Here is a 71,700-nt window from a genome sequence, read left to right as displayed (position 1 = left end):
AGGAGCCAGCGGGACGGAGGAGGGACTCTGGACCCGCGCAGCCCTTGCCCCGGGCAGCGAGACTCCCCGGCCGGGGGCACCGGGGACCGGAGCCGCCAGCGGACGGCCACACGCCCGGCGAACCGACGGCCGAGCCCGACGGAGGACCAGCCCCCGCCGCCGAGCCGTGAGCGGGATTGAGAGCCGGGGGCCAGCCCGCGTTCCCAGGCTGAGCGAAAGCCCGGGCGGGGCAGCCAACGACCCAGGGCCCGAGCAAGGGGCACCAGACTCGGGGAGCCGAGACTGCGGGGGGGAATAGAGGCGAAAGGGCCGGGGGCCCGATTTCGCTACACCCCTCCTGAAATCCCTCCTACACCCAGCCCCCATCTCTAAGACCCTCCCCAAACCTGGGTCTCCCCCCACCCTCGCATCCAAACTCCTCATCCCCAGCCCCACTCCAGAGCCTGCATCCCCCAGCTGGAGCCCTCATATTTCTGCATCCCAACTCTCTGCTCCAGGACTGAGCCCCATCTCACACTCAGAACCTGTTGGCCCCACCCCTACCACATGAGTTTTGTTATGTGACCAATATGAAGGTGATGTGTCGCACATCACTTCCACATTGGGGCACATAAGAAAATTCATTCCATTCAGGGTGGAAAAAATTAGAAGGAATACTGGTGACAGGATGATTATCACTTGATGATCAAGTGTTTTGTTCATTTCTTCTGGAGCACCTGGCATTGGCCACTGTCAGAAGACAGGATACTGGGCTAGATGGACTTTTGGTCTGACCCAGTATGACCGTTCTTATGTTGTTATGGATATGCATGCTTATTTCAATAAAGATAAGATTCATAAATAACATTTATCAGCATTGATAAATGCAAATTAATGCACATTGGAAAACATAAGCCCAATTATATGTATAAAATGATGGGGGTCTAAATTAGCTGTTACTACTCAAGGGAGAGAGCTTGGAGTCATTGTTGACAGTTATCTGAAAACACTTGCTCAATGTGCAGCAGCACTCAACAAAGCTAACAGAATATTAGGAATCTTTAGAAAAGGAAGAGATATGTCAAGAAAAAAAATCTCATAATTCCACAGTATAAATCCATAGTATGCCCAGAACTTGAATACTGTGTGCAGTTTTGGTCCGAAATAACAAAGAGCACGTCTACACAGCAAGTCATTATTTTGAAATAATGTTGATCTGGAGGACTTCATACTCCAACTCGTGTAACCTTCATTTCACGAGCAGTAAGGGAAATCAAAGGAAGAGCGATCTTCCTTTGACTTCCTGCTGTGTAGATTGCATCAAAAGCAAAATTAAGCTATTTCAACTTCAGCTACGCAATTGATGCAGCTGAAGGTGTGTATCTGAATTCGACTTTTGCCCTGCAGTGTTTTACCCTCAGCGACACCCACAGAGAAACAGAGGTCCTGTAGTTGTTATTCCATTATCAGGCAAATAAACTATTACATTTATTAGCTTTTTCCCTCATTTGATTTGGGTGAAAATAGAAATAGGTTTTAAAATAAAGAGATCACATGGATTATTTTACACTACATTTTGAAAATAGATTAAACTGTTAATGCATGTATTTAACTACATGCCTCTGGAAATTTTTAGAGCTTTTGTATAGGACATGTGAAAAAAGATTGTAACTCCACAGTTCTTTATACTGGATATATATTTAAAAAGGCAATAGACAAGAAACCATAAAGTACAGTCTCAGACAGCTCAGCACAACAAAGTTTTTAAGCTTTTATAACTTAATAATTTAAAAGGATTTTTTCAGTTTGATACCTCTTTGCCAATGTAAACAACAGATGATATATCTTGGTTCCAATATAAAAGATGCTTTTTTTAAAAAGTAGTTGATATGTTATTCTGTAACAAAAAGATTAGACAGAACAGCTTTCCTTAAAAATTTGAGCACAGCACTTTCAACATGTTTTTCTTCTGCCTTCTCCTGCATGATAAGGCTATCTATTAAATAAATTCTCTTCTTCCACCACTGAGTGATGGCATCCAAGACCATCAGACATCATTTTCCTCTTCATGTGTGTCAATCCTAAAGAGAATGTTCCTTGTCTTCTTCCCCTAATTTGTTACATTTCCTGCATTTTTTTAAACATGTCTTTTGTTTGTTTTTTGTTCTGTGCTGAGCAATTTTCCTTTTGGTTGTCACTGTGTGACTCCAGCAAGTATATTTCTCTCCAGCTCATATGCCAGTTCCTTGCTTTTTGTTGCTTTTCTGAATTATATTCAATTTTTCTCCGTCTTTGACTCCACAGGCTGACCCAGGAACTCACTCAGCTCCTTTGCCTATTTCCTCATCTGCATTTTGCTTCTTAATGTGCTTTGAGTGACAAGCTGTTTCTCCACAGTCACTTCTGACTCCATCTGTAATTGTGGTGACACTACTTTTTTACAGAATTGCAGTTATAAATTTATGTCTAATTTTATCTTCTTTGTCTGCTCAAAAGTCGTAGTGTTTGCCAGTTCACATGGTTATCTTCTAACAAATATTTCGGTGGGGGCATCAACAATCATGGTGTAAGCGAGGACTCTCAGACTTGAAGCGTGTGGGGAGAAGGTATCATTTGGTCATTTATTAGCTGTATAGCCTAATCATGAACCAGGACACCACTGTGCAAACATAGAACCAAAAAGATGATCCCTGCTCCAAGGAGTTTACAATCTAAACATAAGACAAGAGAGAACAGATGGACACAAAGAAACAGCAGCAGCCTAACCATTGTCAAGATTTATGTAGGCATCACGGCAAGGGAGAGTTTTGAGGAGGGATTTGGACATGGATAATGAGGTAGCTTTGTGGCACTGCATCATACATATTTTCCAGGTCTATTTTCTTGCATTAAAAAAATGTATAAATAAGAACAGTTTCTTTCCCGTTTGACCAAAGGAGTTAATGTGCATATCACTGGTTCACCCAGCTTTGTCAAAATATAGACCTGGTTTTTCACGGCACAGCAACAGCTGTCAAGAGGATTGTGATAAGGCATATTGCACAGACAGGATGTGCTAATTCTGGAATGCTTCATATGTCACAGGGCTCAGATAATTTGTGATATTATGTCGCCTGACAGATGAAAGATAGTAATGTTCTTAAGATTCTTTATGTGCTAGCATATAACTCTGCTCCTCAGGCAAGGAAAAGATTTTCCATATACTTGCAAGATGGTGTCTCTCTATTCAGTACTCTGGTAGTTGTATCCTTAAGTGGTACCTGTTGTAGAATGTCACACCCTCAACATGCAATCTTATTTACTTAACACACATGAAAAGTGCAGTAAGGCAATGAAGATTTGGGAGAAATGAATTGTGAGTATTTATAGAACCTGTTGAGTAATTTTTTTTTCAGAATAGAAAGAGCTGGTAAGGTTATGGTACTACAGTGCTCTGAAGGAGCCTGTGACAGTGAACATAATATGGAAACAAAAGAAAAATAAAATTCAAAATCATATTAAAATATTTAATAGTGGGAGTTGTGTGAAGCTGGGTGAACTATCCTGTGCAAATATTTTTTCCGCCCAAAAATGTAAGTCATAGGATCATAGGATTAGCGGGAACCTCAAGAGGTTATCTAGTCCAATCCCCTGCACTCATGACAGGATAATTTTATATCTTGACTATCCCTGCCATGTGTCCATGTCATTCAAAACTATTTGTAAATTTTGGCCAAATTCATCAAATTAATTTTTGGCTGAAAACAAAAGAAAAAACTGAATTGTAAAAACATTTTGTTTGAACATTTCTGAAATAAAACATTTATTTAAATGTTTAAACATTTATTTAAAGTCTGAGGTAGTGCGTCCACATTAACAGAGTCTGCCTCAGACTAATTGTGAGGCTTCCCCGTAGCGTGGACATGCTAGTTCAATTTTGTTAAATAGAGAATTATTAAGTCAAATTTACTAATTTTGAAGTAGTTTCCTAGTGTAGATATGGCCTTTTGTATCACTCCAGTATAGGGGAACTCTTAGTTTGTTTAGGGATAGCATAGAGCAAGCTGAAGGTAGGATCATGTTGGGTGGTTCTGGAGAGTGATGTGCTCCACCAAAGCTGGCAGCACAGCAACTCCTTGCATGATCTCTGTTCTAATGCACCTGGCGATCATGCCCTATATTTTTACACCATGCTTAACATTTAAACAAACTAGACCAAATGGCTGCAAAGTTGTTGGACCTGAGATGAGTATATCAAAGCAGAAGTTGGTAGTAAGTCTGATGCAGTGAGTTTTCCCCTTTAATTTCCTTAAACTAACAAGTTCACCAATTTAAAGCATTGTAGAGCACCTGTGACCTAATTAAAGAAATGGCTTTACCGATGAATTCACTTCCCAATATTTATAATGTATTTCTTTTTTTACTACAGGTGACATATAAAGCATGATGTAGAAAAGATAGAGAAAAACAGGTGGTGTTACAGATGTTGCCTACAATTATCCCAGTCATGCATCTTGGCACTGTGCCCACCATACACTAGAACTAACTGTTGCAGACTTTGTCAAAAAGATTGATGGGGTTAAGCATTTTTAAATAGTCCTTAATCAATTATATAAAATCCACAGTTCTTCTCCAAAGACAAACCACAAATTGCAAGAATGTGCATCAAACATAATGCACATTTTTTTACTTGTAGGGATTTTGTGAACTTAATGACTCATATCCAGCAGGAAGTCAATTAGATCTTTGAAATAGCTTTCCTGCACTACTGTATAATTCACAGTCAGACAAAAAAGCAAGTCAAGAAGCAATAGGCACATTTTGCTTGTTTAAAATAATTTTTACTGACTTTTTTCCCACATACTGAATGGGAAATCAAGCAGTCCTTAATCAAGCAAAACTTCCACTGATAAAGTATGATTCATTTTCAGAGTTAGAAAGAATAGGCCAGATTTCAATGGGCTATGACTTCATTGGAGCTACATCAATTTACCCTAACTGAGAATCTGACCTGAGTACAACTGTAATAGGACAGGATTCCCTACGGCCTCCACATTTTAAGTAATCAGCAAATGATGGCTGATCAATCAGCAGAGTCTTGAAGTATCAGAAGAACAAATAAACTCTGTGTAACAAGTAAATTCTGTGTAATTACATATCAAGGAATTAAATAGCACAATTGCGCACAAAAATAAATTAATTCGGTACTGTTCCATCATTCCAAGGCTTATCCATTTACTATAGAGGCTTAATATTTGGCCAGATATTGGACATGCTGCAGTCTTTTGCCCATCAAATAACAATATTAACTATGTTCAGATTTGGCAAAATGGTCTTCTCCAATGGACACTTATGGATAATTTTGTATGGATGGCCATGGAAAGTGGACTAGTTGTACATTCCCATTATTGTTAAGGGAGATGAGATCATAAATATGTAGCACACAGCATTGTATTATGCCATCGTAGTATGTGTGGAATATCTAAAGATGATGGCTGCATTGCAGGGGAAGGAGATTAGTATATCACGTTGTTTGGTAGGTGGGACCAGGCTCTATTTTTTCATAGGCACACATCACATTTACTATTATAGGCCATTTCACAGGCACATATATAAAATTATAAATAGGCTTATTTTTATAATGTTATCCCTTTGCATTGATTCATATTTAAGATAATAGCTCATATTCATTCAATTCTTTTTCAGGCTTTATCCAATTAAAGTTACCTTCTCTGAGGCTGCATTGGACTCATGTCTTACTCAGCCAAACAATGTTGGGTAAACCCTGTGCCACTTGCTTGGCCCATCCAAATGTTGGGTGCAGGTGTGGTGCAGAGCAGATTCCCTGGTTTCTGGATACTCTCCCCTGTCAGTTGTTAGCAGGGAGTGGGTGGAGTCTTGGCTTCGATGTTATTATTCACTGGCTACTGCAACTGGCCAATTACCATGCTTTGCTGAGGACTCTACCTAAAGGCACATCCAAGTCCTATGTGACAAGATTGGCTCAAGGAGGAACCAGGGAAGTACTTCTTCACTTTGAAAGAGAGAGAAAAATACAGAAAGAGAAAATATTAGAAGAATGTGTGTGTGAAAGGAGGACAGGGCAATAGCAGCAGCATTGGCATAAGTAAAAGTGGAAAAAAAGAAAAAAAGGAAACTGGAAGGTTGACTGAGTTAGGGGTGGTATTTTAAGCAAAAGAGCATGATAATCAGATTTGATTACATTATTTTCTATATGTATCTTTTATTGTCTCTTTGTATTGTTCTCTATTGTCCATGATAATTATGATACCTGTTAGTAACAATTACCATATTGATCTTACTATTATACTTTGTTATTTCAAGTGTACTTCCAGCTGTTATCTGGTTAGAGGTGATTATTTGATCATTTCAATGTGATCATCCCCTGAATGTGCATAACATTCCAATGAATGAAAAAGATGCAGTTTGCACTGTTCTTTAGAAGATGATTGGGAAATTACAATGCTGTTCAGCTGCCTTTGAGTACATCACTGAGAGCAGCATTCACAAGTGAAGAATGGCAAAAAGCTGGGTGTGGGACTAGCAAAGGCAAGTATGGCCAGATGAAAAAAATACTGAAGTGGGGGTTATTTTCTTTCAGCGCTTGTAGGGCATCTTGATCTGTGAATTTTTGGGGATGAGTGTGTGAGAGGAGAAGATGTGTTATAACGTGATAATTTCAGTCTACAGTGGTCCAGCCAGAGTGTCCTGGATACTAGTGGCCATCTGTGAATGGTATTTTGATAGTCACTCATATCATTCAGAGCTGGTTTGTGGGATGGCATGGGAGCAGTCTGTGGGAATGTCTACACTATAGAATTATTTAAAAAAAAACTCCCATTATTTCGAAATAATTAGGTGAGCGTCCACACAGCAAGTCCATTATTTTGAAATAATGGGCTTGCTAAAGCAAAATAATAACCCCTCACTTTCTGAGGACTAATGCCTATTTCAAAATTGTTATTTCAAAATAGGGTGAGCATGGATGCCCAGCTGTGGTGATTTCAAAATAATTGGCCTCCAGGGCCTCTCACAGTTGCCCCGATGGCCTTTCTGTCCACACCCCTCAAAACTCTATAGCTTCCCTTCTGCAGTGTTTAAAGCTGCAGATAGAAGGGAAAGGGCTTGTGGAACCACACTGGCCTTGCCAGTTCCATGACACACAGCACCCTTTGTTGCTGCCATAGCAGATCCCAGTGCTCCCGCCAAGCCCCCCATGGCTGCAAGTGAGCCTGCAGCCACCTCTGAAGCCACAGCCTAGGGGTGAAAGAGGGCATCTTCGGGGACTGGTGTAGAAATCCTGATCTCATTTTGGTCTGGAGCGAGGAGACCAACATCCAGGATCTCCACACCAAGAGGAGGAATGCCAAGGTCTACAGCCAGATGGCCACCAACCTGACCCAAAAGGGGCATGGCCTGACCCTGGACCAGGTCTGTATGAAAATTAAGGGGCTTCAGCAGGCCTACACAAAGGCCAGAGAGCAAAGTACACATTCTGGGGCAGCCCCCAGACTTGCCAGTATTACCAGCAGCTGGATGCCATTCTGGAAGGGGGGCAGATTGCCTCTCCCTCCCCATCATGGACTCCAGCTTGGACATGCCTGTTGTCAGCCTCCATGAGGGTGGGGCTGTGGAGAAGGAGGAGAAAGACAACAACGATGAGGAGGAGGACGAGGAGGTCAGCCAGGAGGTGGTCACCTCCCTGGAGCTATTACCTCCCTCCCAGGATGTTGCCCAGGACTTGGACGAGTCTGGGGAAGGCACTTCAGGTGAGTTCCATTACTTACCTTATCTCCACGTAGGGAGAGGCGGTGAGCTGCAAGGGGCTGCGTGATCCTCACTCTGCCCTCTTGGCCTGGGGATGCACATGGGTCACCAATCCGGAGCACTGAGACCAATGAGACTGTCACACAGGAACCTTTCACTCCTTCTCACAAGATTCCTGCATAGGCCGGCCTTGCTCCTGACCCTGTGGTGGGACACCTTCCCACCACAAGCCACCACTAAGGGGGCTGGGGTCAGGGAAACACACAGCAGTGCTGCACATGGCACACAGTCATGCCCACACTCACGGGCAACATCTGCTCCTGGGCAAGCATAGCAAGGCAGAGGACACCGATTGCCTGTGTGGGAGCCTGCCGTGGAGAGGAAGCCTAGAGGACCTTAGTATCACTATACCTGGAAAGTGGTATCTGACACTCACACACACCTTCTCCAACACCCTCCCCCTCTTCTCCAGCGGGCAGAGATAGCAGTTGTCTCTCTGCGGGACGCCGTCACTACTGGACCCGGCGTGTGCAGGACATGGAAGGAAACTGAGCTGCCCTGTCCCCTCTTCCTGCCTGCAGGCTCCTGGCCTAGCCAGCATCTTTCCATGGCTGCTTGTCTTTGGGACATGGGGGTGGCGAGGCTCCCCTGGGACATCCATGCCCCTGCAAGAAAGTGCCTGCTGTGTAGGCCAGTGGTGCGCAACCTTTTTCCCCGCTTGACCCCCAGGAAAATTTTGGTTAAGCAAAAAAAAGCGCGGCCCCTTTAAATGCCACTCCGCTCACCTGCTGCGCCGGGGAAAAAAATGGCGGCCAGCCTGGTGCTGCAACCCCCCCACCTCCCCCCACCCAGAAGACAGCCGCGATGGGTTGCACACAGATGGGCTACGCAACACATGGCCTTACTTGAAGCACATCGCCATCGTCTGAACTGAGATCTTCGCTGTCGGCTCACAGATGAGATCTAGGCTTCATTCAATCTGTATCCTGGGATGACTGCCCTTCTCACTGCTCTTCACAGCTGGACCAGCTGCAAGCATGGTGCATCCACCACATCCTGTGCCATCAGCATGACCTCATGAGATCCGCTGGAGGAGGCGACAGCATGACAACCTGGCAAGGGAACACCTTGAATGCCTGCATGCCCTCCAATGGACTTTGAAAAGAGAGGGAGGGCCAGGACAACTCACCTGGAGGAGTGCCTTGCTGACTGGGATCTGCACCGCACCATCCCAAGGGCTCAGGCACTCCCTTTCTCATTCTCTGTTTTGTGTGTTTCTTTGTTTCCTTCTGCAGGTTGTGAGGGCTATCAACTCAATCCTGCTGTGGAGGGTTATCTACCTGGGGGTATGTCTACACTACCCCGCTAGTTCGAACTAGCGGGGTAATGTAGGCATACCGCACTTGCTAATGAAGCCCGAGATTTGAATTTCCCGGGCTTCATTAGCATAAGCGGGGAGCCGCCATTTTTAAATCCCCGCTGCTTCGAACCCCGTGCAGCGTGGCTACACGGGGCTCGAACTAGGTAGTTCGGACTAGGTTCCTATTCCGAACTACCGTTGCTCCTCGTGAAATGAGGTGTACCGGTAGTTCGGAATAGGCACCCTAGTCCGAACTACCTAGTTCGAGCCCCGTGTAGCCGCGCTGCACGAAGCAGCGGGGATTTAAAAATGGCGGCTCCCCGCTTATGCTAATGAAGCCCGGGAAATTCAAATCCCGGGCTTCATTAGCAAGTGCGGTATGCCTACATTACCCTCCTAGTTCGAACTAGTAGGGTAGTGTAGACATACCCTGGGAGACATGGGACCTAATCGTGGCTGGATTTTCTGCCCTTGAGTTCCCAAACTGAGGTAGAGCGATTGATGAGACCCACATCCCCATCCACGCATCTGACCATTGAGAAGCCCAGTACATTAATCAGAAGAGCTACTTTCCTATGGTGCTGCAGGCCCTGGTTGACCACCGGGGACACTTCATGAACATTTTTGTCAGGTGGTCAGCCAGGGCACATGATGCCCAAGACTTTAGAAACTAGTCTGTACCATAAGCTGGAGGTGGGCACATTCTTCCCCTGCGGGGACTTTGTGTTTGGGGATGTACAGATGCCACTGTGCATCGTGTGGGATGTGACTTATCCCCTCATGCTGTGGCTTATGAAGCCATACACTGGCCATCTGGACCCCAGCAGGGACCAATTCAATGCCCACCTGAACCAGGCCAGGATTTAGGTTGAGTGTGCTTTTGGCTGACTCAAGGCACATTTCTGGTGCCTGCTGACCCGCCTCGACATGGGGGAGCACAACATCCCTAAGGTGGTCGCAGCATGGTGTGTCCTCCACAACATTGTGGAGAGAGAGTGGGAAGCCTTCCACCTGGGGTGGGGGGCAGATGCCGATGACAAGGGGCGAGTGTTCGAGCAGCCGAGGATAGCTGCCATCCTCCAGGCCCATCAGGCCTGGGTTCACATCCGGGAGGCAAAATGAGGGCGAGGTTGTCTCAAGGACCCCCAGTAACTCTCACCAGGGCCTTCCCAATAAGGGCCTCTGGCTTGCACCCTATCCCTTCCCCACCACAAACCCTCCCTTTGCCCCTTCCTTGACTTTCCACAAAACAAAGTCTGTATTTATGTAACATTAAGAAAAGGTGGGCAGGGGGAGGGGGGCTCATAACCTGCAGGGAGAGAGGGGCTCAAAACCTGGAGGCAGAGGGGGGCTCAGGACTGGGAGAGGAATAGGGGGCAGCTAGATGTGCCACCTTGGGTGCAGGGACCTTGTCAGAGTTAGGGTTGGACGGACCCAGAGACCACAGGGAAGTAGACAGGAAGGGAGGCTGGTGTGGGGTCAGGGTTGACAGGGAAGGTAGAGGGAGAGGGCATAAGCATCACTTGGGGAGGGAACATAGGCATTGGTAGGGAGGGGACATGGATATCACCTGGGAAGGGAGCAGAGGCATAATGTGGGGGCAGGTGGGTGGAATCCAGGAGCAGCAGCATCAGGTGGATGTGCCATCACGCACGACATACTGGCACACATGTTGTCACACCACTGCATGAGCTAGTCCCATGCGCAGTTCCGCCATTCAGAGTCCTCCCAGGCCTTCTGCACCAGGGTCTGCTGCATGTCATATAGGACGCTGACATGCTAGCACATAAAGTCTTCTTGGACCATGGCGCATATTCAGGTCCCTTGGGCTCTAGCAGCTGGCTGCATTGGTGTGGCTCACCCCTCAATCCCAGCTGTGGAGAACACATAGAGGGAGAGGTGGTCTGTCATTCCTGCAGACCCTGTCCCTGAGGTTGTGCCCTCCTCTTTAAAAAGCGACCAACAGTCCTCGGGGTAGAGGAGGGTGTCAGCCGACAGTCAGGGCAGTGTGTGTGTGTGTGTGTGTGTGTGTGTGTGTGTGTGTGTGTGTGTGTGTGTGTTACCGAGAAAAAGGTTTAACGTCTGTGACTTTACTGCTAGGACCGGGGTCCCCTCGCAGAAGGCAGCCAACAGGCTGACAGACGCCCTGGGTTTATAAGAAGAGCCTATTACATCTCAGATTTTAGCTGCTAGAATACAGGATCCCTTTGCAGCAGGCAGTCTAGGAAAGACTGAGAGATGCCCCAACGGATCTGTCACATGGGACTGACACAATCCAAACGCCCAAGCTCTTCCTATACCTCTCCCTTATGACCAGCTGAAGTTCTTTTAAATTGTGCTTGGTTCTGTTACAGCAACTGAAGGAGTCAGGTTAAAGCTTAAACAGTTCCTATTTTATTGTTACAGGGTAAACTTAGCTGTTAAATGCTACTGCTGTGTTACAGATAACACAGCCACTACAAGGGACAGGACAGAAATTACACTAATAAGTCACTTACAGGTACCATGAAACCCTTTTGGTTCTCTGAGCTCTTATTAAATGTATGCAAACTAGACACCTAGCAGGTATATATTCTCACCCCTGAGTTCCAGACTTGGCGTGGCCAGCGTCTTTCTCTCAATCCCTCGGGAAGAAGTAGGGCAAGATTGGGCATCCCACAGACCTCCGGAGATAATCAATACCTGCCAGCAAGTATAGATGATTGGAGCTCAAATGGGGTGGGCTACTGAACCCCTCTTTATACCCCTTGGGTCACGTAGGCTTCTTCCTGGTCTCAAGTGGCCAATTAGGAAAAATGGCTTTGAATACCAAGTTTCCCACAAAGGGAGCAAAGCATAATTCACACCTGGGAAAATGCAGACAATGGGCACCTCTGGTATGTGATGGGCGAAGATTCCTCTCCTGGGACAGTGCAGGCGTGTCAATTACTGGTACTAGCCATCAGGGCGACAGGAGGCCCCGAGTCATCAGCTAGCCCATTTACTGTCTGGTGTCTGTTTATGGTAGAGTCAGGGACAGGCAGCACACCTGCGTTCCCAGGATATCAAAGGCTAACTGCCTTTCTCTTGCTCTCTGGGGAAGGGGGCGGGGGGCGGAAACCAAGATGGGGTTCATGTCTGGCTACAGAGGGTGATGTCCCAGGAGCAAGCCCATGTGTGCCCTGCACAGCAGGCTATGCCTCACAGGGGTCCTGTGCCCAGAGGACCATGCTGCCCTCTTCCCACCCCATAGCTCCCCGGCCCACGGACAAGCAGGAAAGGGAAGTGTCCGGCCACAGTGGGATCTCTTCATGGGTGGCAGAGGAGCCAGGAGCAGCGTGGGCCTCCCTGCTGTCCGCACACAGAGCTGCAGTTCACAGTGGTGTCTACAGGACTGGCATGCCCGTGTGCTGTGTGTGGCACTCCTCAGTCCATTTGGGGTCATGCCTATGCCCTTGTGGCTAGCCTGCTTCCAGCCATGACGGACCACCCCTCAGCAGGATGTGTGTGGCCTTCAGAGCCTAGAAGCAGGATCCAAGCTGTACTCAGAGGCTGCCTGCTGCATCTGCATGCCATACACTAACATTGCATGTAGTTGCATGTTCACGGACCGCAGCACAATGTCCAGCCCGAGTAGCCTGAGTGACACTCACTCCCCACCCCCTGTGCGCCCACCTCCTCCATCCTGTGAGACCACTCACCTGAAGATCCCTCCCAGGCATCTGAGGAGGCCTGGGAGACATCCTGGCTCACAGGAACCAGCTCCAGGGAGAGGATCATGGTGTCTGTCTCCTCCTCCTCCTTTTTCATCTCTGGCTGCTCCTCAGCTGAGACCTCAGGCCAGGCGATGTTGTGGGTCTTTAGGCTGGAGTCCATGAGGACAGGTGGGGAAGATGTTTCGCCACCTCCCAGGATCTGGTACAGCATGTCAAAGTAGGGGTAAGTGTGGGGTCTTGCCCCTGAGCACAAGCTGTGCTCTCTGGCCCGGACATATCCCTGGTGGAGCTCCTTAACCTTACTCCGGACATGTTCCAAAGTCTGGGCTGAGTTTTCACACTCTGCCAGGGACTCAGCCATCCAGCCATAAATGTCTGCATTGTGGCACTTTGCCCGGAGATCCTGCAAGGTCTCCTCCTCGCCCCACAGCTTGACGAGGGACAGGATCTCCGGTCTGGACCAAGAGGATGCCCACCTTTTGGTCCCTCTGGGTGGTCCCAGGACCCCTGGGGTTGTTCCCTGTGAGGCCCAGGAGAGTCGCGGGGGGCTTGAGGCTGAGCCATGAGTGGCAAGGCCTGTGGCAGGGAGAACCATGCAGTGAGTTGCTGCTCTGAGGCTGGCTTCCTGCCACAAGGCTTGTCCATGGTTCCTGCAGCTTTAAGAGAGGCCAGGAGATAGGAACTATAGAGTTATGATTACTTTCTATGGAGTGGCCACCAGGGCACCTGTGTTATTTTTTGGAGGTTTCTTCTTTCAAAAAAAAAAAAACCCTCCTCCCTGTCCACATCTGCCTTTTTCCGAAAGAGCTCTTTCAGAAAAGGTGTTCTTCCTTGTAGAAAGATGATTACCAACGTCAGAAAAACCCCTCTGTCCTTTCAATTTACTTTTGAAAGAATGCAATTGCAATGTGATGTTCCGCAAGTTTTGTCAGAAAAATGGTTGTTTGTCTGACAAAATGCTGTAGTGTAGACAGACCCTCAGGAACCGCAGTGTTCTCTTCATGGACGGTCATCTGACATGTCACCATCAATATTCCTACCTCCCAGGGGAGGTTTATTTAACTCATCAATAATCCAACCACTTTCCCTGTGGAAAATATAGTCAATTGTCCTGCCATTTCCTCAGTGCTGAGTAAGAGGTGGGGAACCAGTCCCACCTTCTACTCTAGATCTAGCCCAGTGTCTGGAGCTACTTCTTGCTCCCTGGGTTCCTGCCTATACTATTCTGTCCAAGGTGCGATTCGGTTGCTTTCTCAAGTTTCAAACAACTACTGACTCTGCTTTGCTCTACTCTGCCCTGATGCTCTTTTTAAATGGGTCTGTTAAGCAGTGATTGGCTGCTCCTCAAGCCCCTTCCCTGTTGGCTGCTTCTTGTGCATCCTCCGTAGAGCTCTATTAACCCTTTACTGGCTGTGGGATGACATTCCATCACACCAAGGACACCCTTAACTCCCAAGATAGCTGTAGCCCTGAGCCACATTTGCAGCGGCTCTATTAAGGACCTTATGTCTATATAGTGGCCCACTGCAATCTAAGGACTGTCAGCCATTCCTGGATGACAGCAGCCAGTATCCATGATTTTTGCAGTAACAGTTGCAAATAGTTGCACTCACATTTTCAATTAATTTTTACCACAACTTTTCTCAAGCTTTTCAGCCCATGAAAGAATTACCAAGTCTTAAAAGTTAGTTGTAGACCCAGGGTATGTCTATACTGCCACAAAGAAAGAAAGAAAGAAAGAAAGAAAGAAAGAAAGAAAGAAAGAAAGAAAGAAAGAAAGAAAGAAAGAAAGAAGGATTCCCTTGGATCTTTTCATCCTCCACAACAGCACAGAGTCTTTCTATTTGGGTGTGGGACTGTACTAATGTATCCTGGTAAGTCTCATTTTTATCTCTTTGTCTCCTCAGTTCCTCCAATTCTGCCACCCTGGTCTCCAAAGCCTGCACATAGTTTCTGAGGGCCAGGAGCTTCTTGCACTGAATCCACACATGAAAATCATACATGTTGCATGGGATACATGCATACATACCCTGCATGGATAGCATACTTGAAATCTTGCTGTACAGTCTGACACTTTGTTCATGTTCCCAAAATCAGGGGCCCTGTTAGCATCACACCAGAGATCCACTGCTACCTTGGTGCCATCCTCCAGCTAGCTGGCAGTGTGCAGAGGCAATGCCTTCTTTGCCGTCATCTTAAAAAAACGGATCTTTCCATTAGTATGGATCAGTGCAGCTGCTAATATTGGAAGCCACATAGAAATGAAAGGAAGTGAGGGAGGACTGCTGAACAGGCTGATACACAATGACAGCTGAGTTGTCCTAAGGAAGGGTATGTCTACACTACAGCGCTAATTCGAACTAACTTAGTTCGAATTAGTTAATTCGAACTAAGCTAATTCGAACTAACGCATCTAGAACTAAAAACTAGTTCGAATTAGCATTTTGCTAATTAGAACTAGCATGTCCACATTAAGTGGACCCTGAACAGGGGTTAAGGATGGCCGGAAGCAGTGCCGGCAGGGCATCAGAGGAGGACTTAGAGCGTGGAGATGCTGTCTCAGGCTAGCCGAGGGCTGTGCTTAAAGGGACCCGACCCCCACCCCGGACAGACAGTTCTCAGGGGTGCCCCACTTGCAAAGCAGTCCTGGCTTGGATTGCCCGGAGTGCCCACACTGGGCACATCACAGCACTCGGCCATCAGCCCGGCTGCACTTGCCACAGGCTGCCATCTGGGGAGAGGGAGCAATTGGGGGGCTGCAGGAGAGCTTCCACCCCCAGAAGCCCGCAGAGCCAGCCCAGTCCTCCCCATCGGGGGCTCGTGCTCCATTCCTCCCTCACCTCCTTCCACTTACCCTTCCCTAGCCCCCCTTCCTGATGTACAAAATAAAGGACAATTGTGTTCAAAAATAGAATCTCTCTTTATTGAACAAAACTGGGGGAGACTGGGAAAAGGAGGTGGGAGAAGGGAAGAGAGAGGCTGGGAGAGGGAAGGGCAACTAACATGATCAGGGGTTGGGAACAGGTCCCATATGAAGGCTAAAGAGACTGGGACTTTTCAGCTTAGAAAAGAGGAGACGGAGGGGGCACAGGATAGAGGTCTCTAAAAGCAGGAGTTGGGTGGAGATGGTGCATACAGAAAAGTTCTTCATTAGTTCCCATAAAGAATGACTAGAGGACACCAAAGGAAAGGAATGGGTAGCAGGCTTCAAACTAGTAACAGAAAGTTGTTCTTCACAAAGCAAAGAGTCAACCTGTGGAACTCCTTGCTGCAGGAGGCTGTGAAGGCTAGAACTGGAACAGAGTTTAAAGGGAAGTGAGATCAAGTCATGGAGGTTGGGTCCATGGAGTGGTATTAGCCAGGGGGTAGGAGTGGTGTCTCTGCCCAAGGTTTGTGGAAGGCTGAAGAGGGATGGCACGAGACAAATGGCTTGGTCACTGTCTTCGGTCCATCCCCTCCAGGGTCCCTAGGGTTGGCCGCTGTCGGCAGACAGGCTACTGGGCTAGATGGACCTTTGGTCTAACCCAGGACGGCCATTGTAAGCTCAGGGCTCAGGGTCGGGGGTCTCAGTGGACCCCCTTGATTCTCTTGCACACCTGCTCCTGGGTGGCCAGGCTGGCAGCTATCCTGCCCAAGCCGGCCACTTTCCTGTGCCTAGTGCGGAGATCATGGATGAGGCCCACGATGTCCGCACTAGCCCAGGCGGGTGCCCGCCTCTTGCGGTCCCGGGCAAGCTCCCGGGAGCCGCCAGCCTGGTCCCGGGAAGAGGGGGAGGGTTGGGGGGGCATCGGGTGGGTGGCTCGATCCATGCCAGGTGCAGGGTCTGCTGGCTGGGTGCTGGCAGGCTTGCACCTGGCACGGGCACCGTAGCCAGCCCGTGCCCCTTTAAGGGGTCCGGGGCCGGGAGGGGGACAGACGAGTTTCCCTGGTGTTGGCCAGAGTGGCCACCAGGGAAACCTGGGGAGGGCTAGCCTCCCACTAGTTTGAATTAAGGGGCTACACACCCATTAATTCGAACTAGCTAGTTCGAACTAGGCTTAATCCTCGTGGAATGAGAATTACCTAGTTCGAACTAAGCGCTCCGTTAGTTCGAATTAAATTCGAACTAACGGAGCGCTAGTGTAGCGCCTATGAAAGTTAGTTCGAACTAACGTCTGTTAGTTCGAATTAACTTTGTAGTGTAGACATACCCGAAAGAGGGAGTAAGCAGATAGCAAGAGATTGCACTCCACAATTTGCTTACCTTTTCCCAATAGTTTTTTCGGAAGAGGCTTTTCCCAAATTTGGCGGGTCTTCACTGGGTCAAATTTCGGGAAAGCCTCCTCTTTCGGAAGAGCCCTTCTTCCTCATGGAAGGAGGAAAACAGGACTTCCAAAAGAGCGCATCTGCTCTTCCACAAAAAAAAGTGGCTTTTTATCCCTGAAAAACCCCATTGTGTAGACATAGCCTTGTTCTCTGGTCAGCCTGTGAGGGACCTTTACTTATCAAGCTGCAGTAGGAGCCTGCATCCACACTACAGGTAGGAGGAGTTATTTTTTTTGAGAAAAACTCATTTGAGTTCTGCCCTACACCACCCCCACCACCCCCCTGCTATGCAAGCCAAACTCCGGCTGCCACATGGGGGGATGCCTATGGTGAAGCTGGAAATGTTATTCCCAGCTCGGGTAGATGTAGTGGCTTAGCAATTGAAAACTGAAGCAGAGCCATGAGGGCGCGGGGCTGAGGGCTGAGCTGGCTGCCCCAGCGATACCTAGAGCCCTGGAGGGAGGATGTGTACATCAGCCGGGAATTACACCTGCAGCCGGCTGCAGTCCAGCCCAGCGAGGCAAACAAGGGCCCCGGGGCGCTACCCCGCGCTAGCCGGCTGGCGCGGCGAACCCTGGAGAGAGCCGCTGCTCCCCGTGTCTCATTCATGCAGGAGCAGGGGAGGGAAGGGGCGTGCTCGAGCGCTTCCTGTGGAAATCCCGAAGCCTCCAGCTCCTCCCTGCGTGTGTGTCTCTAGGCTGGGGACCGGCTGAGGCGCAGGCAGCCCCGGCTGCCGCCTTTGCCTGGTTCCCGCTCCTCCCCTGCTGGGGCTCCCCGCCTGCGGCCTCCCCGCACTGCCATGCCCCAGCGGCAGCCCTAGCCGGCCGGCCGCCCCTTCCCCCGGCTCCCCGCGTCCTCCCGGCGGAGGCGGCGGCGCTCGGCGCGGGGGCTGTCACCGATGGGCAGTCTGCTGAGCGGGGTGAGCGTCAAGGAGCCCGCCACGGTGGAGGACTGCGACTCCACCTGGGAGACGGACTCCGAGCCCGAGCCGCAGGACCCAGGCGGGGAGCAGCAGCAGGAGGCGGGCGGGGAAGAGACAGCCCCGGAGCCGCCGGCCCCGCTGCCTGCCGCACACGGCCGGCCCGAGGAGACCCAGCAGGACGGCGAGGAGGCGGAGGGGGGACGCGGAGAAGCAACAGCAGCGTCCCCCGGCCCTGAGCAGGTACCTCCCCCCGCCAACCTGTGCCGGGTGGCGAGAGACCCTGCCCCACCCCCATGCCCGGCCGGGGCGCTACGCTCTCGGGTGTCCCAGGAATGCAGCAGGCTGGGGGTGCGCTCGTGGTGCCGGCCGGGCTGCCCCGGTTCCCTTCCGCACGTAGGAGCGAATTGGGGTGCCCTGGACTGAAGCCGCACAAGCGGGCCTGGGTGCGTGACACGCCCGGGCTGGGGGAGGCAGACCCCGCTGGGGGACTTCGCTGCTTTCCCTGTGTGCCGCCGCTGCTGCTGCCTGTTTTCCTCCTGGTGGCGTGCAGAGCGCTCTGTCTCGGGCTGAAAGCAGAGGAAGTGTGTGGGGAGGGGGGGTTATTTCCCCTACTGCACAGTTTGCTTCACAGCTCATTTCTGCTGGCCCTGAGGGCGGTTTGCGACCAAGATTGTTTTGGTTTTGGTTTGCTCTTAAGTAAGCTAAAGGTGCGGTTAGCAACCGTAGGGAATGTGTGGATATATAGAGCAAAGGACTGGAAGCCAGGGACTCAGGAGGGCTAAGCTTAGCTGGGATATTGACACCATGCTATGGCCTAGGGCAAGTCATTTGATTTCATCTCTTTGTGGAAACTTAATCCCTTTTGAGGGGAAAAGTTAGTTAATATTGGTAAAATCTTTCCAGATGAAACATGCTACTATAATAAGTACAGTGTTACTTCTGGTACTTTCTGGCACCCGTGATTGGAATTTTATGCATTCAATGATGATCCTCAGTACAAGGTCACATTGCTTTACTACTTATTTCTCAGTCATCTGTAAGGGTATGTCTACATCGCACAGCTATTTCGGTACACTGGAGGTATCCCGAAATAGCTACCCCGCGTCTACACAAGGCACCTTTTATTTGAAATATTTTTCAAAATAACAGCCACGCGATTTTGCCATCCCGGTAAACCTTGTTGCATGAAGGTTAAGGGATGGCTCAAAATAGTGTGTTATTTTGAAATTTGGCACTGTGTAGACACACCGAATTTCAAAATAAGCCATTTCAAAATGAATTTGAAAGAAGATACGCAATTTGTGTAGGACAAATTGTGTATCTTGTTTCAACTTCAAGGTGCTGTGTAGATGCATGACCTGCGGTGGCTGTTTTGCTGCTCTCTCATGATTGCACCTGAAGTTTAGAGCTGCCTCGGGTCCACATAAGCATAGAGACTGATATAATGATAAACTTAAAAAACAACAAATGATCTGGTAGCACTTTATAGACTAACAAAACATATAGATGGAATCATGAGCTTTCGTGGGCACAACCTACTTTTTCAGATGACCGGATGAAGAAGTGGGCTATGCCCACAATAGCTCATGATTTCATCTATATGTTTTGTTAGTCTATAAAGTGGTACCAGACCATTTGTTGTTTTTTAAGTTTAACCTGTACAGACTAACTCGGTTACCCCCTGCAGCTTCTGATATAATGATGGCATTATGCTCCTGGACCTGCAAGAGATTGCGGGACTTCATCGGGATTTGAAAGTGCTCAGTATCCCTATTACAGAGCTAGCACATTACCAGACATTGGCTCAGTGTCTGCTAAACTAGTATGGTTGTTGAGAAGGTTGAGAAATGGTGATAGAGTTGAGCAGCTCTCAGGCTCAGCAGCAGCAGCTTATTAAGAGTTATAAGACTAGTATATTGGTGTGACCTTGATAGCTCTGAGGCTTCCATGTTTGTTTCTACATTCAGATTTTATTTATGGTAGGAAATGTGCCCTAAAATTGTCACCCTTGCTAGCATCTGTAGTGTTCTATGAAGAGTAGCAACAGTGGGAGGCTTTGTGTAGATTGGTTGCCGGTGTATCAGCAGCTGCCAATATTTTAGTTCCCATAACATGTATGCCAATTGTAGGGCAGCTACCACTGACATTAATGGGAGGTGTACATGCTCTCCATATAACTGGGGGTAAAACCAGTGCCTAAGAGTCTAACTGAAAATTGTCTCATTTTTCTCATTTTTGAGTGTCCGAGATGGACAATCAGAATTCCATGTTTTGTTTTATAGCTGGTACTAGGAAAACTAACATCATGTTAGCACTTCCTGAAAAAATGAGGAAGAATGGCTCTTGTGCAAGAGGTGTTTTTTGCGCAAAAAGGAGCCATCTACACAGCTCCTTTTTGTGCAAAAGCCTCTTGCGCAAAAGTGGCTGCTAATTAATTATGCAAATGAAGTGTGGAGATATTCCACTCCTTGCTTCATTTGCATAAGCTTTTCTGGAAGAAGGCTACAGTGTAGACATAGCCTAATTGCCCAGGAGTAAGCCTGACTGTTCATACTACCACTGATAAGTTGTTAAGGAACTTTAGAGACTAACAAATATATATATATATATATCCATCTTATCATGAGCTTTTGTGGGCACAACCCACTTCTTCAGATGGGTATAGCAAGTTGTAAAGGAGTGTGAGGTCGCCTCTGCCTCCAAGTTTGTGTATTGATTTCAGTAGAAGAATTTTATTTCTGCATCTTAAAAATAGCAGTATTTATTATAATATTGTAAAAGACAATATTATATGAAAAATAAAGTTCATAATAGAATTAGCAAGTCTCAGTATATGGGTGCTTTTGATTGGATTTTTGCTAAATATATATAGCTTGATCTAGCACCTGCCAAAGCCAATGGGGGACTTTCCACTGACTTCAATGAGCTCTGGATCAGGCCCAGGCCCATAGGTTCTAAAACACTTATGGTCTACCAAAAGCAGAAGGGTAGTCATGTTAGTCTGTAACTTTAAAAAAATGAGTAGTCCTGTAGCACCTTAGGGTGTATCTACACAGCAGGGCTTAACTCAAAATAAGCTATGCAAATTGAACTACGTCAATTGCATAGCTTATTTCAAAATAGCTTATTTCAAAATTGGGAGTGTCTACACAGCACTTATTTTGAAATAGCACTCCCTCCGACTTCCCTTGCTCATTGTACAATGAGGGTTACAGGAGTTGGAGTAAGAAGTCCTCCAGCTTGATAGTATTTCAACATTATTTCGAAATAACTGCCTACTGTGTAGACACGAAGTAAGTTATTTCGAAATAACGCTAGTTATTTTGAAATAATGTTGCTGTGTAGACATATCCTTAGAGACTAACAAATATATATATATATATATATATATATATATATATATATATATATATATATATATATATATATATATATATATATATATATGGTATCATGAACTTTCATGGGCAAAACCCACTTCCTCAGATGAGTGGAGAGAGTTAAAACCCACTTCCTCAGATGAGTGGAGAGAGTTTTGCTTTAGGGCTTAATGATACTTTTCACTGGAACATAAACTTATATTTTGAATACTAGTTTCCTGAATTATATGAAATAGTTTGGCAGTGCAACAAATATTCTTGTTTGCCATTCAGTAATTTTCTTCCACAGGATACAGTGGTTGCTTTCATAGTAAGACATGACACAGGTTTATAAATAGTCTGATTTCACTAACAGAACAGTATAGTTATGCTTCACTTACATGCTCAGCCATTTACAGTACTTTGTTTTGATAAGCGTCTGCACTTTAAAAATAATTTCTAGATAAGTTTTAGATTCAGTAAATAAATCATTGGATGACTTATTGCTCCAAATTGAAGAAATTAATAGATTTTATAAAAGGCTGTACCATGAGTGCAAGCCCTGCTTTTGTTTATATGTTAAAGTTATTGTGTTAAAAATATCCTTCCTGTTACATATGTACATTGTTTGATGAAAGTTTAAGTAAATTTATGCAACTGAACATGTATGAATTTAGAATTGTTGAAGCCCATTTTGCAAAATAATTATTTTAAAATGTCTAATGCCATAATAATACAAATCAGTGTTCACTGTGGCTGTAGGTGGGTGTTAACAACTCTTTAAATGTTTCAGAATGATGATACAACTGAACTGACATCAAAACCAAAGAGAAGCTTTTATGCAGCAAGAGATTTGTACAAGTATCGACACCAATATCCAGTAAGGGCATTTTGATGCTTAAAACCACTCTTTAAATTAAGAACTATAGCAAACAAACACAACTTGTTAAGGGAGACCATATTTTTCCCTATTAAGTATGAGAGAATAAAAGAAGTAGCACTTCTGATGGAATGACCAAAAGGAAATGCCAGAGGGAGGCTCCTGGACATGATGTGCCATTCTTCCCTCTCAAATTTATAAAACTCCTTCATGCTTGAAGAGCTTACAGGCTAAGGTCCAGATCATGCAAACTAATATGTATATGCTTAATTTTAAGCATTTGAATACAGGCAGTCCCCGACTTATGCGGATCCGACTTATGTCGGATCCGCACTTACGAACGGGGATTTTCTCGCCCCGGAGCTCACGGGCGGCGGATCGCCATCTGTGTCCTCCGGGGCGAGAAAAGCTTCTCCCGGTCTCCCTGGTCTGCTGGGGGGGGATCCAGCAAAGCCGCTGGACCCCCCCAGCAGACCAGGGACACCCGAGCAAAGCCGCCCAGGTGGCGGGAGTCCCGCTGCCTGGGCGGCTTTGCTCGTTTGCCCCGGAGCAAACGAGCAAAGCCGCCCAGGCGGTGGCTTTGCTCTGGTGTCCCTGGTTTGCTGGGGGGGTCCAGCGGCTTTGCTGGACCCCCCCAGCAGACTAGGGAGACGGAGAGCAAAGCCGCCGAGCACGCCCGCAGGGGGACAGCCCAAGCGCGCCCGGGCTGTCCCGCTGCGGGCGTGCTCCGCGGCTTTGCTCCTGTCCCCCTGGTCTGCTGGGGGGGGGTGCAGCTAGTGCCCCCCCAGCAGACCAGGCTTTTCTTGCCTTCACCTGAGGTAGAGCAGCTGGGGGCTGCCGGGTTGCTCCAGTAGCGCTGAGGAGCCGCGCTACTGGAGCAACCCAGCAGCACCCCAGCTGCTCTGCCCCAGGCGTCCCCAAGTCAGCCGCTGCTGAAACTGACCAGCGGCTGACTACAGGAAGCCCCAGGCAGAGTTGCTCTGCCCCAGGCTTCCTGGAATCAGCCGCTGATCAGTTTCAGCAGCAGCTGATTTGGGGACGCCTGGGTTTCTTAAGTTGAATCTGTATGTAAGTCAGAACTAGCATCCAGATTCAGCCGCGGTTGAAACTGATCAGTTTCAGCAGCAGCTGACGCCAGTTCCGACTTACATACAGATTCAACTTAAGAACAAACCTACAGTCCCTATCTTGTATGTAACCCGGGGACTGCCTGTAATCCCAGTAATTTAATAATTTGAATGGCCTACCGTTTTGTTTATAAAATCTTTTTTAAAAGCTGAATGCCACCATATTACGACAGGATGATGATGCTTTGTTTCTTTCTTTTCAGCAGAACTTTAAAGATCTCCGGTATCAAAATGACTTGTCTAATCTCCGATTTTATAAAAATAAAATTCCCTTTAAACCTGATGGTGAGTAATCGGTGACATTAGTACTAACAGAAAAATGTAAAATAATAACATAAAACTGAACTGATAATTATAGTACTAAAGATTAGGCTTGTGGAATTCTTATGTCATAAAAATATCTAATGGGGCCTTTTAAAATTTATTTTAACTGTAGTGTAATGTTAACATAGTGAGAACGCTTTAGTGTAAAGCAAGTCCTTAAAAATGGCTGTATAACTCAGAAATTATTTATTAAATTAGTCCTTATTCTACAGGGGAAAATGTCAGTCATGACTGGAAGTTCTAAGCAGTGCATTTCCAACGCAGTGCAGTCATGGGATTCTAACCATACATCTCATGAACTCCAATGGCAGCTGCTTATGTTAAGAACTTCACATCAAACTGAAGTGATAGCCGCAAGAAAGAAATAAGATATTCCACAAAGAATAGATTAAGGGCTGCACTATGACTGTTACAGATAGAGTGATGATACACTAGGGCTGGAGGAAGTGCATTTTGCAAATAGAAGAGAAGGCCAGGAGAAGGAGCGCAAAGCCTCCAGTGGCCGTAGGGCAAAAGAGCGCTTTTTACACCTGTAGAAATGATTAATAAGGTGCTTTTCCAGCACAGCCCTCTGGCCATTGCTTATTCTTTGGAAATATTAATATTTATATTGCTGTAGCACCTAGGAGTACAAGTCATGGACAATTATCCTGTTGTGCTAAGTTCTGTACATAGAACACAAACATAGATGTTGTGAAAACTGGGACTTTAACAGTCTTTAAAAAAGAGCTAGATAGATTCATGGAGGTTAGGTCCTTCAATGGCTATTAGCCAGGATGGGTAGGAATGGTATCCCCGGCCTCTGTTTGTCTGGAAATGGATGTCAGGAGAGGGATCACATGAGAATTACCTGTAGTGATCACTCCCTTTAGGGCATCTGGTATTGGCCACTGTCGGCAGACAGGATACTGGGCTAGATGGACCTTTGGTCTGACCCAGTATGGCCGTTCTCATGTACTTATGTTCCTATAGTTCCTACCCTAGAGAGCTGGTGATGAAATATAAAACAAGAGACAACAGATGGATACATATGGGAGAGTAAAAGGATACAAGGAGACAGCACTGACCAGCATGATAGGCATTGGTCCCAGTATACCAACAGCTTAACCATTAACAAAGATTTTTTAGGCGTCACAGAAAAGGAGTTTTAAGGAGGGATTTGACATAGGGATGTCAATGTGTAGTCCACTACAACTACATGATTAACTGATAAGCCGGGCTTTATCAGTTAATCTTATAGATCACACACACACACACCCTTGCTGCCTTTAAGACAATAAGAGGGGGAGCGGGAGCTGGTGCCCATGAGGAACTGGCTTTAAGCAGGCTCCCCATGCACACTGGATCCACCACCCTGCCCCCCGCACTGCTGCCTCTTTATCAGAGGCAGCAGTGCAGAAGGTGAGGGGGTCATGCTGGAGCCAATACACATGAGGGAGTCAGATTTTGGCTCTCTGCATGTGCTGGCTCTGCACACCCTCCTGCTTTCCCTTGCTGCCTCCAACAGGGCAGTGGCAGGGCAGGCAGGAGCCAATTCCCCCCAGTACTAGCTCCACGATGCCACCAGTCCCCCCTCCCTGCGATGCTGTCTCTATCAAAAGCAGTAGCGCGGGGTGGGGAAGGCTGCTGCACAGTTTCCCATGGATGGAGGCTGCTTCGCCTCCCTGGACCCACCACGGATAGAGGTTGGTCCTCCTTGGACCAAAGAAGAGAGATAGATTTGTGAGTTTTAATTATAGAAATGTTGATTTGATTTGAGGTCATGGATAAAATTACCTAGAGATAGTGTATAGTAAGAAGAGATGGAAGTACCACAAACAGAACTCTGTGGCTCCTCCAGAGGGAGTTGGAGGCCGAGTCTCTGCGAGACATCCTGAAAGAGTGACTAGAGAGGTGGGAAGAAAACCAGGAGAGGACTGAGTCACGAAAGATAATGGAAGACAAGATTTCAATACAAAAACATGGAGGATTGTGTCAGAGTTGGCTGACAGATCAAGGAGAATGAGGACAAAGTACTGGTTCTGAACTTTGTCAAGGAAGAGACTCAAAGGGAGAATAGGAAGGAATTTGCACCCAAGCATGCCTCGATATAATTGTGTGTGGTATCCACAGGAAGTGCAAGCAGCTACTCTATGGGGCCATTATGGCTACGTCTAGACTACATGGCTCCGTCGATGGAGCCATGTAAAATAGTTTATTCAGCATAGTCAAAGAAGTGTTTCACAAGGCATACCAGAGCAGTCGACAAAGGCTTCCTTTGTTGACCGCGCCACATCTAGACTGCCACGCTGTGCCGGATCAGCTGATCATTCTCACAGTGCAGTGGCCATTTTTATTTTAATGAAGCGGGGATTATTTAAATTCCCGCTTCTTTGACTATGCCGAATAAACTATTTTACGTGGCTCTGTCGATGGAACCATGTAGTCTAGACATAGCCACTGTGTGAAACACCTGGCTCGCAGCAGCCTTGCTTATATTGCAGGGTGACCCCACCACATTTTCTGTTCTAAATTGCTCTCTAGAAATGTATGTTTTGTGTTGCTCTGCCCTCTTCTGGACAGTCCTAATCCACACGAACCTCCTTACTCCAGATGTCCCTAATTTTGGAGCACTTGCGGTATGGACCCTGGCAGGTGGATGAGAAATCAGCTTTTCATGCTGCAGCTCGCTCTCCCTCCTAGTTGAAGGAATGGCAGCACAGTGATGCGCTTCTCCTGAGGCTTTTCCCCGCCACTGCCGTAGCAGCAGGGGGCAGTGGCAGGGAGTGGCAGGGAGCGTGGAGCCACGTGTCATATAGAAAGAAGTTTACAGTTTCACACATAATGCTACTATACACATTATGCTGCTGATCAGCAAGTTGCGTGTTCAGATATCTCAGAAGTCATACTTTGTAGACAGTTTATTACAATACTGTGAGACTATGCGAGTGCTTTCCATCGCAGGGAGGAGGCAGTGAGCAGAAAGATTCTAGCCCTTAAGGGAGACTCTGCTCCCTCCTTCCAGCTGCCCTTTTGTGAAAAATAGGTCAGTCTGTTTCTCTGCATCCCCTCCATGCCAAACCTGGGAAGGAACAGTGGGGGTGAAAAGTCCTGGAGCTCTCTCCTTTCCCCAGTCCTGGAAGGGTGGAGAAAGGGACTGGAGGAGCTGATACAGTAGGGCGAGGGGGTGATGTTGATGTTGGCAATGCTGGTATTTAATTTGTAGCTGGGCTGGGAGAACAGCAGGCACAGAAACAATGCATTAGAACTTTGATTTGGGGAGAAGCTGGAAGCGCTGTACCATCTAGCTGCCATCTGAAGACCCTGCAGTGGGGACCAAGATCACTGAAGCCTATCAATTTGGGATAAATGGGAGAGTTCAAAAATCAAAAGTCAGACCAAAGACATGAGAGTATCTTTTTTCTTTAAATCTCATGTTGTTTTTTTAATGTGGGGGTTAGCGATATTTCAGTAATAAAACTGCTATTAATTTCAACCAGAGAAGAGTTAGGTCAATACAGCATACTTTTGAAAAATCTCCACCATGTAATTTGAATGTAAGGTTTTGGGTTAGGGGACATCAGTTTGTCCTATGTTTTGTTCAGCACCTAGCACAAATGGGTTCTAATGCATGACTGGTGCTCTGAGGTTCTGCACAATATCAATGATTAATAGTAATTCATATATTCCATTTTTGTTTGGTCTCCTACTGTTGATTTCTGCTTGTTTGCCAGTAGGACTCAATTTCATTAATGTTTTGAGACTAATACAAGTATAAATTCTCCTGGAGTGTTGTGGATTTTTCTAGTGTGACGTGAGAAAGTCCATTTGCATTCTTGGCAGCACTAGTGGCATCAAGAGTTTCAGGCACAATTAATTGAAACAAATTTCCAGATCCTAATGCACCTGGCAACAAGAGAGATTCTTGAATGAATGACTTCCTTACAGTATTCAGGATATATGCTACTAGTCTAGGATCTCATATATGAAGAATTGTGTTGATGTAGCAACTACAGAGATTTCACTCTGAATATCATCAGCGTAAATAGACTTTTACTTATTTTATCGCATCTGTTTTAGAGGTGATAAGAAATCTACTCCATTGAATAAATAACGATCAATATGCTTTACACAGATTATAGTGCCATATCTTCAGATGGTGTAAATCATTATCTGTTGAAATCAATGGAGCTATACCAGCTGAAGATCTGGTCTGCATTAATTAGCATCTGTGTAGGGACAGTGCTAATTATCCTTCTCTTTAAGTTAATGGCATGTTTTTATAACAAAGTACAATATAAAAGTAAAACATCTGTCCTATACTTGGAAGATATTTTAATAATTTCCTGAATTTGTTTATACAGGAGTTTACATTGAAGAAGTACTAAATAAATGGAAGGGAGATTATGAAAAACTGGAACATAATCACACTTATATTCAGTGGTTGGTTACTTATTTGCTATTTTTATTTTAAAGAATTGATTTGATTAAAAGTGTTATGTTGTCAACCATAAACTGAAACAACTTTTTTTTAAAACAGGCTTTTTCCACTTAGAGAACAAGGTTTGAATTTCTATGCTAAAGAATTAACTACATATGAAATAGAGGTAATGTAAATTGAGTTTACTGTCAGTTGTCAGATTAATATTGAAGTATGACTGTTTTGTTATTGTTTGTTATATGAGGTTGTTGTGTACAATGCCAAAGTATTTGTTTTAGAGCCATTTAGGATTTTAGATGAACTTCTTGTTTTATTAGGAATTCAAGAAAACAAAAGAAGCAATTAGAAGATTCCTGTTGGCTTATAAAATGATGTTGGAGTTTTTTGGAATAAAACTAATTGACAAAACAGGAAATGTAGCAAGAGCTGCTAATTGGCAAGAAAGATTTCAACATTTGAATGAGTAAGTAATGTCATGCATTAGATGCTATGTAATTGCCTTAGAATTTTTATCTTTTGTTTTCTAAAGAAAAGCAGGACATATTTTCAGAAAAGTGCCAGGAAAGTGGGAGGACAAAAAGCAAGACTCAGGGCATGTCTACACTAGGAAATTATTTCAAAATAACTTATTTTGACACCAAATGAAATTAATGGGTAGCAGGTTTAAAACTAATAAGCAAAAGTTCTTCTTCACACTGCGCATAGTCAACCTGTGGGACTCCTTGCCAGAGGAGGCTGTGAAGGCTAGAACTATAACAGAGTTTAAAGAGAAGCTGGATAAATTCATGGAGGTTAGGTCCATAAAAGGCTATTAGCCCCAGGATAGAAATGGTGTCCCTGGCTCTGTTTGTCAGAGGCTGGAGAGGGATGGCACGAGACAAATTGCTTGATCATTGTCTTCGGTCCACCCCCTCCGGGGCATTTGGTGCTGGCCACTGTTGGTAGACAGGCTACTGAGCTGGATGGACCTTTGGTCTGACCCAGTATGGCCATTCTTATGTTCTTATGTACCTTATGTAACACCTGAAATAATAATTTCAGAATAGTGTGTCCTCACTCCAGGGAAGCCTCGAAATTAGTCTAAAGCAGACTTAGTCAATGTGGATGCACTACCTCAACTTAGAGCCCCAGGAAGCACTGGGGAGTAATTAGTTTGAATTACTCCGGGGAGTAGTTATTTCGAAATAGTGGCACCAGAGCATCTACACCAGCAGTGCACAATCAGTGGGATTCTGGGGGGGTCATAGCGCTTTGATCCGTGCCGGCCAGTATTTTCTTTTCCCAGCTCGGTGCCCGATGTATACGCAATGGGGGTGGGGGAGTGGCCAGGGAGCGGACTGGTGCTTTAAATTAAAGGGGCTGCAACAAAATGGTCCTGGTGGTTTTTTTTTTTTTTTTTCCCTGAACAAAAATTTTTCCAGTTGAGCACTACTGATCTATACTACCACATTTTTGAAATAACTATTTTGAAATTAGCATTATTCCTTGTGGAAAGCAGGAGTTATTATTTCAAAATAACCAGCCTGTTATTTCAAAATAATGGGCTTGGTAGTATGGACGTTCCATTTGTTATTTCCAAATAAGGAGAGTTATTTTGAAATACAGGCAGTCCCCGGGTTACATGGATCCGACTTACATCGGATCCCTACTTACAAATGGGGTGAGGCAACCCTGCACTAGCTGCTTCCCCCCAGCAGACCAGGGAGATGCGGAGCGGCTTTTCTCAGCAGACACCTCAGCTTGAAAATAAAGGACTGAGGGAAGTGAGGTGTGGGAGAATAAAACTGAGCTCTGGAGAAATGTTTGGCTAGAGTTTCCCCTACAATATGTACCAGTTCCAACTTACATACAAATTCAACTTAAGAACAAACCTACAGTCCCTATCTTGTACGTAACCCGAGGACTGCCTGTAACTCCCTAGTGTAAACCGTGGCTCAGTGATTGTTTTGAGTATGTATATGCAGCAAGGAGTCGCTTGAGTATGTATGTATCTCTTCCACAAATGCCTTATGACTATGCTCCTAACCTAATGTCAATCTAATCAACAATCATGAATTCGCTGACACGAGTACTTCCGAGTATTATTGAATGAGAGCACAATTCCTTAATAGTTTGTCTAACACACTACTGTACATATTTCTCAACTATTCCCAAAACAATGCTTTCTCCTGATATTATGGGTGCATACTGCTTTCTTAGGTTAGGGTTGCTTATGAGTAAATCTGGTCAAATAATACTTTAAAAAAATCAAGTACTTTATTTATCTATTAATTTATCCGAGTCATCTCATTGACCTTATTAGACTTTGAATCAGGCCTTCAGTAAGTCAGGGCTGTGCAGGAGCCAAGCTCTCAGTCATTGCATATTTTATAATATCAACTCAGGTGTTCCAGTGCTAGCCAGCCAAATCGTTTTAAGTCAGTGTATTGCTACGATAAACAAACACCGTAAAATCTCGAGTATAATGCGCACCGAGGTATCATGCGCACCCTGACTTTGAAATCTTATCACAATGGAAAAATCTAGACTCCTATATATAATGCGCACCTATGAAATGAACCTGTCAGTAGCCCCCAGGCCGGGGAACTCCCCCTCTCCTCCGCACAGAAACTTTCCTGCTGCAGTGCGGTGCGGGGGCCGCCACTCCGCCAGACTCCTGGACAAGGCAAGGAGCCAGGGGTCCCGCCAGGCTGCAGCACCCTGGCTTCCTGGTGCTCCTTAGGCTGTGCCCAGGAGCCCCCGCGGCAGGTGCGAGCTCGGCGTGGCGCGGGGGCAGCTGTCTGGAGGAGTGGGGGGCAGGTTTTAAACTCTGCCGCCGGCTCCCCAGGCTGCATGCACGTTTCCCGGGCGAGCCTGCAGGTGGGAGCGGCGCATCCCTCCCTCCCGCTCTCCTGCAGCCTGGTGCTGGCTCCAGAAAGCGGGCGAGGCTGGGCTTGGTGCTGGCGCCACCACCAGCTCCTTGCCTTGTCCGGGAGTCTGGTGCTGCAGGATAGCGGCAGGGAGGTGTCATGGCTCCTTCCCCACTCTGGCATGATAAATGCAGAAGTGGGGGACAGCAGGTGTACCCCAAAGCCTTATCTACCAGGCTTTGGTATAAAACTTCCTCCAAAATCTTAAAAACCTAGATTTTGGGAATAAAACTTCCACTGCCACCACCCAATATTAATAACGAGATGAGGGGAAAGATCATTTGGGAAATCTCACTCCTAATATAAAAATCAGGACACACAAGTAACCAATGCCAGGTTAATAAAAAGACAAGAGAAAACTTTTATTATTACAACAATATTCCTGTTGCAAGCATAAGGATCAGATGGAAAGGTAACAAAATATACTCATGGAGGAATTACACCATGGGCTAGAACTTAGTTAAAAAGAAAAGCCAAACATCTCTTAAGCAGTGCCAGACATCAGATCCCATTCCCAACCCTTAAAACAATAAAGCCTAACAAAACTACCTAAACTTTACCCTACTTACAGAAAGTGAAGAATTGTTTCTTGGAGAAAGAGACATGCTTGTCCCTCCCTGTAGCTGCAGAGGACTCGCCCAGAGAGACAAAGGAGGAACCCCCCCCCCCAAATTCCTTTGTCCCAGTTTGAAAGTCCTAACTACATTCCTATTGGCCACTCACTCCACCTGGCTGGGTGTAGTTAACCCCTTAATCCCCAGGCTGCTGGCTAACCCTCATAATCATGACAGGAGGGACATGCCGCGTCCCCCCGGACACCTGCCCGCGCGCCGAGCCAAGCTTGCACCTGCCGCAGGGGCCCCTGGGCGCAGCCTAAAGGAGCATCGGGCAAGTAGGAAGCCAGGGCGCTGCAGCCTGGCAGCACCACCAGCTCCTCGCCTTGTCCGGGAGTCTGGCGGGGCGGCAGCCCCTGCGCTGCGCTGCAGCGGGAAAGTTTCTTTGCAGGGGAGAGGGGGAGTTACCTGGCCTGGGGCTACTTACAGGTTCGTCGGCTTCTGAATAAACTGCCAAAATAAAACTTTAAAAAATAACTGCTATGTATAATGCGCACCCCGACTTTGACCTCCAAAAAATCGGAAAAAAGTGTGTATTATACTTGAGATTTTACGGTAATCAAAGTCCATATTTACAGCTCTTCAGCCATGAATCTCCAAGCATTTTACAAATAGCCCTAATGGGAATTACTACAGGCAGTCCCCGGGTTACGTACAAGATAGGGACTATAGGTTTGTTCTTAAGTTGTATTTGTATGTAAGTCGGAACTGGCTCCAGATTCAGCTGCTGCCACTGAAACTGACCAGGGGCTGACTACAGGAAGCCGGAGGCAGAGTTGCTCTGCCCCCAGCTTCCTGGAATCAGCCTGATCAGTTTCAACAGCTGCTGAATCTGGAGCCTGGGACAGAACAGCTGGGGCGCTGCCCGGTAGGTTCCCACAGGACCAACCCGGCAGCACCCCAGCTGCTCTACCCGAGGTGTCCCGCAACAAAAGCCTGGTCTGCTGGGGCGCACTAGCTACAAAGCCGCTGGACCCCCCCCAGCAGACCAGGGACACCCGAGCAAAGCCGCCGAGGCAGCGGGACCCCCACTGCCTGGGCGGCTTTGCTCCTGTCCCCCTGGTCTGCTGGGGGGGTCCAGCAAAGCCGCTGGACCCCCCCAGCAGACCAGGGAGACCGGGAGAAGCTTTTCTCGCCCAAGAGGACCCGGGCGGCAACCTGCCGCCCATGAGCTCTGGGGTGAGAAAAGCCCCAATCGTAAGTGCGGATCCGACATAAGTCGGATCCGCGTAAGTCGGGGACTGCCTGTATACAGTAGTATCTGGACTAGGTGGAGAAAATAAAGCATAGAAAGATTAAATTACATGTGCTGGGTGACACAATGGCAAACAAGACAACAGAAGCCAAGACTTCTGGCTCTCGTCCTTTAACCACCAGACTATACTCCATCTCTCACTTCAGCAGAATTTATTTTTAAGCATTACTTGTCTCTATTATTTTATGTAAGTTGAGTGATTCTTTTCGTGCAGGTCCCAACACAACTACTTAAGAATCACTCGAATTCTGAAAAGTCTTGGTGAGCTTGGATATGAAAGTTTCAAATCTCCTCTTGTAAAATTTATTCTCCATGAAGCTCTTGTGGAAGACACAATTCCCAACATTAAGCAAAGTGCTTTGGAATATTTTGTATATACCATAAGAGACCGAAGAGAAAGGAGAAAACTCCTGCGATTTGCCCAACAACATTATACACCTTCAGAACATTTCATCTGGGGACCACCGAGAAAACAGAAGGAGGCAAACAAAGCAGGTAAAAAGCAAACTTCTCCAGTTTCTTCTCACAACAGTTACATTTCTAAACACAAGAAATGGAGAGATTCCAAGAATACATCTATAACTGGTAGTTCAAGTAGCAAAACAGTTGAAGAAAAAAAGGTAGAACTTTCAAGAAATGGAGAAGAAAATGACCAGCGTGGAACAGAAACCAACTGTGAAGCTGCTAAGCAGAGCAACAGTGAAAAGCACAGTGATTTCAATTCAGAAGAAGTTCTCGATTCATCAGACAAAAAGGAGAACATTTCTCATTTCAAAAAAGATAAGGGAAAAGATGGTGAAAATCTGAGCCAAGATTGTGGCAATCCAACAATTATAGAGCGAGAATCATGTGACAGTGAGAACTGTTCAAGTAATGTATCAGCAGATGTGCAAGACAGCCTAGGTAAGGATAAACCTCCAGTGGAATCCACCATAAAGAACAAAGAGGAGATAAAATCATGAGTACAAATTTAAAACTAGTTATGTTTCATAGTGAATGAGACAAATTATCATTTTGGATGATATTGACCTCTAGTTTAATGTAAGGAATGTCATGGGACTAGGCTGAATATGAAAGTATCAGATTAAGCTTTTGGGGATTACTATTTTGTAACTCAATTCATAGGGCATAATTAAAAATGGTTTAAATATGCCAATTTGAAACAACTATATAGGATTAAATTGCATACGTTCCCTTTTCAGATTGATTTCAGTTTATGTAAAAAGGAATGCCATTCATTTCTGATACCACTTTGTTCATCTGTTTTAAAAATTAGAATATTACAATTTAAGTGTTTTTAGGACTTGCAGGAACAGACTGCAGTATTGATTGTCCTTTTCAAGGTAATTCTGCAAAATTATTTTTAGAGCAAAATTACTTATACTATGGTTGACGTCACTGGAAGTCCGGCACAATATCCAAGGGCAGAATTAGACACAAAGGCTTTAACTTTAAATGAGCATTTTTGGTTGAGACTTTCAGAACTGGATATCAAAATGTTCCATTTTTGTGAAGCATCATTCTAAATTAAGTGAAAGTCTAATTCATTATTAAATTGTACAAGCTCTTATCTCACAGTTACACGGTGAGCTGTTCTTTAGATCTCTTTCAGTCTCTCTTGAGTGTGTCCCTCTTGTGACAAGTTTTGCTTCTCTCATCTACTTTATAAAAAAGGAAATCTGGTATTGAATTTTCAGACATTAGGCTCAGGATTGTTGGGGTGTGAATCCAAAAAGATAATAGTTGCAGAAATGTATTCGTCATTGTGACACTTCTTGCACATATAATAGTGGCCATCCAGCCACATTTAGGCACCTAAAATAAAGAAGGCCTTATTTTTATAGAAGTGGTGAGAACTGAAAATTATCTCTGAAAAGATGGTCAAGAATTTAGTTACTTAAATAGAGATTTAACTGCTTCATTATACGCATCTAAGATTAAGCATTTTGGAGAAGTCTCATAAAGATGAAACTAGTAATGAGATATTAATTACCCACAAAGTGCCATGCAACAAAAAACTAATGTATTTTTCCTAATAGCAACCCTGGGTTGACATACACAGTAATTAAATCACTTTTGCATGTCTACACTATGCTCCTTGTATCAGCGGAGCACATCCTTACCAGGAATACTTGCAAATTTAACTGTCAGTGTGGGGCATTGTGGGACAGCTTCCAGCACCAGTCAATGTAAGCAATACAGTGCCTAAACTGACACTGCATTGACCCACTACACCACTTGCAGAGATATAGTTAAGTCATCATAGTGTCTGAGTTACACTGAGAGTAGTAACATTTTTGTGTACATGGAGTTACAGAGTTAGGTAAATGTACAGCTGCCTTGCATTAAATCTAACTCTGTAGTGTAGACCAGGATGTAAATCTGCTCCATGTTAAGTTTCCACATGGACCTTTCTGCTGGTCACTCAGAGTTCCAAGGTGCATGTGTCCTCTGCTGTTTCACATATGTTCTTTACATTCCTTAGCTTGCCATGCATTAAGTCTCTGTGTGAGTCTGTAAAAGCACCTACTAGAACTTGCTTAGATGATTTTTATCACTTGGATTTTTTTGATTTATAAGGGTAAAATATAATTCATGTTGAAATTATTGAAAATGATTGTGTACAGGCAGTCCCCGAGTTATGCGGATCCGACTTATGTCGGATCCGCAGTTACGAACGGGGCCCTTCCTCTCCCTGGTCTCCAGCAGACCAGGGAGAGGAAGCAGAGCGGTGGAACACTAGGGCAGCGGACAGGGCTGTCCGCTGCCCACGTGCTCCGCGGCTTGGCTCTGCTTTGCCCCCCGACCCCCTGGTCTGCAGACCAGGGGGACGGGAGCAAAGCAGAGCCAAGCCGCGGAGCCCGAGGGCATCAGGACAGCCACGGTGCGTCTGGGCTGTCCCGCTGACCCCGTGCTCCGCGGCTTTGCTCCGGACACCTGTGGTACAGCAGCTGGGGCGCTGCCAGTTGGTCCCGTAGCGCCACTCTGGGCGCTAATGGACCAACCGGGCAGCACCCCAGCTGCTCTGCCCCAGGTGTCCTGATTCAGCCACTGCTGGTCAGTTTCAGCAGCGGCTGAATCAGGACGCCTGGGGCAGAGCAGCTTGGGTGCTGCTGGGTTGGTCCAGTAGCGCCGAGGAGCGGCGGCGCTACTGGAGCAACCCAGCAGCACCCCAGCTGCTCTGCCCCAGGCGTCCCCAAGTCAGCCGCTGCTGAAACTGACCAGTGACTGACTACAGGAAGCCCCTGCCCCGGGCTTCCTGGAATCAGCCGCTGATCAGTTTCAACAGGAGCTGACTTGGGGATGCCTGGGGTTCTTAAGTTGAATCTGTATGTAAGTCAGAACTGGCATCCAGATTCAGCCGCTGTTGAAACTGATCAGTTTCAGCAGCGGCTGAATCTGGCCGCCAGTTCCTACTTACATACAGATTCAACTTAAGAACAAACCTACAGTCCCTATCTTGTACGTAACCCGGGGACTGCCTGTAGTCATAAATGTAAGTAGTTGCTTATTCACCATTTATTTCAAAGCCCAAAAATGTACATGGGACTGGACTGTCGCAGAGTTTTAAGGGCTGCAGCCCAGGACTTCAGACTAAGAGGGAGGGCACAAAAATAAATCCATAATTATATAACAGTGGTCACCAACCTGTCAATCATGAGCAACTAATCGATACTGGAGCCTCCACCAGTCAATTACAATCTTCAGCCCACTGGAAGTCCAGTGGTGCAGGCGGCTGCCTGCATGCTGTGGTTCCACACCACTCCTGGAAGTGACTGCTGGCATGTTTTTGTGGTCTCTGAGAGTGGAGAGGCATATCTGCACATTGCCCTTAGTCCCAGCACCATCCCCACAGCTCGCATTGGCTGGTTCCCCAGGGAGATACACTGTCCCCTCTCCCCAGGGTACATAGAAATGTGCCAGCAGCCAATAGCTTCCAGGAGTGGCATAGGACCATGGAATGCAGGAAGCCTGCCTGAGCCCTGCTGAGCCACCTGTATGTAGTGCCTCCCAGTCAGAGCCTACACCTTGCACCCCCACCTGCACCCCAAACTCCTGCCTTAGGTCAGAATACCCTCCTGCATCGCACTCCTTTGCAGAGCCTGCATCCCCCACTCTCTCCTATACCCTTTGCCTGTAGTCTCCTCCTGCAGCCAAGCTCCCTCCTAGGAAAAAAACGAATATAACAGCTGTTCTAAGGTAAGCAATAGGATATTTTGAATTAATTTAACTATATTCTACATGATTTTTAGACTGAAATGTAACCACAGAATGACTTGGTTAATTAAAAGGCACATTTACTATAGCATTAATGGCCTTGATGCCATAATTATGATAATTTTGTTTTAAATTAGGAAAAAGACATGTATACAGGGCCCCACAAAATCTAATAGCTCTAAGTCACAGGAGAGTTAATACAGCTTTGGATGTTCAAAAAAACCCTTAAAATTTACTGGTTATTGATCTTGTTTTAACTTACTTTAATCTGAAACTTTAGGGACTTTTTTGTATTCTTAGTACAGTAACTTGCTTCTGCCCAGGAACTTGATCAGCTCACATACAGATTAAACCTTCTGTGCCATTTAGGGAGTCTATTTTCTACTAAATAGATACATGTAACTCCTATTAACATAATAAGGAGTTATATGTATTCATAGAGAGATGGGAATTTGATTTATACCGTAGTACATGTTGAACCTCTCTACTCCAGCACCCTTGGTGCCTGACCAGTGCTGAACCAGAGAATTTGCTGGACCGTGTGAGGTCAATATTGTCTAGCAGCATTACCAACACTTCAACTGCTTTACAGGGCTGTTAGATGACATTTAGGGATAAATTAGAGCTAAATAACAGCACAGAAGACTGAGAGCCAGGACTGATGAAACCGCATGAAACTTGGCTACGCTCATGATAAGTGGACATTCAGCTAACTAAAATAATACCAGAGAGTGCCAGTCTAGAGAGGTTCAACCTGTATTTTATTCTGATATAATATGAAGGCGCATAGCAGTTTATAACTTGAGAAACTTTCTTCTGGGTACACATGCACATGTGTAGTTTATAGGGTTGCCAGGTGTCCGGTTTTGAACCGGACAGTCCAGTATTTGAGCTTTCTGTTTGGGAAACAAATTGAGAAAATATGAATGTCCGGTATTTTCTAAATAAGATGTAATGTAGATTGTGATGTAATGTCAAGTGTGTCCAGTATTTTTGTTAAAACCTTCTGGCAACCCTAGAGTTTATTTTACAAGTTCTTCATAGATGTTTCTCTTTGTGTCTGAAATTGGAATTACTGCTTACATCCCCACCACCCTAAACCTAATCCTGCCTCGGTATATGGAAACTACTACTCCTCATTAAACAAAGACAGTAATAAATGTGCCCACATCTAGGAGCAAAAGAGTGTTGATATTTCTGGTAATTAACAAAGTTATCCTCAAGGTTGCTGACTACTCACAACTCTCCACTGAAGCCACTGAGAGTTAGTCTTGCTCAGTTTCTCTCAGGATCAGACTCTAAGATTCCAAGGATCCTACATATGAGTATTTGATTAATATTAATTTTTATTTCCTGTTACCTAGATATAATCCTGTTTAAATTATTAATCTAGGGTAATTCTAATAATGCACAGTTGCATATACCTGTACCATACCTGGAAAGCTTATGTCTGATTTTTACAGGTTTTTATAGTTTTGATGGATGATCCAATAAGGTAAGTCAAATGAGATATAATAGAATTAAATTGAAAACAAGTCTTGTTTCTTTTTAAATAAAATTTATTTACATCTGCTTAACTAAATTATTTTGTGCACCTTTTTTTTCTATTGAAACTGAGGGCTGGTAATGACCTATGCAATGAGATTTAAAGGATTTTTTAAAGCTGCAAGTACATTTATCATTATAAATGTGGTGGTAGGAAATGCTTGTTTGCCTCAAAAAGACTGATCATATAGTTATAGCCTTGTTTTCTGTGTGTACAACATACTAACTTCCTTCACACTTTTTCTACATAACTTTAGGAAAAAGTGAAAACAGAAAAAATTGCTTTTTAAAATTTTACCTAAAACCATTTTACACTGATTTTTAAAACAACTGCAATAACATCTTTTATTTTAAACTTGACAATATTTCCATTTAGAAGGCACAAATTTTTTTATTTTCATTACAATAGAAATTATCATGACTTTTCCCCCCTAGAAAATGAATAATAAATTTTAGTAAAACTAGACTTTTCCATTCAAGTGAAAAACATAACTCTGTTGCGAATGTTTATCAGAAATATGAAAAATATAATTTTGAATTTCATTGATGATTGATAAATTTATCTACAAGTAGCTTTTGCCATTAAATAAATGAAAAGCAATTTGTGGATTATACACTTTGACCTGTTATATAATGTATTAACTCAGAACCTGCCACTGTAATCTAACAAATACACTGAAAGAATATCATGGGCCAGGTGAATGCTAGATGCCTTAATTTTAGTGTTCAACATTGATAAATTGTAATAAAAGCTTACCTACCCAAGTACAAATTTATGCATTTCCCCTTATTATGATGATGACAGTAAGGCTATTTTACTTGTCAGCTGAACAGAATTGCTTGCCTCCGGTGAATAAATAATTACAGAACTGTTTCAAAATACAGTGTTTAGTGAGTGAAGTGTTAAAAATAAAATTCCAAGTTCATAATTTTGTTTGCCTAATGATGTGAAAGTAATTTTAAAGGCAAAGTCTATTCCTAGTACAAAGCCCAGTGAGGTAAGATTTATGTTTGGAGAGAGTAGTAGTGATGGCATTATGGGACTGTTTAAACTAGTGTTAGAACTCTTAGGCAAAATATTAGGAGTAGGAAGTGAGTGTCAAGTTGTGTCTATGCCAAAGGCAAAAAGATACAATCCTGAGCATGTGATGAGCATACTCCCTAATTTAGATAACAGTCATATAGTATATATCTCCCATTACTATTGCAGCTAGTAACTATTTTACCCAATCTAGCTGCTGAATGCTGCACATCAAGGCTCAGAAATGAGCTAACAAGGCTCACTATTAGCTACCTCACTCTGCCCCCATATTTCTCTGTCCTAGGTACAATGACAAGCTGCTGGTTTAGGAGTGCATGGAGAGGGTTTTGTGCAGGATGCAGATTGATAGGTTCATTGGGTCTCTTTGTGAACCTGACAAGATGCTTAAAGCCTTCTCAGCTTGTTTTGTACCTTGAAAACCAGTGCCCAATCTGCCTAGTAGTTTGTGATAATGTACCATTACTTTGGGGGTATATGTGTGCAAAATGAGGATGGTTTAGCTACTGATATCTAACTAAATACAGTGTTGCACTGTGAATTAGAACTGTGTCTCTGAGCTCAGTCTCTCTGGGCACCCACCACATTATTCTACAAGTCATTTTTTCCTCACATCATATATTACTTGTACAACTTAAATCCTAGGTATCCAAGAACATGGGGAAAATATAATATACTCTTTAAAAAACACTGTGTCCTTGAAACGTCCGATAAAAAGAATTTCTAACCTGATGCAGTCTGAAAAACCTAATTCAAAATCATGTAGAAATCAATTTAATTGAGACCCCAGTGGTTTAACATTTATAATTACTTCCATATTTATTTTAGAAAGCATAAAGATATTTGCTGTAAATGGCTGAATATAAGGGTATGTCTAGACTACATCCCTCTGTCGGCAGTGGGATGTAAATGAAGCACTTTAAAAGTGAAAATGAAGTGGGCATTTAAATATCCCACCCTTCATTTGCATAATCACATAATGGCGCTCTTTCAAAAAAGCGCTATTTCAAAATTGAATCCGCAGTCTAGACAGGAGGTTTACAGGATCTTTCAAAAAAGCGCCCTGTTTTCGAAAGAACCGTGTCTAGACTGCGGTTTCAATTTCAAAATAGCGCTTTTTTGAAAGAGCACATTACATGATTATGCAAATGAAGCACGGGATATTTAAATCCCTGCTTCATTTGCATTTTCAAAGTGCTTCATTTAAATCCCTCTGCCGACAGAGGGATGTAGTCTAGACGTAGCCTAAGAGTGGACAAATAGTTCTCAATATTTCTTTCCTAAGGAACTTGGCACTTTTTATTCTAACATGCTTATACATTTGGAAGCATATCCATTAAACTGGACTATACTGAATGTGTTTACTACTGTAGTTAATGATGTGAAATTTATTGTCTTTATAGTAAATAAGGTTTTAGCACTTATTTTTTGAGGAACCTGCTCAGGGCATGTTTGCTAGTCATTAGTTATTCCTTTCCTGTGACTTAACTAACTTCCTAGTTGTTGGCTCTTTCTGAAGTTTAAGTTCAGTGACAGATGGTTGGATGTACTTATGCGCTGGTAAATTTTGGACTTATTGTGTAAGTGGTTATTAAAATGTATTTCAGGAAAAAGTGAAGTAATTGTAAAAAAATATTTTTACTTGTAACATGAAATGGCAATATGTCATTTTTAATGTATAGGCCTGCTCTGTACTCTGTATTCCTTTGCAGTGTTAAATTACAGAATGCTGTGCATGTTTGTTAGTACTGATACCATACGTATGTGGTAGAAGTGGTAACCAGTTTCTGGATTTGTAAGGTACTATAAAATATATTTTATAATTCTGTAACAGTATGGCAGTATAATGCCAAAGATGTATAATCAGAAAAGCAATAGTTTCTGTTGCTTATTGCAGTATTTTAAATTATTTGTATGTACAATGATATACTTGGAGTTCCTTCCTTTTAGGTAAATATATTTTTAATAACTGCAGCTAAAATCTATAACAATAATAAAGCCTCTTCACTTTAGCAGCATTATTTTGACAGTGTGTTGAAATGTTTTATATAGGTTTGATTATTCGTGTGCTTCGGTATGTATAGTCTCCTGTATTTAAGGTTCATATATAAGCGTATGTAAATGCAGCAATTCTGCTCCTTTTTATTAATGGCAAATCCACCATTGATAGGAGAATAAGTTTAACGCCAGAGTGTTTCTTTTTCTAAAAATCTTAATATTTTCATTAAGGTAACATACTCTGAAAACTCTCCTTTTTGATAGCATTTGAATAACAATATTGCAAGATCTGTGTGGTCAGAACCCACTGAAATCACTGAGGTTCTGTATAGGGACTGTGGGACTGCTGCCACAGATCCTGTTGCATTATTGGGGGCATAATATTTACACAGCTGCTGGGAGCAGGTGCGGCCCTCGACTAGGTATCAGCAACTGACGCCCTAGGCGAACCATGCAATCGGCGACCCCACCTCCAAATCCCTCAACAATATTGCACCACCATTTGGCGCCCCATTGCACCTCATTTAACTTGGCATCCAGGACAGGACAAGGAGTAATGGGCTTAAAGTGCAGCAGGGGAGGTTTAGATTGGACATTAGGAAAAAATTCCTAACTGTCAGGGTGGTCAAATATTGGAATAAATTGCCAAGGGAGGTGGTGGAATCTCCCTCTCTGGAGATATTTAAGAACAGGTTAGATAGACATCTGTCAGGGATGGTGTAGACGGAGCTTGATCCTGCCTTGAGGGCGGGGGGCTGGACTCGATGACCTCTCGAGGTCCCTTCCAGTCCTATTATTCTATGATTCTATGATTCTATGTCTAGTTCGCCTATATGGACGGGCCACCCCTGGCTGGGAGCGAGCCTCCTCACCCAGGTAGAGAGACACTAGCTCTGCTCAAGCTAGTACACTAGAAAAAGCAGCATGGAGACTGTAGAACTGGCTGCAGCTTAGGCTAGATGCCTGGGTCCACCCCCACCCAATCTCAGTCCAAGATCAGGTGGCTACTTCAGGCTGATGTTTACACCACAACATCCATACTGTTGTTTTCAGCATGATAGTGGGCGAGTGCTAGTATAAGTCTGTCTATCCAGACTGACAATCATGCTCCCAGCTACAGTATAGACCCGCTCATATCTTATATTATGCAAAGCTATACATTTTCAAACCTATTTACAATATTACCCACTCAAAGAGGTAATGCTGTGAGGTGGTGAGCACCTCTAAATGTCATTGACTGTAACACCCTGTAGGTACTCATCCTATAATAGTAACCAGCAGTGTTTCCATAGCTCTTAATAGGAGAAGTCTTGCATTCAGTTTTAGTTTGAGGTAGAAGTCTACTGTTAGAAAATTAGCCATCTTCAGCTCTGTTCTCCAATTTCTATTGAGTTGATGTTTTGTACAGAGATGCGATAGATTTACGTAGGTTAATCAGAGCATAAATCGGTCAATTTGTTAAATAATTTAAAATAGTTTAAAGTTCTGATTCTCAGATGTTTATTTCCAAGCCATGAACAGATTATTTGCCAGATGGAAAAATTGATGGGGGAAAAAATACTTTACACACACAGCCTGTATTTCTAATGAAGCTTGAAATTAACATGGTTATTTTAATTTACTTTCTTGCTGGCATATCACCCAGGAGTAGGATTGAGCTAGTGCTCAGTAATACATTCTATAGGCAATGTATAGCCCCATCAGTTTCTTTGTAAAAAATTGTGACAACAATAACTTTCTGATCATGAACTGAACTAGTGTGTACTTTTTGATTGTAAAGTCATTCTCAATTTTGAGAAATGGAATTACCTCCTAGTGTCAGTGGAATGTTAACTCCGACACCAAGTAGTCTAGGTAGTTCAGATACTTTGGATTGTAGGCATAGTTCAATAAAATACCATCAGATGTTTTCTTCTAATCTGAATCCTGTTAATCAGTAATGTCAATGCAGTTGTAAAAAGTTTCCCTGAGTCGCTGCCAGAAAGCAAGAGCATGAACTAATGTTTTTCTATCACATGTTTATTTATACTGGTTCTTTCTTTTTACATTTGTCCTTGGGGCAGAAAGGTGGATGTAAATATATGCACAACACTCAGAAGTGTTAACTTCATTACCTTTTTGGGTACTCATTGCTATTCCAATACTATATTAGTATTCACTCTAAGAAACACTCTCAGCTGCTGTCAAGGTACATTTTAACAAATTGCTTGATTTTCTAGGTAGTATATGCACAAATCCCCCCTTGACTTTAATAGGAGCTCTAATAGTAGGACCAGAACAGAATTAAAATAATTGTTCTCACTTTTCATGAGGATGAACTATTTGCTAATTATTCAAAGTTGTGCACTTTTGCCCCATATAAGGGAAGAAAGTGAAAGTTTCCTTATCCATTCATCAACAAAATCTCTCTCTTTTCCCTCTCATTACCATTCTGTTGTTAGTGAAACAGAAGATGAACAGAAGGTTCTCACTTCAGTAATTGTGGGCAGCACCTGCCAAACTGTTGTAAGATAACAATGTCTTGCACCCGGGCCCTGGAGACTCAACAAATGTTTTTATCATACACACAGCTGAGTAGAGAAGATTAATTTCAAAGCTAAACTTGGTTTACATAATTATCCAAAGATCTTTTTGTTGCTTTGAGATTTTTTTCTATCAGGTACTTGTTAGTGCCATTTTATGGAGACAGCAACACCACTTTAGTTTGAATTTTATAGGTAATTATTATCAAGTACCAAAATGTTAGTGACAGTTACACTTACGTGCAAAAAAATAGATCTTTAAAAGTAACAAAATTGGGGAAAATTCTCTTTTAACAAATATGTTTCAATTTATAGTCATTCGCTGGCCCTTTGACAGGGTTGAATAATAAAATGCAAAAACAAAGTCTTCAGAAATACTACCACTTCTAGAAGTCACCTACATTTGCACTGTTATTTGAAAGTTAAGTCACTGACAATGAATTTTTGCAATTGAAATGTGATCCACCGAAGAAATAACAAAAAGGATTTTATCAAAATGTTGTGTAATTACAAATATTTGTAGAAGCAGCAGTTTCTGATGTATTTCAGTATATAACTTTATAAAACCTAGTGCTTCAGAGTTGTACTGTAAGGATGTTGAAAGTCCATTGTGACTCTTGCATAATTTATTCCTTATTTAAAAGCGCTTTTAACCTTTATCCATTGAGCCTCTTCCTTACAGCGTGACTCTGTGCGGATGGGGAAGAGGGATGTAAGGAAACTTGTGGGATCTGGACCATAATGCAATTTCATTTGTCTCTCAAAGGATTCTGTATCAGACATGTTCCGTTTGCAAGTAAATTGATGTTTTCCCCCAGCTGCCAGCCCTTCAGACTCAGCATGGGCTCTAAGAGTCAAGCTGGGGTATTTCTTGTGCATTGTAACTAGTGATAAAGCTTCTGAGGATCTCATTGTGCTCTGCATGATATGTTTGGGCAAAAGTGTCTTCACTTGTGCAATTATTTGGAGACTCACACCTTTACTTAGGATTGATTCTGGTCAACATATATTGAAATTAACTTAAAACAATATTCCTTCCCTTGATTCTTCCATATGAAAATCTGATTTACACATCCCTCTATCCAATTTTATGGATTTTTTGTCCAGTGTTTGTATCATTTGAAACTCCTGCAATTTTTAAAATGTTCATAAAGTCAATAATGTTTGTTTTACACTTATGCTTAAACGCTTAAACCTAGCTATGTCTTTTCTTTGCGGCTTAACATAATTCGCAGCTAGATCCAGGTTAGATTTATTAGTTTAGTTTATAGTGTTTGTTATGTGGTTAAGCAAGTGTGAAAGCTGTTTCAAATTTCTGAATAAAAATAGAAAAAGGGAACTTCACATTTTCACTTCTCTTGTTTAATTTGAAAGCTTATACCAGTGCCCTCTGAATAAAGATGGAGAATAAAGTTTTCAAAAGTGACGAATGGAGCCTAAGTCTGTTGACTCTTGATTGATTTATTTCTTGGCAATTTACCATATCACCCACACGTAAGTGGGTCATTCAAAAATTAAGTTCCCACTCCCATAATCATGTGCTTTTTCAGGGCTTGTCAGAGTGATGCATTATTTCGCAGCAAAGGGATATACATTTAAGTGTATGCTAGCATCCTGTGGACTAATTGGCCTGTGTGGATTCTGCTGGCATGCAGTAAAATTTTCCTATTGTATATGAATGTTGTCCCTTTTCAAACTGGGCACTAAGAAGTTTTTAGTGAATACCACAAGGATCTGCATGGGCTAGTTAGTGTGCAAAACATTAGCGCACACTAGAATTTACATGCCAGTGGTGCAGACTAATTCACTGCGCACAGACAACCCCTCAATTTTTCATGTTGGCAATCCTTTTTTTTTTTTTTTTTGAAGTAAAAATTATCCCTTTACATTTACTATAAGACTATGTCAACACTCACGGCTTCTTGCACAAGAACTCTTCAGCAAGAAAACATCCACACTGCCATGTGCGAGCTGTGCTTTTGCTCAAGAGCGCCCATGGCAGTGTGAACACTTTTTTGTGCAAGAAAGCTCTGGTGGCCATTTTAGCCATAGGGCTTTCTTGCACAAGAAATCCCTGCCGAGCGTCCACACTACCCTCTTGCGCAAGAGCTCTTGTGCAAGAGGGCTTACACCTGTCAAAAAAGAGCGTAGCTCTTGCAAGGAGCCCTCTTTTACCACGCCGTACTGTAAATTTACTTGAGCAAGAGCGGGCGGGCAGTGTGGACGCTCTGCAGATTTTTGCGCAAGAAAGGCTGTACTTGCGCAAAAAGCCACGACTGTAGACATAGCCTAAAAGTATACCAATATATTAAACCTATATAATGTGTATATGTGATTTCAAAAGTACAGAGTGAATGATTTGCCTTGAAGGATAAAGGTGTGAAGGGAGTAAGATTTTCTTAGCTTTAGATTTTTATAAAAGTTTCGATATGGCCCTCAATTGCCTTTATAACCACTCTCTTCACCCTTGAGAAACACAGCGCTAAACCTTTACTAATATAAGTCATTGGGATTTGTTCTAGATCAGATGGGCTGCTTTTTCACTGATGGTAACATGTTCAAAACCACTTACATTTCCAAATGGCTGAATTACTTTTTATCTTAAATGTGAATATACCCCGATATGAGAGAATTGTGTAATATGCTAAGATCCCCAATGAAAATATACTCAATTAAAAACATATATTACATTTAGCAAAATATACAAATATCAGTCTGATTCTAAAATTTCCTAACCAGACCAGGCCAGAGGAAGAAAGCCAGATAACACTGTTGTTTCAGCTAAATCCTGAACACCAGCTAAGTTGTGAGACTTTTATCACTGTTCCATGTGTCCCTTTTCTTTACTACCTTATTTATGTTCTTAACTTCCTCCTTTTTTCCTAAGTTTAGTAAGAACCTGGCTAACCCAACCAAGACTGCCTATTTTGCCATCCTGCTATAAGGTTGTGGCCAGAAAGGTAGTTAAAAACAATGCTCTAAACATCCTGATGCAGGACACAGTTGTTAGGTCTCGGAGAGGCTGATAAAGCCATGTATTCTGTCTGTTTCTCCTGCAGTGAAATGGCCAGTAAGGGTGCGTCCACACTGCACTGTAACTTGAAGTAAGATATGCAGTTTGAGCTACGCACATTGCATATCTTATTTTGATGCTATTTCAAAATAGCTTATATTGTCATTTGGCTCTGCCTACACAGCACCAAATTTTGAAATAAAGCACTATTCTGAAATGTCTCTTACTCCTCATAGAATGAGATTTACAGGGATGTTGGAATAGCAAGTCCAAAATAACAGGCTTTCTGTGAAGACACGGGATAGCTATTTCTGGATATTCTAGTATCCCAAAATAGCGTAGCAGTGTAAACATACCCTGGGTATGTCTACACTACCACCTTAGTTCGAAGTAGGGTGGTAATGTAGGCAACTGGAGTTGCAAATGAAGCCCGGGATTTGAATTTCCCGGGCTTCATTTGCATATTGCCAGGCACCGCCATTTTTAAATGTCCTCTAGTGCGGACTCCATGCCACGCAGCTACACACGGCACGGACTAGGTAGTTCGGACTAGGCTTCCTATTCCGAACTACCATTACTCCTAGTTCCATATTGCCATTTCATGTTACAAGTAAAAATATTTTTTTACAATTACTTCACTTTTTCCTGAAAAACACTTTAATAACCACTTACACAATAAGTCCAAAATTTACCAGCGCATAAGTACATCCAACCATCTGTCACTGAACTTAAACTTCAGAAAGAACCAACAACTAGGAAGTTAGTTAAGTCACAGGAAAGGAATAACTAATGACTAGCAAACATGCCCTGAGCAGATTCCTCAAAAAATAAGTGCTAAAACCTTATTTACTATAAAGACAATAAATTTCACATCATTAACTACAGTAGTAAACACATTCAATATAGTCCAGTTTAATGCACATTTTAAAATGGCGGCGCTCGGCAATATGCAAATGAAGCCCGGGAAATTCAAATCCCAGGCTTCATTTGCAACTCCAGTTGCCTACATTACCACCCTAGTTTGAACTAGGGTGGTAGTGTAGACATACCCCCTGAGAGTTAATATTAGAGAGAGAAAATATATTTTCTATCTTTATTCCCCTCCCCTCTTGTATGTTTATATTTGTCTTCTTTTGCCTTCTGGGAAATGGGACAGCATTCAACAACAACAGTTCCAGTCTATCTCAACTGAAGTCTTCTTTTCCTCCAAAAGGACAGTTATTAGCATCTACAAGATTGTCAATAAAGGTGGGTTTATTTCTAAAAATTCTCCTCAGCTGAAGAAAAAGGGAGGAAGGGATGTTAAAATGAAAGATTTTTACTTAATACTTTACATTCCACATACTTTAACTGCTTTTCTGTGTCTTTAATACAAGGCAAAAAAGATTTTTAATTAAGTTTGCCATGGTACTTACACAATAAGTTTGCCATGGTACTTAAGATCTCTGTATGGCTCACGTTGATACCTTTAACATTTTGGTCTCATATATTCCATCTACAGTACACCACCACTATCTTATACAAAGTAGAAAACAATGCAACCACACTGACAAAACCTGTGTTATGGGAGATTGGCCCTATAGGCCAAAAGTATATCCAAATCTTGCTCACCTGTTTCATAGAGGGAAACTCATTGTGTTTTGTAGGACTTCTTGTGTGAGGCTTCCACAGCATGTACCTGAAACTTGACCTTAAGGTAAATTATCAGCCTTTGCTTATGTTAGTAAAGATAAAATGTTACAGAGCAAACAGACAGATTTCCCAATAGTGCTTTCAAAATAATTTTGCCCACTTTGGATAAAAGTCTGCTGATAAAACATTTCTCCCTACCTCAGTCCTGAAGTCCCTTGCAAGCATACGATATTTACAGAGCTTCTGCTGATTCAAGTTAAAAATGTGTTAACTACTGCAGTGGGGCATGTCTAGGAACACCAGTGTTTATTTTAAATGAGTTGCCTAATGCAGCAGATCTGAATGATTGAGTACAGATACGGGGCCAGGCTCTGTGCTGATTTACATGCAGTACAGTTCTGTGGCTTGAATGGAGTTCTAGCCGGTGTAAATTGAAGCAAAATTTGGCTGGAATATAGTAATATCCATTTCATATTGTCTTTCAATGGAAGTATATACAGGCAGTCCCCGGGTTACGTACAAGATAGGGACTGTAGGTTTGTTCTTAAGTTGAATTTGTATGTAAGTCGGAACTGGTACATATTGTAGAGGAAACTCTAGCCAAACATTTCTCCAGAGCTCAGTTTTATTCTCCCACACCTCACTTCCCTCAGTCCTTTATTCTCAAGCTGAGGTGTCTGCTGAGAAAAGCCGCTCCGGATCTCTCTGGTCTGTTGGTGGCGGGGGGGCGCTAGCTTCGTGTCTCCCTGGTCTGCTGGGGGGAAGCAGCTAGTGCGGGGTTGCCTCACCCCGTTTGTAAGTAGGGATCCGATGTAAGTTGGATCCATGTAACCCGGGGACTGCCTGTACTAAAAGCCACATTCAGTTTTAAGGACCTGTGCTGGAGAGGTTCCTGGTAGTTACCCACATGGGAGGGAGTTGTTTCCTTTGAAATTATACTGTGTTCCATGGATCTGTTTATTACCGACCAGTTCTATAAGGTATGTCTACACTAGCCCCGTTGTTCAAACTAGTGGCTGCAATGAGGTGTAACAATTAATCCAAACTAAGGATTTAGTTCAGATTAACTTCTGACTGCCGCTTGTAGCCACGGGCAGTCAGTTTGAACTAAGGGGATTTAAAAATGGCGCCCGCCCGGGAACATGCAAATGAAGCAGGGATATTTAAATCCTGGGCTTCATTTGCAAGTTCGAATGCCTACATTAGCCACCCTAGTTCGAACTAAGGGTCTAGTACAGACATACCCTAAGACATGAAAGATGAAGGATAGTAATATCATCAAAACAGATGCAAGGTTTACATTTTTCTAGTTTACAACTTTTAAGAGCCCTTGCCAAAAACATTATCCTAGCAATCTCCTAATAAAATATGCTTTAAATTTGACAATATAATTGGTCATTCTTTTCAATAATTTCTTTTGTATCTTGACAAGTTTTTGGGAAAGGGTTTTTAAAAACCCTTGAAATATAAAACATTAGAAAACATATTTAATATTTGTCTGCTTGTCCCACAGATCTCTTATGTTTTCTTGTATTCTGTTCCCAATGTGCAAAAATACTTCCGTGATCTATAGTGTCACTTCCTATTCTCTAGGAACACAGAATTTGCCATGCTGGCTCATGTTTGATGTCTGTCTAGTCTATTATTCTGTCTCCAAGGGTATGTTTACACTACAAAGTTAATTCGAAAGAACAGCAGTTATTTCGAATTAACTTTAATAGCGTCTATACAGGCAAACCGCTATTTTGAAATAAATTCGAAATAGTGGAGCCCTTATTTCGAATTTGGTAAACCTCATTCTACGAGGAGTAATGCCAAATTTGAAATAGCTATTCCGAATTAAGTGCTGTGTAGACACTTAATTCGAAATAGGGGGCCTCCAGCCCTTCCCAGGGAGCCCTGGTGGCCACTCTGGGCACAACCAGGAAAGCTTACTCTCCTCTCCCCCAGCCCAGAGACATTAAAGGAGTAGACCCTGGCCACAGTGCCTGTGCCAGCTCCAAGCCTGCCAGCCCAGAGCCAGCAGTGGGCACCAGGGCCCCTGACCCAGTGGCCCCAAAACATGAGCCAGCAAGCCACTGGCAGCCAGCCCTCCACCACTCCCCAGGAGAAGTCTGCTAGCTCCCAGGAGCTTGCCAGGGGCTGAAGAAGGCGGGAGCCTTCCTGGTCCAGGGTGGAGATCATGGACCTTATTCAGGTTTGGGGGGATGCCCTGAACATCCATGATCTCCACACTAAACGGAGGAATGCGGCTGTCTATGGCAGGATAGCTGCTAGCCTGGTGACCAAAGGTCACATGCGAACCCAGGAGCAGGTTTGCATGAAAGTCAGGTTGGTCCGGCGAGACCCCCAACCATGAGCCCTGAGCTTTCCCTCCCCCTTCTTCCCCTTGCTTCTTCCTTCCAGCTACCTCCTCCCAGGTTTCCCCCTCCCCTCTCACACCCTCTCTCTTCTCCTCTCCCACCTCCTTTTCCCAATCTCCCCAGAGGTTCATTTCCCCCCCAGTTTAGTTCAATAAATCCAGTTTCTATTTTTGAACATACATGTCTTTTATTTGACATCAGGAAGGGGGGCTAGGGAGGGGTAAGTGGAAGGACATGAGGGAGGAATGGGGCATGAGCCCCTGGTGGGGAGGACCAGGGAGGCTCTGAGGGCTTCTCGGGGTGGACACTCTCCCTCAGGGCCTCCTGGATCCTGACAGCCCCTCGATGGACCCCCTGGATGGCAGCCTGCAGCAAGTGTAGCCGGGCTAATGGCAACAACCCCACAAGATGCATCGGCGTGCCCAGGGGCAGCTCTGGCTCCATGTGGCCGAGTGCTGTGGTGTCCCGAATGCGGGCACTCAGGGCACTCCAAGACAGGACTGCTTTGCTGTCTCTCATCGAGGTAGACAAGCAAGCGGGGAACCCTGAGAACTGTCTGTCAGGGGTGGGGGGTAGGGTCCCTTTAAGCACGGAGCTCAGTTAGCCTCAGGCAGCAGCCCCACACACTAAGTCCTAACCTGATGCCCTGCCAGCACTGGTACCGGCCAGCCTTAACTTCGGTTCAGGGTCCACTCAGTGTGGACGTGCTATTTTGAAATAGCAAAATGCTATTTCGAAATAGTTTTTGTGTATAGAGCTCTTTCGCAAAAAAGGAATGTGTGGAAGGGGAAGAGGCGTTTTTAGTGCAAAAAGAGCCAATCAAAAAAAGCAAAGATGCCCTTGTGGCCATTCTGTAAATAGCAATCAGAGTTTCCTTTCAAGAGAGTGTCCATGCAGTCTAGACGCTCTCTTTTGCTAAAGCATATTGCTTTTTCAATGCGCTTTTGCGGTGTGGATGCTTTCTTGCACAACAAGTTTTTTGCAGAAGATCTCTTCTGCTAAAAGGTTCTTGCACAAGAAGTCTGTAGTGTAGATATAGCCTTAATATCTCTTCCAAAATTATTTTTAGATGTACTATTATAATGAAGGATATTCTTGTTAACCTTAGAACTATCCAGACACTTTTAAATCTTGATAAGTTCTTGGGATCAACAACTTCCTTTGGCACTGAGTTACACAGTCTACGTGCATGCTGCATGAAAAAACATTTAGTGTGTTAGTTCAAATTTGCCATTTTAATTTTATTGAATCTCTCTAGCAGTAGTGTTGGGGAGAAACATTTCTCAGCTGAGGGAAGGATATCTGGTTTCTTGGGTTGGCTGCTGGAATCATGGGGAGGAGAACAAAGAGGTGGGAGGGCGTGACACTGTTGGATGGGCCAGCATCATCCAGAATTTGGGTGTGGCAGGCATCAGATCCATCCAAGTTGCTTCAAACTGCTAATGAGCATCTCTCCATTGTGGGCAAGCAGCCTGGTAGGATACTCTCTGACTACGTCTACACTACAGACTTCTTGCGCAAGAAGCCTTTTGTGCTAGATTTTTTTGCGCAAAAGCTTCTTGTGCAAGAGCACGTGCACACATCAAAGCACCTCGCTTTTGCAAGGCATTTTTGTGCTAGAGAGCATCCACACTATTGGATGCTCTCCTGCATATAAAACCCACCTGGAAACAGTTCTAGCTGGGTCACCAGTTGCTCTTGTTGCTGGAGCCCTCTGGAGATGCGCGCTTAAAGGGACCCCCCTGGACAGCTGCTTCTCTGTCTCTGCAGCCTGCTTGCTAGTCCCTTTGCAAAGGTAAGCCAGATGAGTCTGCACAGTTGATGGCCTAGATGACCTGCAGAAGCAGAGACAGGAACACATACAACAGAGACTGAGAGGAGCTGTGTGCTCCCAGTGGGACATGGCTGCCCCACTTCATGGCCCCCCACCCTGCAGGAGCCACCTCCCCCATTAGCCCGTGCCTGCTGTGTTTTCCCTTTGCTCTTTGTGGACCACACAGCTTTCTACTACTCTGCCCTGTGCTATGGAGCTGGAGCTTCCCCTGGGCATGCCACAGACCCCCAGGGCTAGGCTGCACTCCCTGCAGTGCCTGCTTCAAGCAGGAGCTCTCTTCCTCATGGAGGTGGACCCCGAGATCTTCCTCCTTAACCTCTGTCTGTCTGCAAGTACTCCATTATGGGGTGCCCCAGCCCACCATACCCAGAAGAATTTGGAGGCTGGACACCAGCTCAGAGTGGTGGGACTGGCTGGTCATGGAACAGTGGGATGACTAGCAATGGGTGCAGAACTTCCACATGCAGAAGGCCACCTTCCAGGAGCTCTGTACCTGGCTGGCACCTGCCCTCCAATGATGTGACACGCATCTGCAGCCCGCCATCCCACTCCAACAGCAGGTTGCCATCGCCCTCTGGAAGCTGGCCACCCCTGACAGCTACCACTGGAGGCCGTCCTTATGCAAGTAAGGACGTCACAGGATGCAGCCCCTGCATGGGGAAAGGGGAGTGTTGCATAAGGGGGACCCTCAGGACGGGAGGGCTCAGCACTGTATGGGGTGGGGGGAAAGCCTTGGCCCAGCAGGCTGGTGCTTTCTCACCCTCACACTGGCCTGGTTGGGGGAGTGGGGTGAAAACGGGCACAGGCTAATGGGTGTGGGGGGGGACTCCTGTGGGGTGGAGGGTCACAAAGTGGGGCGGCCATGTCCCACTGGGAGCACACAGCACCTCTCAATCTCTGTTGTATGTGTTCCGTCTCTCCTTCTGCAGGTCATCCGGGCCATCAACTCCCTGCTGCTGTGCAGAGTCATCTAGTTCCAGGACCTTGACGCCACCATGGGCAGCTTTGCTGTGCTGTGCTTCCCCAACTGTGCAGGAGCAATCGACAGCACGCACATCCCCATCCCCGGGCCCTGGATCATCGAGTGGCCCAGTTTGTCAACCAAAAAGGCTACTTCTCCGTAGTCCTGTAGGCCCTGGTGGACCACCGGGGCCACTTCACAAACATTTATGTGGGGTGGCTGGGCAGGACTCACGATGCCCGAGTTTTCCACAACTCTAGCCTGTGTGCTCAGCTGGAGGTGGGCACCGTTTTTCTCTGACGAGTTCCCTATGGGTGACCAGACTATGCCAGTGTGCATAGTGGGGGATGCAGCATACCCACTAATGCCCTGGCTAATGCGCCCCTACACCAGCCACTTGGTCAAAGGACATATTCAGTGCTCGCCTGAACAGAGCCCGCCTCCAGGTAGAGTGCACCTTTGGGTGTTTGAAAGGACGGTTCTGCTGCCTCCTCACCTGCCTAGACGTTGGGGAGCAGAATATCCCCGAGGTGGTGGTATTCTGTGTGCTCCACAACTTGGTGGAGCACAAGGGGGAGGCCTTCCTCCCGGTGTGGATGGCAGAGGCACCCACAAGGGCCAGGGTTTTGAGCAGCCCTGGACAGTTGCGACCTGCCAGGCCCATGAGTCCAGGGTGCACATCTGGGAGGTCCTGAGGGAGAGGTTCTCACAGGAAGCACTGTACATCTCCCCAGGGCCTCCACCCATCCTTCATTCTCCCTTCCCCCTCTCACCCGCTCCCCTTGCCCCAACCCCAACCTCCCAAAAAACACACCGGTTTGTTTTTCAATCAAATTTACTCTTTTTATTTAACAAAAATGAAGCTGGTCAGGGGGAGAGGGAATGAGGACTGGGAGGAATACTGGGGTGGGTAGCTGAGCTCCCTTGTGTGCGGACACGTTATTAGGGTTGAGCGGCTCTGGAGGCCCCAATGTGCTGGTCGGGGGGGTGGCTGGAGCAGGGCCAGGGGCGGCAGGGGGGGCAGAACAAGGAACCATAGAAGGGGCCATGGCCACGGGGAAGGGAGGGAACAGAGGCATGGCCTGGGGAGGGAGGAGAGGCATGGCTGGGTGGGCAGATAGGTGGGCCATAGTGATAGGAGGGGGGGCAGGAGAGTGGAAGGAGGGAGCAGCAGCAGCAGGCGCCTGTTCCCCCGGGCGGGACAGGATGTCCAGCAAGGTGTCATAGCGTGTCATCAGGTCACTCCACGCCTGCTGCCACCACTCCAGGTGGTGTTCAGCCAGCACGACATGGTGGCGTGGATGTCGTGCATCACCCCGATGTGCTGGTGCATCAGCTCTTCCCCAGGCCTGGCTCATCTCCGGTTTGTCTGGACTCTGGATGATGGCTGCAGCAGGTGGTATGGCTGGGCCCTCCGTCCCGGTTGCTCCAGCTGTGGAGAAGACACAAGAAAGAGGGGCGCTCAGTCCACCCTGCACACACATTCCCTGAGGCTGTGCCCTCCTTTCTGAGCGGCAGGTGCAAGGCCACGTGTGGCCTGCACAGCACGCCCTGTGTCACAAGGACCCCAAAGTGGCCAGAGGACCATGCTGCCCCCACCCATTCACACACACACACCACGGCCAGGCAGGGAAGGGCAGTGTACAGCCACAGTGGATCCCCTCATGGAAGGCAGAGGAGCAGTGAGCAGCCTGACACTCCCTGGGGTCTGTATACACACCTGCGGCTGGCTGGGCTATCAGGTGGGAGCGGCTGCTGCCTCTCACGTGCAGGCATGCCCAGGTGCTGTGTGCTGAACTCCAGGGGGCGGGTGGTTGTGCCTGTACCCTTGCGAGTAGCCTGCTTTTCCACATAACAACATACAGCACATTTAGTTTCTTAAATAAAAAGGCACACACACACACAATTTTACTACCGTGTGTGTGTGTGTGTGTGTGTGTGTGTGAGAGTGAGAGAGAGAGAGAGAGAGAGAGAGAGAGAGAGGGGTAGGTGTGCAGGAAACAGAGAGCGAGGTGCAGGAAACAAAGGGAAATCTTTGTTACTAACTGGTGTTACCCTTGTCTGGTCCAAACTCCGGTTTGTTTAAACCAGTATCATTCCAGTGTTGTCAATGGAACTATGCTGATTTATACCACCTCGGAGCTGGCCTTTTATTTTTAACTTTGGAAGATACTCAGATACCACAGTTTTGAGCACAGTATAAAATTTTAAGCAGAGCAGACTAATCTCTGCAACTAGCCAGTCTGTGTTTATAAATTATCTGAAATGGGGAAGCTAAGACTCAGTACCCCTCTTTCCTTAGCTCTCCCAGAGGCAGAACTTTGTAAAGTAGATGATCTTCCGCTCTGAAAATGTAACCCACACACCTACTAGGTGTGGTTCACTGTCCCTTGTAGTGGCACTTGGACCACTTACAGAGAAAGAATGAGTTTGCTCTACAGCCTTCGCTGTAGCTAATAACTTAAATAGTCTTTCTGCCCTGCCCCCAACACAAATTAGGCACAGTCTTGAATAGTCTGTTCCAATCTGCTTTGCCTGATCAGTTAGCACTTGTCACAGGAACTGCAGCTTTTATACCTGGCACTCTGTCACATCTCCCCCCCCCCCCCCCCCCCCCCCAGGGACTACCCTGTGGAAACCTTATCTCCAGGGTAATGATCTGGGTTTTCCTACTGGGGTTTGCTCATCCCCCACCCACAGATCTCACACCCCCATAGCTTCATACCAAGGGTCTCCCAGTGGGTTACTCCTTTCATTGCATCTGGAAAAGGATAGAGGTTACTCCCCTCTTCCCCCGATCATCCAAAGCACTCCAGCCCATGCCTAAGCCAATCGCTCCATTACCCCAGTCGGTTTCCAGCAAAACCTCTCCCTGATCGCCAATGTCCTTTATCCCCACGGACAAATTATGTCCATAGTTGCTCCTGAAATTATCCAGTGAGGTATAACCAGCTCCCTCCAGATAAGAGGGCAAGCTGAGGGCATCTCTACAAGCCTCTCTGGAGTTTCTTCCCCTCCATCACTGAAATCTTGCACAGTTTTTCCCCTTCCCTCCAGCCCTGTCCCAGCTGCAAAATTTGGCAAAACCACAGCCCTTCCTCTTGTGTCTGGGTTGCCCACATTGGTAGCAAATAATGGGTCAAACCCCTGATGGAACTTTTCAACAGGGGGAAGAGGGGAGTAACCTCCATCCTTACCCCTTCTGGCTCCAGGTTCCTGAGCCTCTCTCTCTTGTATAGTTGCACATCTTTCCTGGGAAAATCTGCCTTTGCATACTCCTATCTGTTTCATGGCAGCCTCTACTCTGCCTGGTAGATGTTGCTTGACCCACACTCATTGGCTGTGTCTAGACTGACCAGTTTTTCCGGAAAATCAGCCGCTTTTCCGGAAAAACTTGCCAGCTGTCTACACTGGCCGCTTGAATTCCCGCAAAAGCACTGACTTCCTACTGTAAGAAATCAGTGCTTCTTACGGAAATACTATTCTGCAAAAGTCCCTTTTGCGCAAAATTTTTGTGCAAAAGGGCCAGTGTAGACAGCTCAGATTTGTTTTCCGCAAAAAAGCACTGATCGCGAAAATGGCAATCGGGGCTTTTTTGCAGAAAAGCACGTCTAGATTGGCACGGACGCTTTTCCACAAAAAGTGCTTTTACGGAAAAGCTTCTGTGCCAATCTAGACACTCTGTTCTGAAAATGCTTTTATTGGAAAACTTTTCCATTAAAAGCATTTCCGGAAAATCATGCCAATCTAGACGCAGCCATATGTTCTCAGGGAGGCCCTGAAGAAACTGTTCTAAATATTAGGCGGTATGTCTACTCTGTTGAGCTATTTCGCGTCTATTGAAGCATCCCATTATTTCAAAATACACTTTGAAATAATGGGCAGCTTATTCCGATGTCCCAGCAACCCTTGTTCCAGGAGGTTTATGGGGAAGTTCAGAATAGTGAGTTATTTAGACATTTGGCCCTGTGTAGACATTGCCAAATTACAAAATACGCTATTTTGAAATACGCTGTAAACAATCTCTGCAATTGGCATACCGCAAATTACGTAGCTTATTTCGAGCTAAGGATGCTGTGGAGAGGCATCCAGAGTGTCTATCGTTTCCACCATCGTTTGGGTGTCAGGTCTCAATCAGATCGTTGCCCAGCCAATGAACCTTTTGGCAAATGTTTAGGGCCATAAATCTCGAGTCCACCTTGCTGATCTGACCTTTTGGCAATACTGCTTAGTAAAAAGCCCCAACCGATCCAGGATGGCTGCCTTCCATCTCATTTTCTGGCCTGCTCCTCACTCGGGTCACATAGGCTGCTTTGGCTTCCTCTGATAGATAGGCAACCTGGGCCCTGGGGTTGGCTCCCTACCTCATCCAGTGCCAATGGCTACCCTCTCAAAAGTGCATAGGTACTATGCCTCTGCATCATTTTCAGGGCTCATCTTATGTAGTCCTATGCTCTGTGTTTGGGCACCATCCCCCACCAGGGGCACTTCTCACCTTCTTTAGGAGCTGCTGCAGGATGCTAGCTTGTTCCCTTCTGCAGTCCTGCAAGTTCTGCTGCTCTGCCTACCAGGCCTTATTGGAAAACCCTTTCTCTGCAAGTGGTGGGATGACTGAAAACTTTGTAGGCCTTCTGCCTCTTCTCTTATTTTACCAGTCATCACAGAACCATCAAACACTTCCACTAGCTCAGATCCCAGACAAGCCCTTACATGTAACCAGTCCTCCTTGGCCCCATGTTCTGTTTCAACTGGCAAACCACACCCCTCAATTAAGCTCAGCTCTGCATAGTCAGCTCCAATCTGTTTTGCCTGATTGGAGCTGCTGTGAAGAATGCTGACACTGGTTTTTATACCTGGCTCCTGGGCTACTCAACTTTGGAAGCCCCAGGGGCCACAGTGATACTCACAGCACATGCTGAGGGCCGCAACTTAAGTGTGGCTGCAAATACATGCAAATATATATCCTCTTTCACACTGATGAGCATGAATACAAACATTAAGCCTTAAGCTGTAGCACCAGACCCAAACGTGGCCAGTGTGAGCCAGTCAGCATCTCTCAGGCTCTGCCCACAAGACTAAGCAGCCAGCACTTCCTGCAATGCCCTGGTGCTCCCTGGGGTCTAGAAACACCCACACCCTGTACCTGTCTGTTCCAGCCAGCCCGTCCGCTTGTGTCTTTCAGTGCTCAGCCTGCCTGGGAGACACCCCGCCATTGTGGAGCGTGTTCCCAGTGGAGGCCTAGTTCAAAGGATTCTACCTGCCAGCTGCATGTTGAGCCCCACGTAAACCCAAACTGCACCGCAGGCTGCAAACAAATGGGCCGCAGGCCACATGCAGTCCACGGGCTACGTCTTGAGTAGCCCTGCCTGGCTGTCTGACACAGACCTTGACAGTTCATTAGGTTTAGCCTCCTGCGTAAAGGCAGGGCCAAGTAAACCTAGACTAACTCTGAAAGGCATTTGTCTAACGGAACCTGTTCTTAACAACCTCCAATGCGGATTCCACAACTTCTGTTGGAAGCCTATTTCAGAGCCTAGCTACTAATAAAGTTTTTCTGAATACCTAAGAAGAAAGCTAATGAAGCAGAGACCTGCCAACTGAGATGTCATCAGCATGTGTTTTGTTTTAAACAGCATTTACTCAGGGCATTCTTTCCCCTCTGTTCACCTTCCCTTTTTTCCTTACTCCCTCCCTTTGGTATTCTCTTCACGTCCCTTGTCTCTTTCAGCTAAATTACTTCCCATGGAAACGCCACTCAAAATTTAAAAATAAAAGGAAGTAAACCAAAAACGTACGGTGCTAATATGGAGTTAGCAGTTGCTTGTATGTTATAGCCCTTTGTTCTCTGTTTGTGGCTATGTCCAGACTACAGGCTTTTTGCGCAAGAAGATTTTTTCTGAAGAGATCTTCTGAGAAAACTTCTTGCGCAAGAGCACATCTACATACAAAAGCACATTGACAAAGCGATGCGCTTTTTCGAAAGAGAGTGTCCAGACTGATTGGATGCTTTCTCACATAAAAGGCCACTCGGAACTACTTCACGCTGGGGCTTTAGGTCTCCAGTTGCTTTTGAGTGCTGATGCCGGAGCCCTTGCAGAGACGTGCTTAAAGGGACCTCCATGGACTGCAGTTTCTCTGCTTCTGCTGTGTACTTCTGCTGCGTGCTTGTCTACCTCTTTGAGGGACAGCAAAGCTCTCGCAGTGCCTGCTGTGGTTGCCCTTTTGTTTTTGGACTCCACAGCTTTTTCCTTTGAGCCATGGAGCTGGAGCTGACCCTGGGCATGGAATGGCCCCACATGGCCACGCTACAAATCTTGCCGCACTTAGTGCCAGCTGCCTTACTGGTCCTGCACAAGCTTGACCCCGAGCTTATTCTGGGGACCCTCTCCCTGGCTGCAGCTGCTCCACTCTGGCTACCACACCCCACAGTCGAGAGAAGGTTCTGGAGGTTGGATACCAGTTTGGACTGTGGGACCGGCTGGTCCTGGAGTTTGGACTGTGGGATGACCAGCAGTGGTTCAACAACTTCCGCATGTGGGAGGCCACCTTTCTAGAACTCTGTGCCTGGCTCACCCCTGCTCTCTGAAGATGCGACACCCACCTGGCAGCCTGCCATCCCGTGGAGAAGCAGGTCACAATTGTCCTGGAAGCTGGCCATCCCTGACAGCTACCGGTTGGTGGGAAGTCTACCATTGGGGCCCTCCTCATGGAGGTAAGGCACTCTGGGGCTGCAGTCCCTGCGGGGGCAGGGGAGGAGAAGAGTTTTGCATAAGGTGGCCTGTGAGGGGTTCAGGGTGCGATCACCCCCTCTCCGCCCGAGAGGGGGGGGGGGGTCTGCGGACCCTCTTGCCCTCTCTTGGTCCCTCGTCGACTCCTGGGTCCCTGCTATGGGGCCCACAATTTTGGGTGCGATCACCCCCTCCCGGGAGAAAGGGGGGGGGTCAGCAAACACTACAGTAGTTACCCATCCCTGCGGGGTGGGGCCAAGGCCCCTGGTCTGGGTTTTCCCCCTTGCAGGGTTCCGCCTTGTATCTCTCCCTTTAGGTCCCAGCCCGGGGCCCTGAGCGTCAGGGCTTGCTAATGCCCTGGCGCGGTGGACGGGGGGTCACTTCCTCTGAAACTCGTCCACCCATGAACGCCAGAAGTGTCCTGCCCCGGGCTCCTTCCTCCCTCCTGGCGGCTCTTGGCGATGCCGCCTCCAACCCCAAAACTTATCGCAGCTCGGTCGCTCGGCTCCGGGGTCGTCCAGGGGAAGTCTCCGGGGAGAGCTCCCTTGGCCGGGTCCACCCTCGGCTTGGCCGTTCCTTCCGGGTCTGGCGCGGTGGGGTTCGGCCCTCGTCAGAGAAGGAACTGTCTGACTGCTGGTGGCAATGGCTGTCCCTATGGCCCCGGGGCCAAGGTCTGGCCGCCCGCCGGCCTGGATGGCGCTCGGGGTCCGTCCTCAGGGGGGGCCTGTTCCTATGCTGCAGCGGGGAGGCTCTCCCCTACCGCGTCGGCGGTGGGCCTTTTCAAAGTAGCCCGCCGCGCCGGCCACTGCCCGGGGCCCCGCCCTTTCCTGCAGCGTGCCGGCCTCCGCCCCCACTGCACGCTCGCCGCGCTTCACCCTGCCCCCTCCCCGCAGGGCTTCAAGGGAGGGGCCAACGCTCCCCTGTTGGCACAGGCGCGGCGGCAAGTGGGCCTGCCGGCTCCTCCGGCTTGCGCCAAGGTAACGCCGGGGGGCTTGGGGCTGACCGCCGGTTCCCAGTGGGGGGTGGCTCCGGCCAGCCTCCCCCCGTGGCAGTGACGGCCCGTCACATGGCCCCTTGGGAAAGGGGGGTTGGGGAATATGGGGGGGTGGAGTGGGGATGGGGGAGAAAGCCCCATGCCTGGGGGCTTGTGCTGTCCCACCCTCACATAGCCCGGCTGCTGGGGTGGGGGTGGGCACCTCATAGGGGGTGGCTCCTGGGGTGTTTTGGAGGGGAGCAGAATGGCCGCCTCCCAAGGGCTCGGGCACCCCCTCTCTCTCATTCTCTGTTTTGTGTGTTTCTTTGTCTCCTTGTGCAGGTTGTGAGGGCCATCAACTCTATCCTGCTGCAGAGGGTCATCTGTCTCGGAGACCTGGACATGATTGTGGCTGGATTTGCCGCCCTGGGGTTCCCCAACAGCAGGGGGAGCCATTGATGGGCCCCACATTCCCATCCAAGCACTGGACCATCAAATGGCCCAAAGTATTAACCGAAAGGGCTACTTTTCCTTTGTCCTACAGGCCCTAGTGGACCACCAGGAGCAATTTACCAACATTTTTGTAGGGTGGTCGAGCAGGGCACATGATGCCCGAGTCTTTTGGAGCTCAAGCCTGTACAGAAGCTGGAAGCAGGCACATTCTTCCCCCCGCTGGGACTTTGCAGTCAGGGATGTGCACATGCCACTGTGCATAGTGGGGGATGCAGCATACCTCCTCATGCCATTGTTAATGAAACCATAAACCGGCCACCTGGATCCCAGTAGGGAGCAAATTAATGCCCACTTGAACCAAGCCAGGAGTACGCGTTTGGCCGGATTAAGGTACATTTCCAGTTCCTCCTCACCATCCTCGACATAGAGGAGCACTACATCCCTGAGGTGGTGGCGGCATGTTGCATCCTCCACAATATTGTGGAGAAGAAGAGGGAGGCCTTCCTCTTGGGGCAGGGGGCAGACACTAGCGATGAGGGGTGAGCCTTCCAGCAGCTGTGGACAGCTGCTATCCGCCAAGCCCATCAGGCCAGGGTGTGCATTCCAGGAGGCCCTAAGGGAGAGAATCTCTCAAGCACCCCAGTAACTCTCCCCACACCTCCCCACTAGGGACTTCTGGCTTTCTGCTCTATCCCTTCCCTACCACAACCCCTCCCTTTGCCCCTTCCCTGACCTCCAAATAAACACACCTGTTTGGTTTTACAAAACATGAACTCTGTATTCATGAAACATTGGGAAAAGGTGGGCAGAGAGAAGGGCTCTGAACTGGGAGGGGAGCTCACAACATTGCTAGGGCTGGGGGCATGGGCATCACATGGGTAGGGAGCAGACGTGTGGCATGGGGAGGGAGCAGAGGCATAGCAGGGGGCAGGGAGAGAGGGAATGGGCATAGCAGGGGAAGGGGGGCAGTAGGGTGGAATTATTATAGGATAAAGTGTTCCAAGACAGAGCAGGTCTGCCCCTCATGAAGGAAAGTGAGGACCTGCTCTAAATCTCAGGGGAGTCTTTTCTGACTTCAGTGGGTTTTGGATGACTGCACAATAAAAGTTAAAGCTCAGTTTCTTTAGGAATACGTGTGTCTGCTTTGTCTTGCAGGCTATTACCTTATCAAAATATGGCTTCTACCACTGTAGAAGGTGGGTATGTCTGTGAGACCACTCACCTGAAGATCCCTCCCAAGCATCCAAGGAGACCTGGGAGACGTCTTGGGTCACTGACACCGGCTTCAGGGACTTCCTCCTTGCTCTCCTCCTGCTCCTCCTTCTCCAGTGCAGCCAGCTGGCCCTAGCCCTCCTGCCCCTCCTCTGGGGCTACCTCCAGCTGGACGATAATGGGTCTCAACTTCGGAGTCCATCAGGATGGGTGGGAAAGACTGAAGTAGGGGCAAGTGTGGGGTCCTGCCCCTGAGTGGGAGCTGGCCTCAGTGGCCTGGACATATCCCTGGCGGAGCTCTTTAACTTTACTCCAAACCTGCTGCATGGCCTGGGGTGGGTGTTCGCACTCCGCCAGGGAGGTGACCATCCAGCCATAAATTTCGGTGTTCCACCGCTTGGCTTGGGGATCTTGTAAAGTCTCCTTCTTGTCCTACAGCTCGAGGAGGGACACAATGTCTGGGCCTGTCCAGCCACCTGTGCTTTTTCCTGGAGGCCTCTTCTTGCACAAAAAAACCCTCCTCCTCATCCACACATACCTTTTTGCAAAAGAGCTCTTTCACAAAAAGGCTTCTTCCTCATAGAATGAGGATTACTAATTGCACAAAACCCCTCTGTTCTTTCAATTTACTGTAGAAAAAATGCACTTGCAGTGTGGACATAACTTAGGTTTTGTTGGAAAAATGGCCATTATTCCAACAAAACTCTGTAGTCTGGACATACCCTGTATGTTATAGCTCTTTCCTCAATCCAAATCTTTATCTCTTTGTGTATTTAAATTGTATACTCATTGGGTCAGGGACTAGCTATATATATATTTCCAGACAGCCCAGTGAAATGGATATTGTCCTGCTCTCTATTGGGCTTCTGTAATAAACATAATAATGAACTATGGTTGGATGATTATTATGCACCTTTTAGCAAATTGTCAAAGATAAAAACAAATCATAATCAGGAGTCTTACAATTTGATGGAAAATATCAGAAATAGTTGCAATAGTAATTTAGTTTCTGAAGCTAGATATGTGTATTCAGTAGCAGTTTCCCCTTCTTTCTGCAGCAGTAAATATCAGGAAAATGTGCCACGCAAGAATTATTTATTAAAAAAAAAAAACAGCACATATAGGTAGAGTTCCTGAAGCAATCTCTCTTCAAGTGTAAGAAATTGGGATGCTCTTATTTTCAAGAGGTTAAGGGCCACCATTGGAAAACATGTATGGTGGCCAAATCTTTGATTTCCTACTACCAATTTGCTGTGCTTCTACACTTCTTATATACCCAGTGTTGACAACATCTGTGGGTGACTGAAGGGTGGCTTAAAAATAATCACAGCAGGACTTGAGGAGACTGATTAGCTTTTTGTGTGTGCAAAGCTGCAGGACAAGAGAGAGAACTCACAAGGAGTTGAATGGCTGGCAACTATAACCCCCGCCATCTGGATTTGTGCGATTTATAATATTTATTGTCACTAACTCTGAAAGGAATCTATGAATAGCGCTGACTGCAAGAGGAGATGTGTTGGCTTTTCAACAAAGAGAATCCTGTGTGGAATCCTGGCAAGGATCTCACATCAGTGCTAGCATCTGATTCCAGCTGTCTAGCTATGAATTTTCACTTCATTGTTTTGGCCTTCCACATGAAGCAGCAGCAGCAAAAACAAAAAACAAACAAAAAAAAAACTTCAGTTAAGAATGGAAAACAAGCTGAAAGAAAATGGCAACTAAAATTTATCATTTTGACCAATGATAAGACTGATCAGAGTAACAAGTCTCACAATAATAGTTTTTTCTTAAAGCCCAACATCTGTAGTCATATGATTATTTGCAAATCTCTGCTTTTATTTTTTTCAAAGGAAGTTAGTCCTCATAGTTCAGAGAAAATCATAAAAATGTGACATTTCACTTGAACCTTGAAAGTTGAAAAATAAGATTAACCCAAAATGTATTAATTTTATTTCAGTCTCATTATTTTTAAACTAGGCTCATGATTTTGGAACATTTGGCGTTGGCAGTGCTGAGGATGGTCATGTGGTTAAGGGATTCAGGGGAATTGCGTTGAAAAATTCCTGAAAAAATGAGGAAGAACAGCTTTTGCAGAAGAGTTTTGCGCAAAAAGGTGCTGTGTAGATGATGCCTTTTTGTGCAAAAACCTCTTATGCAAAAACGGTTCCTAATTAGTTATGCAAATGAAGCGTGGCAATATGCTAATCCATGCTTCATTTGCATAGGCGTCTGCGGAAGAAGGAAGCTGTGTAGACGTAGCCTTAATGATTCTTTACATGAATGATCTCCTCACCTGTGACACAGGAACAGTATTCTTCCTTACCACAAATGCTAAGATGAAGACACATTCTGTAGGTTCCAGTACTCAGGTAGTGATACCAATGCTTATTATTTTATTGAGATTAGTTTTTTTTTCTTAAAGTCTCAACTTTGAGTATGAGCTTTCTTTTCACAGCAGATTTCCAGCCCTCATGTTTGCAGAGAAGAGCTAGAAAACATGATTCTAGAAGCTTGAAAGAAGAAAAATAAAAAGAAACCCGTGTTTATTTTTTTAAAATCTCATGATTTTTTAAAGGCTTAGATTAGTGAAATTCCTATGGTGTGGAGATCAGATAATATAGAAATATGGACCAGAGAAAAGCAGATAAATAATATGACAACTTAGTCCAGTAATTACTATGGTGTCCAAATATATTATTTCCCAGCTATAAGTTTCTTTTTAATATTGTTTCTTCTATGGAAATGTTTTGGTTCTATAATCTGTGATTTACTCCATAATTCATGTTATAGCTGCTAACTGTCATCACAGTTTTGTATATATTCAAAACCTACCAATGGAGTTATCCAGACACTTAAACAGACTAGATTAGCTAAAACAAGTTTATTATCTACAAAGAGATAGAGTTTAAGTGAGAATAAGTAAAAAGGCATAAAAACCAGCAATGGTTACAAGAGAAATACAATAGACCTTCAGAATTATGAACTGTCTAATTTACTACAGACCTCATTCAGAACTGCAAGTACATAATCAATAAAAAAAAAGACAAATAGAGTACAGTACTGTGTTAAATGTAAAATACTAAAAAATTAAGAGAAGGATTAAAAAAGATTTGACAAGGTAAGGAAACTGTTTCTGTGCTTGTTTCATGTAAATTAATATTGTTAAAAGCAGCATTTTTCTTCTGCATACTAAAGTTTCTAAGCTGTATTAGGTCACTGTTTGGTTGTAAACTTTTGAAAAAACAACAGTAATGTTTTGTTCACGGTTATGAACATTCGTGAGCTACAAAAAATTTCTATTCCCAAAAAGTTCATAACTCTGAGGTTCTATGATAAAGATAAAATGCTTTCTGTTGCTTATCGTACCAATTATATTAGAGTCAAGCAAAATTTCTTGCCACCTGCTTCCAGCAAGATTACTGATAAACCTCTTTAGGACAGGAGGACCTTTTCCCAGAGTGCAATGGCTGTTTCCTTTGTCTTTTCAGATACAGAGAATGTCATGGACAGAAAGAGAGAGGGGGGTGTCTTGGGGTGTTTGCTTCTTCTTTTTATTGTTTCAGTTCTCTTCTTGAAAAAATATTTCTAGCTGAGAACCACTAGACAAAAAGTCTGGGTGGAAGGATGTTCCCTGCTGGGTTTTACTCACCTGTTTGAGCTTCCTTTATTATGGCTTCCTGCTTGTTGTCTCTGATTACTGCTTAAGTGCAAATTAAGGTACATATTCTTTTGTTTAGGGCAGTCGTGTTTGCTGACTTCATACTGGGCAGGCTTGTAGGGTTTGGAACGTGTTAATAACATCATATAGGGGAATCTTATAACTTCACATATAATGTTATTATACATATTTATCAGGACAATATTGATCAGTGAATTATGGATTTTCAAATGATACCTTACAGGGTATATAAACAGTGTGTAAGACGGAAGTCCAGAGGTGTTGCCTATCATACAATAATGGTATATCTGTAAGTCTGACTGATCCATCGCAAAATAATGAAACAGTTTATATGGCACTAAATTAATAAAGAATTAAAGGAGGCTAATATATTTCATGCCAGTGTAAATGAGGTTATGTAAACTAGATCCTGTCAAACTGGCTTGATAACCAGATATATATTTAATAAGATTATGTGTTTGGTTGATAAAGATAATAATGTTGCTGTAATAGACTTCAGGAAAGCATTTGACTTGGTTCCACATGACATTTTGATTAAAAACAATGAATATGACATCAACAAAGATTAAATGAACTAAAAACTGGATAAGTGACATCTCTCAAAATGTATTTGTAATTGGTGAATTATCATTTGAATAGGTAGGTGTATTTCTAGTGGGACTTTATTGCGTTAAGTCCATGCTTTTTATCAATGATCTAAAAGAAAAATGTGTGCAGAACTTGGATTTGGCTAGACACACATCTCTTTTGTTCCCCAATCCAGTTCCACAAGAATGGAGGATTTACGTAAGATAAATATATTGATATAAAAGCAAACAAAAGATGGAGGATCTGGGAACAGGGTTTGACATTTTGAAATACTGAAAGTAATTTCCCTGCATGTTAGAAAATTTAAAATGCATTTAAAAAGAGAAATGTTATGTACAACTACATGCATTATACATTTATTTATCTCCATATTTCCAGGAAGGAAAGGTAATTGGAAAAGTGGAGGTTGGTGAGGGATAGGGGATGTCTTCCTTTTCCCCTGGAAGAGGAAGGGAAATATAGGTTTTCCTTTAGAGGACACTCAGCAGTGGCATATTTTCTTTCCCTGTTAGGTGACAATGTTGTTCCATCCAGTAGAAGGGAAGGGAAGGAAAGCTGGGAGGGCCAGGCATCAACTCCATCTGCTTTTTCCACTTTAAACTCCTCCAGAGAACAGAGGGAGTTCTATGAAAGTGAAGCTCCTACACTTCAGAAAGAGAGCAAGATGGAAAGCTTCACAGTCCTCCTTTGCTTTAATGCCTGACTGCATGGTTAGTATTAGAAAACATCAATTATTTTTCTAGTAATATTTCAAACTCTAACAGTAAGTGGAACTCTGCCATGTCATTCAAAAGAGATAACATGAATTTATTAGTTATTAGTGCAACATACGGATCTACTTCATGCAAAATGTGTATCAGCATTCACAGGAGATCTATATGTAAGTAAACATCCTTAACACAGCCTCATTCATAAAAAAAAGAAAAGAGGTGAGGAATGGTCTTATGTTAAAAATATTTGATTCAAAATCCTTAACCAGAAATGATGTATTTGGGAGCCTTTTCCTAGAAACACTTGCACAGATGTGTAAGTTTATCCAGGAATATAAGGTTATCCATAGTGTGTTTGAAGCATTCAGACTTAATTTCATAAATTAACTACTGAGCAGACATTGCATGTCAAAGAGTGATATTCTCACCTGGAATATGAATGTTGTATTGAATACACCTGGAGCTGGGGATGTGATCAAGTAGACTTGCACCAGCTTTCACTGAGCTGGTGTGCTAAACATAGTAGTAAGCTGCAGTAGGTCAAGCAATGGTGAGCCAGCCACCCTGAGTAGAAATCTGCTTAGACTCTATGGATATGTACTCAGGGAAGCTAGCCCATGACCTGCCTATGCTACACCACTATTGTTAGTGTGGTTGCTCTATCAGAGCTAGCATTAGTATATCTACTCCATCTGGGAATGACACCTCCAGCTCCAAATGTAGCCACAGCCCTGGAATCGTATAAGGGAGATGACAACACAGTCTTTTGCAGGGAAGTTTTGTTTAATCACATTCAGTTTTTTCCTGCTTGTCTTGGGATGTCCAGAAAAATTAAGTCTCATGAGCCTCAGTACCATAAGGTTGTCATTTTGGGATTTGTTGGTCTACAGGAGGGGTGGGGAACCTAAAGCTTGCCTGGAACTAGCCCCTGAGGCTTAGGGCTCTCCTCAGCATTGGGGAGCCTGTGCTGGCACTCCAGCCACTGCCCGCCCCTCTCCCCCCCCCCTTCACTGTTTCCCCCATGTGGCTGGAGCTCACAAAATCTACTAGCCTGGGCCCGACTAATTTTTCTGTAGGTCTGGTTTTCTTTTTTAGATCTTCTGTGAGGACTTTAAGGTGCAGGCAGTGTCATGCAGGTCTTGACAAGTCAGAAGAACCATTCTAAGTCAGATGGCTCTTGAGCTTGCTGTGAAAAACATCCTCTTCATCATCTCATTCTTCCCTATTAGTCATGAAAACTTGTGAGTCAAAGAAGAACCAAAAGTTGCAATAAATAAATATAAAGGGCTTTAAAAAATGTAAAATCAGACACGAGGGTATGTCTAGACTACATGGCTGATCATCGGCACAGCGTGGCAGCCATTTTTATTTTTATGAAGCAGGGTTTATTTAAATCCCCGCTTCTTTGACTATGCAGAGTAAATTATTTTACATGGCTCCGTTGACGGAGCCATGTAGTCTAGATGTACCCAAGGAGCAACAGAACATCCCTCCATATGGATCTTGTGTTTTTTTCATATTGCCTCTTATTGATAAAATAAGTTTATGGTTCAATTGAACCTTCATAGGTGAAAGTAAATGAGTAAAATTCTCCAAGTGAAAAATGAATCTTACCAATTTTTTTTTTACAATTTAGTTTTATTGCTTCCCATTTATAATACACAAATAGGGATACAGCAACTCAGAATATGCAGGGTCATTATTCAAACATATTGTAAATAGTTTTAGGCTATTCACTCTTGTTAAAGTACCCTAATGTGAAAAAAATAATATTATATCCCTGAATTTAGGAAGGCTCCTCAAAGCAACTGACTAATACAAATAATAAAATAAAACAGATCCAATTTTTTAAAAAAAACACACAGATAGGAGCAGTGTAAGGGATGATGTGTAGAGACATAGGACATGATTCACACCGGAATCTCAGTTGCAGTACGTAACTCCTAGATGCCCTGCTGCCGATATGAATTCATAGGTGCCTGGATATCCCATATATTGTATGGGAAGAGTTAGGTGTCTAATAAAATGATTCCCAGAAGCCAACAAGTTGAGCAGGGAGCCACTTAAGCTACTAGGAGCAAAATGCAGAGGAAAGGTCATGGCTTAGAGGCTAGATTCACAAAGGCATTTAGGTGTCTAATTCCCATTGATCTGGGCCTTCAGCACTGGACTTACAGGAAGGGGGAAGTGCCTATCTCCACTTGGAATTTTCAGCTGTGAACCCTTTCCCACAGTTCATCATCTAAGGCAGGCTAGTCCTTTCCTGCACAAAAAAAGCAAGGTAAGAGATCCCCTGCCTGCCAGGAGCCTGGTGGTTAGGGCATTCTCCTGGTTTCAGACTCTTGCTTCCAAATCCCCAGAAGCCATTACTAAGGGAGACCTGGATGCATGCCTGGGACTCAACACCTCGCTCACAGCCATTCCAGTCCTATATGTGGCAGGCTCCACGCTGTTCAGATTGGCTTCTCCCCTCTCCAGAGCACTCAGGGGTAAGAATCTTAATTCCCAGACTAGCTCTTCTTCCCCAGCTTTCACATGGCAATCATTTGACTCTGTTGCCTCCTTTCTCTCAGACGCTGCCTCTCCCCTGAGCAGGACTCCTGCTTTCTGCTCCCTGTGCCAACAAGGCTGCTGGCACTTGACATAGTCTCTCTCAACTCTCCCGCTAACTTGCTAGGAGAGGTTGAGTCTGCCCTTGGTCCCCGGCCTACCAGAGACAGTGCTTCCTCATACCCAAACTACGCATATACCCATGCACTGAGCCCAGGAGTGCAGGTGAGCACCTTGCGACTACACAGAGGGTGTGTCTAGACTACATGGCTCCAACGGAGCCATGTAGATTAGGTAGGATGGCAAAGGGAAATGAAGCAGCAATTTAAATAATCACCGCTTCATTTAAATCAAAATGGCCCCCGTGCTGCGCCGATTAGCTGATTGTCAGCACAGCGCAGCAGTCTGCTGACCCTAGAACCCTTCATCGGCAGATCCTTTATGCAATCAGCTGATCGGCACAGCGCAGTGGCCATTTTGATTTAAATGTAGCAGCGATTATTTAAATTGCAGCTTCATTTCCCTTTTTCGCATAAACTAATCTACATGGCTACGTTTAGACGTGCCCAGACAAGATGGACTCAAGTCTGGGAAGGGGCAGGACACACAAGTAGACTCAACAGTGTGATGACAATAAATGGCATATTATTTCCAGAGGAGTTTTTCCAGTGGAGGGGGTCATTTAGCAGCTCAACCAAATGGAAAGGAAAGGGGCTTGAAGAACAGACTCAAGGTGTAAAAGGGGCTGGTAGACAGGGCCAGATTT

The 71,700-nt window shown here is 45.2% G+C and overlaps 1 protein-coding gene and 2 long non-coding RNA genes across 4 annotated transcripts; 2 read left to right on the top strand and 1 right to left on the bottom strand.

Annotated features, from left to right (window-relative positions):
- The first annotated feature begins 17,667 nt into the window (after window positions 1-17,667).
- Window positions 17,668-35,869, top strand: OGFRL1 (opioid growth factor receptor like 1). 2 transcript variants are annotated; one of them, XM_075923721.1, is made up of 7 exons: window positions 17,668-18,268; window positions 22,181-22,267; window positions 23,601-23,679; window positions 28,062-28,140; window positions 28,238-28,304; window positions 28,456-28,601; window positions 33,131-35,869. In XM_075923721.1, the coding sequence occupies exons 1-7, from the start codon at window positions 18,005-18,007 to the stop codon at window positions 33,876-33,878; spliced, it is 1,470 nt and encodes a 489-aa protein (XP_075779836.1). In that variant the 5' UTR covers window positions 17,668-18,004; the 3' UTR covers window positions 33,879-35,869. The 2 variants fall into 2 exon arrangements, with proteins under 2 accessions (XP_075779836.1, XP_025042546.2); XM_025186761.2 differs by having other exon boundaries at window positions 17,671-18,268; window positions 23,598-23,679.
- A 428-nt stretch (window positions 35,870-36,297) lies between these two features.
- Window positions 36,298-55,036, top strand: LOC112546444 (uncharacterized). Its single transcript, XR_012902562.1, has 3 exons — window positions 36,298-48,499; window positions 48,898-53,705; window positions 54,010-55,036. It is a non-coding gene; the product is annotated as an uncharacterized LOC112546444 (long non-coding RNA).
- On the bottom strand, window positions 54,910-58,674 carry LOC102451991 (uncharacterized). Its single transcript, XR_012902563.1, has 3 exons — window positions 58,537-58,674; window positions 55,762-55,880; window positions 54,910-55,473 (listed from the first exon to the last, which is right to left on the bottom strand). It is a non-coding gene; the product is annotated as an uncharacterized LOC102451991 (long non-coding RNA).
- Between the last annotated feature and the right edge of the window lie 13,026 nt (window positions 58,675-71,700).

Source organism: Pelodiscus sinensis, chromosome 3 (genome assembly GCF_049634645.1).
Source record: "Pelodiscus sinensis isolate JC-2024 chromosome 3, ASM4963464v1, whole genome shotgun sequence".
Classification (NCBI taxonomy): Eukaryota; Metazoa; Chordata; order Testudines; family Trionychidae; genus Pelodiscus; species Pelodiscus sinensis.
The sequence above is the reverse complement of the archived record's forward strand: the minus strand, read 5'-3'. Positions and strand labels throughout refer to the sequence as shown.

Coding starts and splice junctions, on each gene's coding strand:
- OGFRL1 (XM_025186761.2), top strand. CDS start 18,005: ATGGGCAGTCTGCTGAGCGGGGTGAGCGTCAAGGAGCCCGCCACGGTG. Junction 22,268..23,597: donor AGTATCGACACCAATATCCA/GTAAGGGCATTT, acceptor CTTTCTTTTCAG/CAGAACTTTAAAGATCTCCG. Junction 23,680..28,061: donor AATTCCCTTTAAACCTGATG/GTGAGTAATCGG, acceptor TTGTTTATACAG/GAGTTTACATTGAAGAAGTA.